This window comes from Carcharodon carcharias, chromosome 2 (genome assembly GCF_017639515.1).
Source record: "Carcharodon carcharias isolate sCarCar2 chromosome 2, sCarCar2.pri, whole genome shotgun sequence".
Lineage (NCBI taxonomy): Eukaryota > Metazoa > Chordata > Chondrichthyes > Lamniformes > Lamnidae > Carcharodon > Carcharodon carcharias.
The window spans coordinates 24,406,654-24,478,742 of NC_054468.1; positions in this window are offsets into that span (position 1 = coordinate 24,406,654).

Consider the following 72,089-nt stretch of genomic DNA (forward strand, 5'->3'; position numbering starts at 1 on the left):
AAATGAGCTAATGCTTTCATTTTGATGGTTCCCAAGTAACCGAGGTGAAGTTCTTCTAACACTCGTGTTTGGAATCTTGGAGGAATAACATCTGATTCCCCATAACAAACAACCATCTTGCAGAGTCAGCTCAAATCTACACATGTAGTAAGGTTTAAGCTCAGTGGTCACTTCTGGAGGTCCACACCAACCCTTCCGCGTGTACAGGCAAACTTGAGAGTACAACATCCCTCTACGTTTCAAGTTGAATTTGACCCACTTTAACAGTTAACATGTCTATCTGGTTCACATCGAAAGCAGGTGACTTCACTTCAGGTTGTGGGGTAATGGAAGTCTGGAAAGCGCATCTGCATTTCCACGATTCTCAGTAGAGTGAAATGTAATTTTTTACTGGTAAGCAGACACACAGACACACACACACACACACACACACACACACACATGCCTGCTTCCTGCATTAAAAAAACAGAAGGTTCCTTTATTTCTCATTTCACACCAGAGGGCAATACATCCGGGACTTAGCACACCCCACTGTCAGATTTTTTTAAATAAAACTTAAGTAAAAGGTCCATTTACAAAGAAACAGGAAAGTTAAACACAAACATCACAATTTCTTTTCTCTTGTTGATCCGCTATCCACAAAAATCCGTTCTGAAGGCCCAACAACTTGAAACATTGGACGGAATTTTCCACCCCCATTGGCATCAGGCATCATGGTGAGCGTGAAAGAACAACATGGCTAGAAGGCCAAAAATGGGTTTCACGCCATCATGAAGCCAGTTTGTGATCATCTGCTCCGCCCATCAGCTGGGGGCTGCCCTTCCCACCTTCCAACGCCAAGAGCTAATTTCAATGCATTTGCACGTCATCATCTTGCCTGCCCACAGGAATCAACCCCCCCACGTCGAATTTACTTCTCACTTCTGCGTGACTTCAGAACGATGTGTTTCACAACAGCATTTAAAAGGCGTGCTCCTGGTGAGCTGAACTTCGAGGGGAACTCAGAGGTGAGTGCACGCTAATGTAGCATAGCACTTGCGAGGATCGCCCATTTGACTTCAAGAAAGAGACATTCAGGCAAGTCTCTTTTTCTCGGCTGGCTGACAGTGCAGTGGCAGGGGAAGGGATGCTCTGTGGTTGGGGTGAGGTTGGAGGGGGCAGGGGCAGGCAAGGCAGCACTGCCTGATGGTGGTGCACAAGCAACATGCAGTGGGGTGGAGGGAAGTGACCACGCATTAGGGAAACCTTGTATAAAGTGAGCATTCTTCCACAGCTGAGACAGTTAAGGCTGCTGCATTGACTTGCTTAGAGTCGGGCATCTAGCTTACTTGCCTACTCAAGCAATGCCAAAGCCTGAAAGTGCCACCAAGTGCTCCTGAACTTTGTACTTTCTGGACACAGATTGCAAATTAATAAGCGTTTTAGGGGCTGCAGGACAATTTGACAACTGGGCAAAAACTGGCCATGGAGCAGTCACTGGTGGAGGTGCTCACAGCCCCTTGCAATATCATCATTCAGGTTTGGACCAGTCTCCCCCATGGTTCAAGCTAACATTACAGGCTTGGAGTGCAGGTTAGGATATTATCTACACCCAAGCTGAGAGCACAGCATGCAGTCCAGTGGGCGAAGCTGCCATCAATTGGTCAGGAGGAGCGGGCCAGAGGTGGGTGGGGTTTCGGGCAGTCACGCGGCACACTGAACTCTGGGCATGCAGGTGGTGGCCAGCGCTCTCCGGCATGCCTTAAACAGCCTTGAGACGGAGCTGGAAACACACATAACAATGACAGGTCCCTAGGGGACCGATGTGAAGTCACACTGTCACTCTTTCATCCTGCAGAAGGAATACATCAGGAGCATGGCGCCTGGTGACCTAGCTGTATGCTTCATGGCTTACAGGGAGTGTAGACAAAAGGAGAAGAGAGCGACAGAGACACCTGGCTGGGCAGAGGGAGGAGCAGCACCCTCAAGAAGAAGGGGTGGCTGGGGTTCCTGCACATGCTGCTGAAGAGCCACAGCAAGTCGGTGCAGGTCAGCACCTAGCTAGGCCCAAAGTGTCATTCATGAAGATGACGAACCAAAGACTAAACTGGCTGGTCAAATATGTCACCTGCTTCCGGGTTTGGTGCCACGGGGACATGGAAGGCCTCTACTGCCAGTGGCAATGAAAGTGACCATGGTGCTCAGTTTTTACGCCAATGGCCCCTTCCAGGGCTCCACAGGAGACCCGTGCAGGATCTCGCAAGCCTCCACAAACAAGTGCATCCAGAAGGTCAGGGACACCAAATTTTCAAAAGTACACAACTTTGTGCATTTTGCCCGGGATCTGGAAAGCCAAGAAGCAAGAGCACTGGGATTTGCACAGATCTCTGGTTTTCCACAGGCGCCATCAACTGCACTCATGTGATTCTTAGATCTCCATGGCAACAAGCAGTCAACTACATCAACCACAAGGGTCAATCACACTCGCTGGATGTTCAGCTGGTCTGCGACCACCAGAAACACATCCTGCAGGTCTGCGCATGATTCCCCGGGAGTGTCCATAACTCCTACATTTTCGGTAGGTCTCAGATCACTTACGTCCACCAAGGTCCACAGAGACTGTTGGACTGGCTCCTTGGGGACAAGGGCTACTCATAGAGGATGTGGCTAATGACGCTCATGTGGCGGCCTCAGACTGCAACAGAGAGAAGGTACAACGAGGCTCATGCGGCAACTCGCACATTGGTGGAGCAAACCATGGGAATGTTGAAAATGAGGTTCCGGTGCCTGGACCGGTCTGGTGAAGCCCTGCAATACGGTGCACAGAGGGTGTCACTCATTGTCATCACCAGCTGCTCCCTTCACAACCTGGTGCTGCAACGAGGGGTGGAGCTGCCCGAGGAGGAGATGGACATCACCTCAGATGAGGAGGACATTGACTGGAAATAAGGGTGATGAGGTCCTCAAAGGTGAGGATGATGACAATGAGGCCATCACGTTGTCCAGGCAAGGTAGGTGCACTCGAGAGGCCCTCACAGCTGCTAGATTTGTGAAGGATGATGACAACCTGCAATGAGGAGATACCAAAGATCCTCACCTAGCCTATGTGAATGTCCTGTCTTGCTGATAGCAGCTCGCTTGCATTCTGTGAACATGATCACATCATAGAGATGTAGCGGGGAAACTTTAACATCTCCTGGTTCTATGGCATCCTTCATGAGCTGAGCCCTTCATGACCACACTGTCACTGGACACAGATGCTGATGAGATGGGGGCCAGCCACACCTCAAAGGTGCTGAGAGCACACAGAGAATGACGGGCCCAGGACATTATGGCAACAATGATAAGTCCCATCTAGTTGCATGTATGACTGATGTGTCTAGTGACTGTGAAGGTGCTTCATCTATGTGCTGGGAAGGTTGCACAAAGCAGAGGGAAGAGGCTCTGGACTGAGACATTTGCCTTTATCTTGTGCAGGAACCAAGCTTTTACTTCAAACTGACACGAACACTGCTCATCATAACAGGGAGCTATAGACAGTGTGACAGGATGTTGGGAGTTTGTTTACAATATTCAACATTATGCACAAGTGATTAGCACCCGTGCCCATGCAGTGAAACTACATTGTCTTAACCTTCCTAACCCTGCCGCTATGTCTTGGTGCTTCCCTGACATCCACAGCAGAGGTGGAGGCAGCCTGCTGACTACAACGCCCTGTCTGTGATGACCTCGACAGGCATCCTCTGGAGGGCCAAGACCTGGAGGGCCCAGGCCTGCTCTCGGGGTCCTGCCATGTGGCAGTGGCACCCTCCTCGACCTGTGGAGCTGGAGCTGCTGGGGGCACAAAAAGAGGAGATTGAGATTGGCCAGACACTCCCGGATTCACCTGGATGAATGGCCCCAGGATGTGAGCCTGCTGATCCTCTTCCATATGGGTGCCCCAGGGACCTTGGCTGACTCCTTGAGGAGAAGAGGAAGCTGGAGTGAGATCAAGCTGCCCCACTCCCCTCTCACATTGACACTGTTGGAGACCAACTATGGTGTCAGCGATGGAATTTAGACTCTGCGGCAATGTAGGACTGATGTCTTGGACTCTCCATGGCAGCCGCCATCCTATCAGTGTTGACTTCATTGTGTTGGCATGCTGGCACTATCACCTCAGATTGAAGGCAGATGGACTCCTCCATCGTGTCTTGAGATCTGAAGAGTGCAGCAGACATCCCTTCCTGATGTTCCCCAGCTTGCCTTTGCAGCTCCAGCAGCTGAGATATGACCAAGTCCAGGGGCTCCTCAACTAACTCAGACTCAGCAGATTTCTGGCCTCCAGCAGTTCTCCAAGTACCAGAAACCTGGGAAGACCCTGCCTCTGCCTGCTATAGGTCAGACCGTGTGATGTGCTCACCGGATTGTGACCCTGAGGCTACTCTAGAGCTAGGTCCCACTGAGGTGTGTGTCTCTGCACTGGTGGAGGGCACGGGTGAGCGCTGTGATGGGTCTTCAATGAGGGTGTCATCATATTCTTCTTCTGAGGTGTCTTTGGGGCTTCAGTCAAGGACCTGGGCCATGGACCCCCTCGGCTGCTTCCCAGATGTGCCTGTGAAAGCCAGAAGAGATAATTAGTGCATGACAGGGGATTGCAGAACAGGGGAACTGACTCACAGCATGGTTGCCTGATGGATGTCGCACTGCTGGATCTTCACTTGGTTGAGAGCCACTGACTTCACCGTCAGCACAAGAACGGCCCAGATCATTGCCGACCAGTTGGGTGACTAGATTTTCACAATATGTCAGGCAGTCTGCAACCCCTCCCTCTTGTTGTGTGTCAGCTTGACTTGCATGAATACAGGTTGAGAGAGTGTAGGCAGGATGCCTACTACGCCAGCTGATAGGGATGCCTGGCATGTGTGGGTGGTGAGCAGTGCCATGGACGGGATAAGGACACAATCCGCAGGGCAGATGAAGGTGTGTGAGACAGAACGAATGGTGATGTCCCTTGACCTGACAGGGAATGAGATCCCTGTGGATGTGTAATGGGTTTGAGAGTGTGTGAGCAGAACAGAGATCATCATTCATTTTTTTTTAGCACTGGGTGGCTGTCTTCTTCCACAGGGCATTAGCACTGACCACCGCAGCCACCACCTCCCATGTTGGATTGGTGACCTTGCTTGCTGGTCTTCTTCCATACCAGGGGCTAGAGGACTTTGCGGTGTGCCTCCGGCACATCCAGTAGGCGCTCGAGGGAGGTGTCGCTAAATTTGTGGGCAGCATGTTTCCTCTGTTTGGCAGCCATGACTTTCCAGCAGCTTACAATAACTTTGAGAGTGCTAGTGCTGTGCAGAGTTGCTCTTTTAACATGACGCCTGGCTTACTAAAGGCCTGACGTCATGGTGGAGCAGGTGAATCAGCCACCATTGAGGCCAGCAGGTAAAATGTCTTTTTTCCTGCTCACTGCCACACACAGTGCAAATCTGGGACAATCCCACCCATTAACTCTGTTTCTCTCCATAGATGCTGCATGAACTACTGAAAATTTCCTATATCTTCTGTTATGATGGAGAATAAATGCCGCCTTACCACCAAAATCCATTTACCAAGAATTAATTCTAATTCTCTTGAGCAACTAATTCATTAGGGAGGTATTGGCACCATGTTATCTGCTGCCCATTCCTGGCCTAATTATTCAGTCCAAAAAAAATTTGTGCATGATAAGACCACTGCTCAATTTGAGGCATTTTCACTTAATGGCTTCAGCTGGTACCTGTTAAAACCCTTTTCCCACAGTATTTAATGAACATTGTTGGCAATCGGGTGCCTAAGAGGGGAGGTAGCTTTGAGAGATTCGAGATCAGATTCCCAACTACCTACTTCAAAAGAAAGAAAACATAAAATAAGCAAGCTGGTCAGTATCTATGGAGAAACCAGGAACCTTTTTTTTAAGTTAGCACCTCCCCCAGTTGCTCGTTGATTAGTTGCACTACGTGGTCTGGCACTAAGCCAATCAGAAAAGTCACAAGTAGAAATTGAAACTGCTGGAAAAATTCAGCAGGTTTGGCAGCATCTGTGGAGAGAGAAACAGAGTTAACGTTTCGAGCCCAATAGGATTGGGCGTCGACAAAGGCACAGTCCGAGTGGAGCTGGGGGTGTAAGGAAGATAGCGTGGAAGCAATTCACCAAGTCACCACTGGGAGCTGGATTCACATCCAGTTAAACCAACAGGACCTTGACTGTAGAAGTCCTACCTGAGTATGGTCAACACACTGTGTTGGGTGAGGACCCACAACATAAATAATAGTGTTGGTAATAGTGTTAAAGTTCATTCAGCGTCCTAGTTGCTGTGGCAGCTTACACTTTCACATGCATGTTGTAATCTGGAGATATGGTTAGGATGGCAGAGGAACCAATGTTCTCTCCATCATATGGCTGACCAGGAATCTCTCCCACTCTTACTGTCGTAAATTGCTGCTCATTCCCTGAGCCAAGGAGGAATCTGAAGCCAGTCTTTCCTTAACATAGGGTTTATTCACGTAACCCAGAGAACACAGACACAGACTCCCTTTTCCTCCCTGCACACAGGTGGAAGCCGGTTCTTGTATACTCTTAAGATTAATGCCCTAACCTTTCCCCACTTAAAACCAGAACAGACATTTCATTACAACAGGATTGCAACATTAACACTTACTGTCCGCCACTGGCACGTGGTGGAAGGATTTCCTTGATGCTCAACTTGTTTGGCCACATTATGAATGCACCTTCATTGGCCATTGAGTCCTGAGGTGAGGCTCAAACCCAGAGCTTCTGGCTCAGGAGGCAGTAACTCTACCCAACGTGCCACAAGACCTAATAAATAATACAATGCCAATTAGCAATCTCAATTAGTGAGGACACAGGTTGGCTAGTGTGGCTGAAGAGGCACCTGGAGAAGGTGCCAAGAAGATTTACATGGATCATAAGAAAGTAAGAGAAAGAAAGGCTTGCATTTATATGGTGCTTTTCATGACCACTGGAAGTCTCAAAGGACTTACAGCCAAAGTACTTTTAAAGTATCCCCATTTTTGCAATGTAGAGGGCACAGCAAACATTTTGTACACAGACAAACTCCCACAAACAGCAATATGATAATGACCAGGTAATTTGTTTTTGTAATGTTGTTTGAAGGATCAGTGTTGGCCAGGACAATTAGAGTGAACTCCCTTGCTGTTCTTCGAATAGTGCCATGGGATTAATTTACATCCACTTGCGAGGTCAGGTGGCATGTTGGTTTAATATTGCATCTGAAAGACAGTACCTCCAATAGTGCAGCTCTCCCTCAGACCTGCATCAGCCTTGACTTCTGTGTCCAGGTCCTGAGGGGAACATGGACCTGGAACATTGTGACTTTGAGCTTGTGGACCTTGATACCAGAACCAAAAGTTTGTAATTATCAACAATAACTGAACAAGCTGAGGTTCTTAACTCAAAAAAATTGAAGGCTGAGGGGTGACCTAATGGAAGACTAAAATTCTGAAGGAATTTGATTGGGTAAGTGTGGAAATGTTTCCACTTTGTTGGGGAATCCAAAACCAGAGGCCATGAATAAAAGACGGTCACTAAAAATCTAATAAGGAATTCAGGAGAAACAGGTTTACCTAGAGAGTGATTAGAATGTGAAGCTGGGAGTATTTGAGGTGAATAGCACTGATACATTTGAGGGGAAACTTAATAAACACATGAGGTAGAAAGAATTAGAAGGTTATGCAAATAGAATGAGATGAAGCAGGCAGAGAGTAGCTCATGTGGAGAATAAACACCAACACCACATATACTAGAGCAAAATGGCTCCACCTTTTGCTCCTTCCTTTCTTTGACCTTTTCCTATTTCACAGTCACCACAAATCGGGTTGCTCACCCGTCATATCAACCATCATTTTTTTTCTCTGGGATTTGGCAGGTAATTTTACAGCTGAATGCCCTTCCTGCCATTAACCCTTCCCATTTATCCAGGCTAGGGGCCAGCACTGATACACGCAGGATTTCCTACACTGCTGGGTGAGGTCGTCCATGACGATCAATTCCTGGAGTGGGATTTGAACCCTGCGGGCAGAACCATCCAAGATTTGCACTAAGTGCGGTAGCGGGCAGGAAAAAGGACGTCTTACCCATGGGCTGCGTTGACGGCTTTTGATGCTGTATCACCCCATCCCCAACGTCTCCTGCCTCATTAATAATCCATTTCTGGAAAACTCGGCAGGTCGCTGACAGGGCAGCCTCTGGTTCGCCCACCCCACCATCACCTAAGGCCTCCAGTAAACTGGCGTCATATTTAAAGGCCTCCCCACAAAGAGATGGCACTCTTCAAGGGATAGGAAGCTGCTGGGTGCCAAAGGGAGGAAACATGCTGGACCCAAATTTAGGGACGCCTCCCTCAAGCACCTACTGGATGCACCGGAGGCCCATCACGTTGTGCTCTATCCCTGCTCTGGGTGAAGACCTACAAGCCAGGTCACCAATCCAGCGTTGGAAGTGGTGGCAGCAGTGGTCAGCGCCAACACCCTGCAGAAGAGGACAGCCACCCAGTGCTGAAAAATGATAAATGATCCTCAGTTCTGCCAGGATAAGCCACTCTTCTCATCATTCTCAACTCATGCTCACAAATCCATCACACATCCACAGGGATCCCACTCACTACCATTTCAAGAGACATCACCATTCACTCTCTCACACACACACCCCTTAATCTGCCCTGCAGATTGTGTCCTCATCCTGTCCATGGCACACACACATACCAGGCATCCTTATTACCCGGTCTGGCAGGTGTCCTGCTTACACCCTCTCACCTGTATTCATGCAGGACAAGTTGGCACATCACAAAACTGAGAGGTTGCAGACTGGTGGAGGAATGCCAGAAATCAAGGTATTCACAGACTTTGAAAGTGGAGTCAACCAGCTGGCCGGAGACGATATGGACCATTCCTGTGCTGACATTGAGATCGGTGGTGCTCAACCAAGTGGGGATCCATCAGTGCAACATCCATCAGACAACCACACAAGTTCCCCTGTTCTGAATCCCCTGCCATGCACTAATTATCTCTCCTTGCTTACAATTTGAAGGAATCTACCATCAAGATACTCATCACCAGATTCAAACTCTCAATGATCAATACAATTCCATCATGGCAGTCACCACCATCATTTTCAGCTTCAGATGAATCCGTCTCATGGGTCACTTCAAAAACATGATTCCTTCACTGTGGGCAGTTCATTGCGTAATGGTACTGGGAATCACACCAAAAACACCGATTAACCATTCCCTGTGCATTGTTTGGGTTTAAACATCTACAGCCACCATCCTAGACAAAAGCTTTTTGTCCTGACCCTCAAATTGGCTAGGGTTACCAACATTTTCAGATCTTGTCATTAACCCCATCTTTGCATTGGAACCTTCATCTAATATTTGGTTGACCGCGAAATTCGGTCACCATTGAATCCTCTATCCTTTGTTTTACAGCATAGTTGCTCGCATTTGCTAAAAAAAAGTGGCAGGGAATGACTTTCCCCAGAATTCTTTTTTAGGGCAGCAGCCATTTGATCTAAGAGAGATACTTTTCCCCGTTAGTACTAAAAGGCTATCAACATGGGAAATGCAAGCACAGCTCCCCCCACTTGAACAGCTTCCTATACCACAGTGCCATGGCCAGCCAGCTCATCCACCTTGCAGACTTCACTTTCATCCACACAGGTTGTGAGCACCTCAAATCTGTTTGACAATTGCAAAGCCTGAGGCTCCTCCCCTACTGTCTGCTCGGTCCCTTTACCTGCCTCACTGACAGTCACGTCCTCCTGTCCCTCACTGCTGACCAAAACCGATGACCCTCTTCTAAGAGGTGTGACTGTCTTCTGGAACAAAGTGTCCAGGTATTTCTCCCCCTCCCTTATGTTACGCAGTGTCTGCATTCCAGCTTCCAGATCAATAGCCCTGATCCGGAATTCCTCAAGCTGCTTCCACTTGCTGCAGATATGTTTGTCATGGATCGCCTTAGTGTCCAAAAGCTCTCACATCTCACAGCTGCAACATAGCAACCTTCCCCACCATTCTAACTTATGTCATTTAGTTAATTTACTTTAATTACTTTCTTCCTATGTATGCTACAATTTACTGTGTGTGTTGAATGCTAGTACCACTGACAACTAAAGGTTTTTTGCTTCTTAACTACAAAGTATGTGTTTTAGATGTTTGTTTAAATTACTCTATTTTATTGCTTTTTTTATCTTTATAGTTTGATTTTAATTTTAAAGTTTTCAAATTTTGTTTTTTTATTTTAAAGTTTTAGTTCTTTTTATTTATAGATCTACCTTAACTCGCCTATCCCAAGCTGGTTTCTCTTACACTGTCCCTTAGACTGAGCACATACCAGCCAATCAACTTACTAGCTTCCTGTGATGTCACAGTTGCTTCTTCTCTTTTTCCCAGGCTGCAACTTCCCAGCAGCTAAAACACTGAAACAGCCGCTCCTCATCTCCGCTCCTCACTCGAAATCCCGGTCTGTATTTATAGCCGATCCTCAGTTCCCGACTGTCCCCTACAGGTCTGCTCAGCTCCCCTCTGACTCCCACCAAGGTACCCAAGGTACCCAAATCCCCACTACTCTCTGCGCCCTTTTCAAACTGAAGTCCCTGCCGCTCTCCACGCCCTTTTCAAACTGAAGTCCCTGCCGCTCTCTGCGTCCTTCTCAAACTGAAGTCTTTCCTGCTCTCCGCGTCCTTTTCAAACTGAAGTCTTTCCTGCTCTCCGCGTCCTTTTCAAACTGAAGTCTTTCCCGCTCTCTGCGCCCTTTTCAAACTGAAGTCCCTGCCGCTCTCCACGCCCTTTTCAAACTGAAGTCTTTCCTGCTCTCCACGTCCTTTTCAAACTGAAGTCTTTCCCACTCTCCGCGTCCTTTTCAAACTGAAGCCCTCGCTGCTCTCCACGCCCTTTTCAAACTGTGCCCCCAAAATAGGATAAAATGGCATCTTCCAGCGTTAACATCCCTCATCATTGTGAGCAACTCTCTGCTTCTGGTGATCCTACACTGAGCCGTTTTATCCAATTGGTGATTTCTTGTGACAGCTCAACGCAAAATGAAAAATTGCCTCGAGTTGCAAGGAGCGGTGGAGAGGGAAGGAATCACACTCAAAGACCCACATATCCCATCAGTCTATGGCAAAATGGAAGAGCGTGAAGCTAACATGTTCTGTATGAGTCTGTCTGTGAATCATGACACACAACTAGAGGAGGGAAGTCTCTCCTTTTAACTCATGTCTGAGAATTGGACAGCTATTAAAAAGGGAAGCTGTCAATACACTGAGCAATGCACCGTGGAGCTCATTAGCTCAGAGCAGCACTACAATTACCCACTTAATAAAAATGAACCTTTAAGTTCAGATGTGTTGCCTCAAGGCTGAGATACTGGCTGGTGGAGCCTGTTATCCACAACAAAACATTTGCTGGCAATGGGAAAAGAGAAGTTAGTTATAGGAAAGCGATGCTGCACTGTGGAAAATTTCAACCCACTTTTATACAAACTAATAAAGGAAAGGAGCAAGCAGCAACTTCAAACTGACGGTGTTGAAAAGGCCTTTTAGATTTCCAAGTTACTGCCAGTATAATTTCACAATGCATTGAAGTGCTTCTGTTGGAACAGGAGACTGTTCTCAGGCCCCAATTCCACCGTATGACGTATTGCAGTAACACTGCAATCTAAGTGCCACTATTCACAGAGTCTCAATTATATAACTGGTGATCAGTCAACAGAAAGCACTGGCAAAAGATTTTCAAAATCCAATGCTTCCATTGAAGCAGAGCAAACACTGATTTGAGGTCTGTCACATCAGCATTAATATCTCCATTGCAGACAATATTTGTTAGTAATAGTAATCTGCAATTAATCTCTGCACTCAGTCATTCAGGTTACAGCCTTGCCGTACAAGCCTCAAGAAACATTAATTCAGGTAAGAGTCAGGAGAAGGAATCCAGCCATTATTCACACCACTGAAGATTACTCAAATTTTGACTTATTTCAAAATGTGTCTTTTTTTTTTGCATTATTGGAATAGAGAGCACATGAAGTACGGACGGTCACTGGGAGTTTCACTGAACACACCCCAAATCCCCTTGGTACAGCAGTCAAACACCTTACCATCCTTCAGTTACGGACTATCACAGTGTCCGCTTGGCCTCAAAGCTAAAATAAAAACCACCACAAACCAAACATTCCACACCAACTTCATCCAACAAACCATCCAAATTCCATGTAAAATTCAATTGTACCACCCTTGTGCATTCCCTTAGTGCTTCCTTGTAGATGCCTTTGCCTGCCCTAGTCCCCCTGCAGAGTGCTGCCCCAATAGCTACAGTATGGCTGGTGGGAGGTTGCTGACTTTCAGCGAGGGAGACTGCAGATGGCCTTTTGGGATGTCCTTGGGCAGCTCTGGACTTAAAATCCTGGCTTCAGACTGCAATACCTCGACATAAGTGGCAGCAGTCTGGGTGACTGAGCGACAGGCAGCAGCGGGGGCACTGGCAGAGTGGCAGTAATGGAGGTGTAAATGCTGTCATTCTGCGACAGTTTGTTCTCCGCAGAGCAACTGTCACTCCGCCACCCATCCACAGACTGCTGGGCCGCTGTGAGGATCTGAAAACGGCTTTGAGCACCGGTTCCCGCAACCCTGGCAGCAATCGGAGGCTGTGTGGATCTCAGGATCTCAGCCTGAGCTTCCACTCACCCAGGTGTCGGGCGAATTCTGCTTGTGCTACCGTGGAAGCTGGGACATCGACCACCTGGCGCTGCATCGTCCTGGGATCCACAAGTGTTTCCATGGAATTGGTCACCACTCATACTTAGGAAAGGATGGGCCCCAAGATCTGTACAAAGTCCTGTGCCAAGTTGGATCTGAACTTTTCCATTCTCCTTGGCAATGATCGCAGACTTTCCAGCAGGCCTACTAATTCACCAAACATTCTCATGTGCATTCCCATCAAAGTCCTCATCTGAGTTCTCTACAGAGGATTTGCCTGCGACCTCACCCTCCAGGGAGTTAGCATCACATTATCCTTCCCCCCCTGTCCTGGCTGCTGCCCACTCATTCCCAGTGACTCTCCACACCCAGATCCCACCTCTTTGCTACCCTTTAAAGTTCACATTGTGCCAGTATCTGAGTTGCTATCTGTGAGTGTGAAATCGAGTGATGGTACTTCTTCATCAGTCTCTTGTCTCTCTTGCGCTTCAGGCTCCCTCATCAGTTCTTGATGAGTCAACAGCCATTGGGTATCTGAAAGGTGAAAGGCACAAGGGTAGGGTTAGGCTGAGGGGAGGGAAGCGGATGGGGGAAAGCAAATGGTGCATGGTTACACCATCTGCAGCTTGTAAGTGATAGGAGATTGTGAAATTGGGGGAAATGGGATGCGGGAATGTGGATTGAGTAGGAACATACCATTATCCTCTAGGTTTTCAGCCCCATCACAAGCCATGATCTGGATCTTGGCCACACCAATGATTGCCGTCACTGTCTTTTGCATGGGGGTGTGGACAGGCAGTGGTGCCTTTCCCCTGCCATTTAGAAGGTGATGCTTCAGATTACCTTGACCTCCGAGAGATAGGGGTGTTGTGGCACAGCAGGTGGTAAATGCTGAGTTGTTCAAATCCCAGAGGGAAACATGAAACAATTGCCACAGTTTTTCTACAATTCATATTTATTTTGAGATGCATGCTTTGAATTCAGTAGTAATAAGACCACCTAATCTTATAGGTTTCTTACAAAATGGAATTAAACTTTTATTAATAAAAAAATTATTTTAAGCACATAAATAGGTTTACAAATTACTACAATGATAACTCCTAGCTCCCCTAGTTAATCTAGCTCCCAGTTACATCTCCGATAAGGCAACAGTAAAACATGTAGATCTTAAGAGATCCAGGCAAATTAACACGATACCCAGAACAGTTGAATTCGTTGTGAGTTTTCTTCACTTCAGTTCTTGTATATAGCAGCTTGAGGCTCAAAGGCTGGAGGCTTTTCACAGTTGTTAGTTCTTAGAATGCCTTCCCTTACACAAAACCTCATCTTCTTTATACAGGTTTCTCCCTTTTTAATGTAAATCCCATTGTCCCAATATGTCTTTTCAGCTCTACTTTTCTAATAATAAAAATCTTTCATAGGACCAATTTTATTAGTATGCTTTTGGAAAAATAAACACACCGTTTAGCTTCTTCTGGCTAACTGTAACACTTCACCGTCTCTTTTTAAATTCAAACGACTCAGGTTTATCTAAAAATGCAAATTTTCCCTTTACACCTCACATTCTAAAACTTCAGCCATGTTTACCAAGTTAAGATTTCAAACCTATCTTCTCTTCTTGATACATCAAAGCCTTCATATCAGCTGTCTTTAATCGCACGCGCACACACACACAAACACACAACTCCTACCTTACAATAAATTCCAAAGCATTATGAAAATTGTTATATTTTCCTGACAGGGGTTAGTACGTCAGTGAGTGTAGCCCAATGTTCGGGTGATGTGCTTGTTATGGTTAAAAAGCTACAGTGCGTGCAAGTTGAGAGATGTGTGTGTGAAGCTTACAGCAGTGCTAAGTGTGTGATGATGAGGTGAAATTATGTATGTTAGGGCATGAATATGAGTTATGCTTTATAGAGAACGTTGGTAAGTGAGTAAAAGGTTGGTAAATGATGCAGTGCGTGAAGCTAGTGGGTCAGCTGTAAAGATATGACATTTGCAGTTGCTTTCACTCTCCTTGGCTAATCAAGTGAAGTAATTGAACTTTTTGCAGCACAGCATTCAGATCTTCAGAGCAGTACAGCTGGTATTGACTGCCTGGCTACCTGCTCCCACTGCCATTTCAATATCTGTCTGGAGAGTTTCCTATGCCCTCTGAGAGAAGAGAATCTCTCTCTTCCTGTCCACCTCCTGCACTAAGGCCTCCGGTGACACATCAAAGGACCTTGGAACACAACCTCTGGCCTGTTGCACCATTTCCACTTCTCTTTCTGCTCATATGCTCTTCCCCAACCACTTCCAGCCCCTGCTCCAGCCTGAATGCACTTTGCCTTTAAAAAGTCCAATCTGGCTTTAAGTAGTGCATGCTAGCTTTAAGTGGTGCTAGTCTCACACAAACTTGGGATCCCTGCTGAGGCTTGTAGTCATTCAAGAGTGCACTTAGCACTGGCTGCCTGCCACAATCATTTAAATTAGCAGGCAGCGCAAAGTTTTCATATTGGCTGCATCTCAAAGAACAGGCGTGGGATAATCAGGCATTACAATCCCCGGGGCCAATTATTAACCTTATCCAATTCCTTTTCCTGAATCTTTTATGAAATTATCTCAATGCCTCAAAAATCTGCCATAGTGCTGAGGGAGTGCTACACTGTCAGAGGTGTGGTCTTTTAGATAAAAGATTAACCAATCTTCCCTTTCAGGTAGAGTTGAAAGATCCTCTGGTATTATTTTGAACAAGAGCAGGGGGGTTCTCTCCAGTATCCTGGCTGACATCAAACTCTCCCTTAACACCTAAAAAGCAGATTACTTTAATACCTTAAACATGTTTCCAGTGTTGCAGCCTAGAATTTACCCTTTGCAATATTAGTATGCCAAATGTATTCCTTTGACAGTCTTCTGAATATTATCTTAACAGATGTATTGTGGGTTAATATCTCTGTTACAATGGTAGACAAATGAATATCATATAAATCTATGAAGTGTTTGTACTAATCTTGCAAACCTTCACGTTTATGCTTACATGGTTATGTTCACTAATGATCATGGAAAGAAGTAGGGTTAAAATGGGGAATGCTGCATAATACTCACACTAGCTTTTCACTAATATTAGAAAACAAGGAAACTACACCTTGTGATGCATTGCATTAGTAAGCGTTACCATTTGTGTTTTACTGTTATACATTCCTTCCACCACTTCCACCTTTTCCTTACTATCAATATTTGCCAGTATTACTGACACCACATCAGATGACAGAAGTAGAAACCTTCAGGATTTCACTGGAAATATATATTGGGCAGTTTTTATGCATGACCGTAAAAGATTGATTCACCAAAAAAAAATTGTTTCTCTTAGAGTTAAGAGCATGCCTTTATATAGTAGCCGGCAAATATATCAAGCCTGAATCCATTCTGTGCACCATATAATAATTCCTGCTAATCACATTGTGTGAAAAGAAATCTTTAATTTACGTTATTGTGACTTAGGAGCTATCAGTATCGGGTATCCTCTGCCACTCAATTTATTTTAAATCAGTATAAAGATAAGTAAAGGGATAAGGTGAGATCCTTTACCTTCCACCATTAATCTACTCTTTATCTTCCAAATGCAGAACAACAGCACAAAGGCAGATTATACTTATATGGCGTCTTTATCTAAGAAAAGTGTCCTGAGGCTTTTCACAGAACGTAGGACAAAGAAACAAAGACAAAAATAGCTGGAAAATCTCAGCACATCTGACAGTATCTGCGGAGAGGAATACAGTCAACGTTTCAAGTCCGTATGACTCTTCATCAGGACTAAGGAAAAATAGAAATGAGGTGAAATATAAGCTGGTTGAGGGGAGTGGGATAGCTAGAGCTGGATAGAGGGCCGGTGATAGGTGGAAACAAAGAAGAGATTGCCAAAGATGTCATGGACTAAAGGACAAAGGGGTGTTGACGGTGGTGATATTAGCTAAGGAATGTGCTAATGGTGACATTAAGGGTAGAAAGCAGGACAAGCAAGTGACAGATAGCCCTAGTGGGGGGTGGGGTCGGGGGAAGGGATCGAAATGGGCTAAAAGGTGGAGATGAAACAATGAATAGAAATATATTTAAAAATAATAGAAATAGGTGGGAAAATAAAAATATATATAAAAAAATATATATATTAAAAATACATAAATTATTGGAAAAGGGGGGATCGGAAAGGGGGTGGGGATGGAGGAGAGAGTTCATGATCTAAAGTTGTTGAACTCAATGTTAAGTCCAAGATTGGTGTCAAGTCAAAGAAAGAGAGATAGCAGCTTTAACGAGAAGTTTGGTCATAGAAGTAGGTTTTAAGCAGAGTCTTAAAGAAGGAGACGAAAGGGCAAACGCAGAGTTCATTTAGGAAGGAAATCTGGAGTGCAGGGCCAAGGCACCAGAAGGCATGGCCATCAATGGTGAGGAGAAGGGATGCAGGATGCATTAAAGGCTAGAAGTGGAGGAGCAGAGCTCGGGGCATTGTATTGCTGGAGGAGGATATGGAGATGGGAGCAGGGTGGGGCTGGGGGTGTGGGGTCATGATGGAAGTCAGTACCTTGTAAGTCACACCTATTACTAACTAAACCCAGAGCAAACAAAGTCATTTGCTTAAACATAGTTCAGGAATGTTGCACGCCTGAGAAAGAAATCAAACTGAACAGATCTCTAAAGAATGCAAAAGAGTGTTAAATCGAATGCATATTTGAACAAAAGCTTTAGTAGATGTAAGATGTCATTTGAAAATTACATGGATGTGTTATGATATTGACAATGAGCTATGCAAGTGCTTTGTAGCCCATTGAGGGCACATGTCATTGAACACATGTCCCTTCAACAGTCTCACCTTGGTTTAATTTATTTAGCTGTGGAGGACCAGGACTGATTTCCTCCTCGGTTTACCCCCAGAAGTGTCTTGTTAAAGCTCTGAAAGTGGTTTTATTTAATATATTGAGTGCTGGTTTGCATTTCTAATTCAGTGATCCTTTGGCATTAATATTATAAATATAATTTATAACTGACCTTTCCAGAAGGAAAAGTGCTCCCTGATCACCATGTGATGCTCCCTGTAAACTACCTGCCATTCCTGCCATCAGTCAGAATGCACCCACAAAGATATAGATAGTACTAAAGTGTGTGAATACATGAGGAACTGCAGCACAAAAACTCAGGGAAAAATACAGCATATGGTATAAACGGTATACATGGCTCAATAACTTGCATCTCCGATGTCTATTATCCATCCTCGGCATCACATGGAAAGAAAAAGTCACCAACGAAGCAGTTCTTTCTAGGGCAAACATGCCAAGTGTGCCAGCACTAATCAAGCAGAGGAGGATTTGCTGGCTTGGGCATGTGCACATATTGGAAGATGGCCACATCCCCAAGGATATGCTACGCAGAGAGGCAGTCTGTGCCAAGAGACCAGCAGGGCTCCCAAAGTTCCAACCCATGGATGCTGTTGAAAGAGACATGAAAGCCCTCAACATCAATCACAACAAGTACGAATCTCTAGCTGATGATTGATGCAAATGGCGACACTTGCTGTGGGCAGGAATTCGCCAGCATGAGGACATGATTTCGGAAGATCAAAAGCAGACACTAGACCCGTAAGCAAGGCATCAAAGATCATCCTGTGCCATTGGCAAGGGACAATTTCGTATGTGGCACTTGTGCCAGACTTTGCTTTTTCAGAATCGACCTGTTCAGCCATCAAGAGCAGTGCAGCAGATGATCTTATCCGACATCATCAAATTCTGAGGCTGCATTCCCATTATCTCTTGCAAATGGAAGGATGCCAACCAATAATATAAAATAAGGGCCAGAATTTTCCCAGAGCTGCACTAAGTGCGGTGGCGGGCACAAGAAAAGATGTTTTACCCGCTGGCCACAATGGCGGGTTTTTGCACATGTCATCCGCTCCCTGCCTCATTAATTATGCAGGCAGAGGAAACATGCCATCTCGCTGGTGGGAGGCCTCTGAATCGCCCGCTATGCCCGTTACCTCACCGTTTCCTCACTCCGGGTGCCAAATCTAAACTACAGCCACACAAACAGTTCTCAATGCAGCCCAGAATTGCTTCACTGAAAACATGGCCCTGAAAGCCAAGGAGAGACCAGTGACCCGTCACTTGAATTCCTCTTGGAGGCCTTGTGATGTCCTCCACCCTCACTCTGGCCACAGAGATCTAGCAAGCTCACCACTCCACCTTGGGAGGCGGTGGCAGTGGTGGTCAGTGCCAACCCGGCATGGAAGAGGTTGGCCATCCAGTGCAGAAAGTGAATGAATCTTCTGATCCATGCCACCAGGGTAAGTCAACCATCTCATCACTCTTGCAAACCAATCACACATTCACTGCCATCTCCCTCACTGCCAGCTCCAGGGACATCACCACTCAGGGACCCTCACACACATACTCTCACATCGCCATCTGGCCTCATCTCCTCTGGAGGCTGCCTCCTCAGCCCGCACCAATTTGAGGTCACTTACACAAATCAACACGTGTCCCCAAACACACCATGGGACACCCTCCTTCCCCAGTGCATCCCTTGTCCTGCAGCCTCTTCCCTTGCCCTAGGCCACTTCTCCCCCTTCCCCAAGCAAGCCCCAGCCCAACAGCCGTCAAAAAGCCGCTTTGCCTTACGGCTGGTCTGGTAGGTAGAGACCTGCCTGTGAGCCCCTCTAAAAGTGATGTGATGCTGTCTGTGAAGCCCGGCCCTGATGACCGCAATTGCTGCCCAAAGCAAGGCAGGCAAACAAACCCCAAAGTCCCGAGTGAAGTGCAGGTCGCCAGGTGGATGTTGCTTCTGTACAGTTGTGAAACATGTCAGCATGCAGTCACGTCAACATGAGCTCATGATCCAGCATGGAGGGATGATTCCGGCGAGGAGGGCTTATAGTAAGATTCTAACGTATTGAAATTAGCTAATGTATAATGGCAGGAAATGTGGCCTGCCATTGACGGGTGGAGTAGACGATTGCAAGCTAGTTTTATAACGACGTGAAACCGATTATAGCGATCTCCCGATATTTTCTGCTCCCTCCCGCTATGATGCCTGCCGCAAATGGGGGCAGAAAATCCTGGCTAAGGCATAGGTTCTGCTTATAACTGGGATTACTTATACTGATTTTTCTTTACTCCCCACTTTGTCTCTCATTGGTTTTACTCTCCTTGCTGTGATTGCTGACACTTTTCTATCCTTCTATTTCATTAAGCTGTATAGCCTTCTGGCATGCTCCTCTAATGTTCTTTCTCTCCTTCACAGTTTCCAGCAAGCAACACTATTGGTTCAGGATCCTGGTTCACATGGGAACCATAAGTGCTCAGAATGGCCACAGGGAAAAAGAAAGTCATACATGTATATAGCACCTTTTATGACCACAAAACATCCTAAAGTGCTTCATAGCAATGAAGTATTTTTTAAGTGTATTGTAGTCACAATTGTAATGTAGTAAACACAGTGTCCAATTTACACACTGCTCCCACAAACAGAATTGTGATAATGATCAGATAACCTGTTTTTGTGCTGTTGATTGAGGGATAATTATCGACAAGGACACCAGGAAAAACTCCCCTGCTCTTCTTCAAAATAGTGCTGTGTGATCTTTCGCATCAACCCAAGAGAGCCGCTGGGCTCAGCTTAATGTCGCGTCTGTAAAACAGCTCCAACTCCCTCAATATTGCATTGGAGTGTCAGCCTTGATTCTTGTTTTGGGCACAGGTCCTGGAGTGGGGTTTGAACCCAAAGCCTTGTGCCATAGAGACAATAGTGATACCCATTGAGGCACAGCTGACACCAAAGCTCTGAGTGTCTTCATGCAAATTTAGAGGGCAGGCAGCCATTAACAAGGCACAATCTTTCAGAAGGGTATGAGGTTTGAAATTTCTTTGGTGCGAGCTGAAGCCAGCTGTGCACAACCAGAGAATAGCTAGAAATGGCCTGTGAAGGAAAGATAAGAGAAAACAGATGGTTTCATACAGATTTTCTCAAAAATATTTATAAATACCTGTAGGCTGGGATGTGCCTGTGCTACTGGGTGCTGAGTGCTAAGATTAAAGAAGTGCCCACCTGGATAAGATGGTTATTTCTAATGTCAGCGTTAGTTTAAACAGTAAGGATGGAATAGCTTATGGAATGACTATTTGACTAAATGATGCAGCACGGTGAATACCATGCCACCTTAGCCCTAACGGCACAGCCTGGCACAGATGCAATGTACTTATATTCAATTTCTGAAGAGTGAATGTTGCTGAATATTTTTCCACTTTATATTATTTTCCCCTTTTCTTTTTTCACCCAAAACATGCACTTCCTGTAAACTGTAGGAAAGGCAGAAAATTAGCTCCCAGAAAGATAATCTTTTATGACAGGGATTACTTAAGAGCAGCCTTGTTTGAAACAACTTTAGCCCCTACCCCAAATAGTGCTTGTTAAGATGACTATTTGAATTGGCTGCTCTCAGGGTTGCTAGAGAATCAGCTCAGGAGTTAGCTGATTTAATAACCTTTCCATCTATAGGGTTGGCATTGTAAAGTGTTACAAAAAATTAATCACTTCCCATCTGCCTCATATAACACCACATTGACCATAGTAGCCAGTGAACAGGGGTGAGATAAAGATCAAGGTGCTCTGTCATTTTGCTGCATTTGCCCCTCAGGTTGCCTTTCTCTTTACTTCTGCCTGCTGGTCATTAGTGACCTCCCCATTCAGCTCTGAGAGAGGCTTTTCTGATGATCTCCTTTAATTGCCCCATTCCCTTTAAATCTCAATGATATAAATTCTTTGCTTCTATATCTAATGTGCTCCCTACACATGACACAGGAGTCCCATGAGTTGATTGGTTGGTAAGTATAGACCTTTGCGGACTTGGCACAGAGAAGCCAATTGGTGAATGATAGGTGAGTTATCATATCATATTACATCATTTTGTAGTAAGCACTTTATATAAAGTTTAAAGTATGTCAGCATAGGTCGGCCATGTGGAATGTGCACCTTGTGGGATGTGGGAAGTCATGCAGGCACAAAGTGCACTCAATGACTACAGCTGCAGACACTTGAGCTCCAGGTTGCAGAGCATGAGCGGCAGCTGGAGTTTGGAGTTACTGTGGTGCATCCGCAAAGCTGAGGATTACATATTTTTTAGTTCATTCACAGGATGTGGACCTCACTGGCTGGGCCAGCATTTATTGCCCAATCCCAGGTTGCCCTTGAGGAGAGAATAGCATATTTAGCAAGGTGATCACACTACAGCTAAGCATCACACAGACAGAGAGGGAATGGGTGAACATCTAAGACAAACAGGCAGGTAGTGCAGGAATTCTCTGAGGCTCTCTCACTCTCTAACCGCTTTTCCATTTTGGATACTGGTGAGCGAGATGGTCCCTCAGAGGACTGTAGCAACAGCCAAGTTCGTGGCACCACAGTTGGCTCAGCTGCACAGGAGGGGAGGAGGATGAATGGATAAGCCATAGTGGTAGGGGATTCCATAGTCATGGGAGCAGACAGGCATTTCTGCAGCCATAGGTGTGACTCCACCTTGGTATGTTGTCTCCCTGGTGCCGGGGTCAAGGATGTCACAGAGCAACTGCAGGATATTCTTTTGGGGAGGGTGAATAGACAGGGGTTGTGGTCCACATTGAGACCAATGACAAAGGTAGGAAAAGGGGTGAGGTCCTGAAAGCAGATTTTAGGGAGTTAAGAAGGGAATTAAAAAGCAGGACCTCAAGAGCAATGATTTCAGGATTACTCCCAGTACCACGTGCTAGTGAGCACACGACTAGGAAGATTGAGCAGTTCTGCACATGTCTGGAGAAATGGAGTAAGAGGGAGGACTTTATATTTCTGAGACATTGGGATCAGTTCTGGGGCAGTTGGGACTTGTACACAAATGACGGGTTACATCTCAACAGGACTGGGACTAATGTTCTCATGGGGAGGTTTGCTAATGCTGTTGGGAGGGTTTAAATTAGATTGGCAGGGGGATGGGAACCTGGGGGAAAATTCAGAGTAGATTCAGAGTGGAGAGGAGAAAGACTGGCAGTGGGAAGTAAAGAAGTATTAACTAATAAGGATGATATATCGGAGAATAATTTCAAGGTAAATAGAATACTAAAAATAGAATAAATGATAGAATTAGACTAGGCAATAGTAATTCCTTACCTGGGGTCAGAGTAAGGGGGAAAGTAAAGCCTAAATCAGGGTTAGTGTGCATGTAGATGAATGTATGGAGTCTAGCCAATAAGACTGATGAACTACAGGCACAGGTTGACAAATGGAATTATGATATTATTGCTATAACAGAGACCTGGCTTGAAGAAAGGCAAAACTGGGTGTTAAATATTCCTGGCACAAGGTCTTTAGGAGATTCAGGAAAGGAAGAAAAGGGGGTGGGGGAGTGGTGGAGTGGCAGTATTGATGAAAGATGGCATTATAATACTGGAGAGAGAGGATGTTCCAGAGGGGTCAAGGACAGAATCTCTCTGGCTAGAGGTAAGGAATGAAAAAGGTGCAATAACATTAATCAGTGCAGTATATAGACCACCAACTAACGGAAGGGATGTAGAGAAACAAATTTGCGAAGAAATTACAGAGAGGTGCAAGAATTATAAGAGTAATTATAAAGGTGGGGAGACTTCAATTATTCATATATAGACTGGGACAGGAATAGTGCAAAGAGACAAGAGGGGTATGATTTCCTGCTGCAATGTGTTCAAGATAATTTTCTGCAGCAGTATGTTTCCAGTCCATTAAAAAGGCAGGTACCTTTGGACCTGGTTCTGGGGAATGAGTTGGCCCAAGTGGATCAAACATCAGTGGGAGACCATTTAGGGGACAGGTTTAGGTTGGTCATGGAAAAGGACAAGGAACCATCCAGATCAGGGAAAGCCAACTTTGATGGGATGAGAATTGAAGCCGAGTCAAAGTGAGTTGGAATCAAATGTTGGCAGAAAAGACAGTGGCTGAACAATGGGCCACATTCAAAGAAAAAGTATTGCAGGCAACGTCAAGGTATATTCCCTTGAAGGGGAAAGGTAGGAAAAATAAATCCAGAGCTCCCTGGATGACAAGAGAGATAGAGGTAAAGATGAAATGGAAGAAGTGCGTGTAAGACAGATGTCAGGTAGAAAATACAATGGAGAATCAGGCTGAATATAGAAGGACCAGAGGGGAAGTGAGAAAACTAACAAGAAAAGCAGGGAGAGAGCATGAAAAGAGACTTCCAGCTAATATGAAAGCATATAAGCATATAAATAATAAAAGGGTGGTAAAAGAAAGAGTAGGGTCCATTAGGGATAAAAAAAGGGACTTACTCATGGAGACAGGAGAAATAGCGGAGGTGTTAAATGAGTACTTTGCATCTGTCTTTACAAGGGAAGAAGATGCTACCCAGGCCAAGGTGAGAGAGGAGGTAACTGGTACACTCGAAGAATTTACAATTGAAAAGAAGGTGTTAGAAAGGCTATATTTACTTAAAATAGATGCATCCAAGGGTACTGAGGGAAGTGAGAGTAGATATTGCAGAGGCACTAGTCATAATCTTCCAGTTTCCCTTAGAAACAGGGGAGGTGCCAGAGGACTGGAGAATTGCGAATGTTGCACCCTTGTTCAAAAAGGGCTGCAAGGATAAAGCCGGCAACTACAGACAGTAGTCAGTTTGACTTCAGTAGTAGGGAAACTTCTGGAAACTATAGCTTGGGACAAAATCAATAATCACTTAGACAAGCCCAAGATAATTGAGGAAAGCCAGCATGGATTCATTAAGGGAAAATCGTGTTTAACTAACTTGCTGGAGTTTTTTTTTTGATGGGGTAATGGACAAGGTGGATAAGGGCAATGGCATTGATGTGGTGTATATGGATTTTCAAAGGGCATTTGATTCAGTGCCACATAACAAACTTGTGAGCAAAGTTCTAGCTCATGGAATAAAAGGGAAAGTAGGCACTTGGGTAAGAAATTGGCTGAGCAACAGGAAACAGAGAGTAGTGATAAATGGTTGTTTTTTCAGATTGGAGAAATGTCTGTAGTGGAGTTCCCCAGCAGTCAGTGTTGGGACACTTGCTCTTCTTGACATATATTAATGACCTAGACTGTAGTGTTCAGGGCATGATTTCAAAATTTGTAGATGAAATGAAAATTAGAAACATTGTCATCTGTGATGAAGATAGCTTTGAACTTCAAAAAGACATAGACATGTTGGTGGATTGGGCAGACAAGTGACAGATGAGGTTCTATGCAGAGAAGTATGAGGTGATTCATTTTGGCAACAAGAATATGGTGAGACGGTATAAAGTAAAGGGAGAAACTCCAAAGGAGGTGCAGGAACAGAAGGACCTCGGTGCATATGTACATAGGTCATTGAAAATGGCACGGCATGTTGAGAGAGAGCAGTGAATAAGGCATGTAGTATCTTAGGCTTTATTAATAGGGGCATTGAATACAAGAGTAAGGAGGTCATGTTGAACTTGTATAAGACACTAGTTAGGCCTCATCTAGGGTACTGCATCCAGTTCTGGGTGCCATACTTGAGGAAGGATGTGAAGGCATTGGACAGAGTACAGAGGAGATTCACAAGAATGATTCCAGGGATAAAGACCTGTAGCAATGAGGATAAATTGCAGAGGTTGGGGCTGTTTTCCTTGGAGAAAAGAAGGCTGGGAGGAGACTTAATAGAAGTATTCGAGATACTGAGGGGTATGGACAGGTTAAATAGTGAGAAACTGTTCCCACTCAAGAGAACATCAAGAACTAGAGAGCACAGATACAAAATAATTGGCAAAAGGAGTAACAGTGATGTGAGGAAAAAAATTTTCACCCAGAGGGTGGTTGGAGTCTGAAACGAACTTCCTAAGAGAATGGTGGAGGCAGGTTCAATTGAGGTATTCAAAAGGGAATTGAATTGTTATCTGAAAAGAGAGAATATGCAGAATTACAGGCATAAGGCAGGGGAGTGGGACTAGGTAGAATCCTCTTTCAAAGAGTCAGTGGAGACTCGATGCTGGAAGAGGATGAATGATCTCATCTGTTTTGCCAGGGTAAGTCAACCATTTCATCACTCTCAACTCATACTTTCACAAGCCTATCAGACATTCACAGGATGAGTCTCCACGGGGATCTCACATACTGCCAGCTCAAGGGACTTCACCGTTCACTCTCTCACAATTACCTTGGCATCTCCATCTGGACACACATCCTGTGCAGCTTGCAAACTCACCCATGCACAGCCCCACTCAGCACCCCCACAGGCCAGGCAATCTTCTCATCTGCTTTGACGTGCATCCTGCTCACACTCTCACCATCTGTCTTTATGCAGGACAAGTTCACCTACAATAAGAGGGAGAGGGCCCAGACTGGGGATAGGATGCCAGAGCTCAAATCCCTCACTTCCTATGAGGAGTATGCTGTTGAGCTGGTGGAGAGGACCAGGACCATGCCTGCAGCAATGATGAGGCCAACAGTGCTGACCCAAGTGAGGACCCTGCATTAGCTGCTCCTTCAGATAGCAACACTGAGTGCATTGTTATGTTTTGGAGTCTGCTGCCTTGCATAAATTAACTCGACTGTCTTTTATAAGTCACAAGGCCGCAGGGACACCAGGAGCCAGCCCCTCATCTCCAGCCCTGAGGACACCTCAGATAAGGATCCAGATGACACACTTCTGGAAGATCCTTCACAGCGTTCACTCACACCCTCCACCAGTGCAGAGACAAACACTTCGGTGGGACCTGGAGCGTCACACTCTGATGAGCACAGCCCTGATTCTGGTCCACAGCAGGCGGAGGCAGGCCAATTCAAGATCACTGACACTCAGCGGACTGCTGGAGGCCAGGATTCTGCTGGGTCCCAGGCAGATGACAAGCCTGTGGACTTGGTCCTGACTCAAATATTGGAGCTTGTAGCGACAGTCACAGGAATATCAGGCAGGGTTGTCAGATGCATTCTATGGATTGCAAAGTACAAAGGAGGAGTCCATCCGCATTCAGCCTAGAGTCATTGCACCAATGTGCCAGCGCACTGAGGTCAACACTGATAGAATGGTGACACCTTGGTCCAGGACATAGAGCCTGTGCCGCTGCAGGAGTTGCGCTCCATCATTGGAGGCATTGATGGCATCCAACAGTGGCTACACAAAATGGGGCCAGGGCACCCTGATCTCACTCCAAGTGCCCCTACTCCTCAAGGGGTCAGCCAGGGGCCCTTGAGCACCCATGGGGATGAAGACCAGAAGCTGGACGCCCCACTGAATCTCGTCATTATCCCCCTGGAATCTGGTGGCTTTAGTGCCTCACGTGCATGATTGCCTCATCCGGCCTGTGGAATGGCCTCAGCTTCTCACCCTCAACCCTCTTGATGTCCTCATCCTTGGAAGAGACATGCAGCTCCTTCATCTCATCATCTGGCATGTCCTTCCCCCTTTGCAGCACCAGATTGTAGAGGGCATAGCAAACCATGATGATCCGTGAGACCCTCTGGGGAGTGTACTAAGTGCGCCACCAGATTTGGCAAGACATCGGAATCATATCTTCAATATCCCAATGTTTGCCCCACCAGTGGCAGCATGAGAATCATTATACCACCCCCCAGAAGGAGTTTGTGGCATCATCAGCCATGTCCTTTTGCGGGTAGCCTTTGTCATTGAGGACCCAACCCTGGATGTGGTTTGGGTTCCGAAATGTCCACAATCTGTGATTTACTCAAGACGTGGGAGCCATGGCAACTTCCTGGGTATCTTGCGCATTCCTGCATAATGTGTTTCTGGTGGTCACAGGCACCACTGAGTGAATAGAACACTTTCCTGTTAATCCATTGCATTGGCTCTTGCCAGGCAGCTCTTACAGTCACATGAGTGCAGTCGATGGCACCCTGCACCTGTGGGAATCCTGAAACAGCATCAAATCCCAGTGCTCGGGCTGCCAGGCTAGCTTGATCTCTGACAAAGTGCACGTAACTGTGCATAGTGGCAAAGAGAGTGTCCGTCACCTCCGTATGTACTTGTGAGTGGAAGCTTGAGACAGGCCTTTGAGGTCTCCAGTGGAGCCCTGGAAGGAGCCACTTGTACAGAAGTTAAGAGCTGCAGAGACTTTGATAGCCACTGGCAATGGATGTCCTCCCAGTCCCTTTGATGTCATCTCCTGGAGAATGTGGCAGATATGACCCACCAGATCCCTGCACATGCAGAGGTGTCAACAACGTCTCTTGTTCATCTGGAGGAACGACACGTGTCTTGTGAACACCTTCGGTCTTGCGAGCTGCTTACACTCAGCAGATCTGTGAGTTTCATCCTCTGTGTCTGGGGTGGGGGGGGGGGGGGGGGGGGGGGGTGCGGGGTGGGGGGGCGCTGCTGCTGCCCCTTGCTCATCCAGGTGAAGCACTTCCCTTTGTCAAGCCCGCCGACATCACACTCTTCTCCGCCCTTCCCCCTGCCTGCATGAGACGATGAGGGCTACATGAAATGCACCATTCGTCTTCCCCACATCCTCCTCTCTGCTGGGACATTGATGAAAAACATGAGTGAACATCAGCCTCCAAAGCTCCTCTTCCTGTTGGTGACTAGTGAGTGGCTGTGGTTTCAAGGGTTTCGTTTTAGTCGAGACACCTCATTGCCACGAAATTCCTTGGCAGTGCAATGACAGTTTTCTCACCCCCTTCCCTATTCCAAGACCTAATTCCAAGAGGTTCCTTTGGGAAAGGCCTTGGATGTGCCTCTTTTATCCCAGGCACTGGAATACTCATCCAGTGCCCTTTACAACTATATCCTTAGGAATACACACATGAGCGAATCTTCAGTAAGGCAATGAGATTATTTTATGCCGGGCTGGGGAGGCATCTGTATCCTGTTGATTGGGAACAAGTAGTGTTGGGGCAGGCACTCCATGGTCTCATGGCGGGGTCTCTTCACATGTCTGAAGCTGCCAGCTGCAAGGTTCATTGGTGCGGTTTCCAATGGCCTTCCGCAGTTTGTCCAGTGTCCCATTTGGTTTTGGATTTGTTGCTGCAATGAGGAATTTCCATACTTGGGACAAGGGCCTATTGCAAGAAGATCGAGTAGTGGCACAAATCGGAATTAATCTCACATGAATGCGCTTCATGAATTAAGGCTCCTGATTGCACCTTTTGTTATTAAAATGCTCCTATCATGTCTCAGCTGTGCACTCCTCCTCATTTAGGAATACAGATAAGGGGCACCCAATTAAGTCATCCCACCAGTGCAGTGATCCACTCCTCTCAGAAGCCCTAAGTGCCCTCCCCACCAGAGTGTTTTCATTGTTTCATTTTCTACTGCACCGTAGTTCAGGTTGCAAGATGGTGGTGCTGAGATTATACTACCAGACCAGCTTCAGCCCTCCCTGTGTGACTGTGGAAATCCCTCCCATTGTCCTGGAGGATTATAGCCTTCAGGTTTCCCTCCCTCCAATAACTCTCAATGCTCCCCCTGCAATCCTTGAGGTGGATGTGCCTATGTCTCATGTGGACCTTACCCCTCCCCATCTTGAGGCCTATTGCACAGTGAAATATAGAGACTCCATCCCCACATGAGACCATCGAGTGCCCGCCCCTACACTACCTGTTACCAATCTATAGGCTGCAGATGCCTCCCCTGACTGTGATTGTGCCATCTGCAGCCCAGTATTAGGCTCAAAACCTCCAAGATCACTGGTAGTGACCAGGCCCTGCACACCTTGCTGGACAATTGACTGACGTGCCTTTCCCCCCTCCCTGGACTGGGACAAGGACAGTCTTTGCAAGCTCCCCAATCTAAACTGAAGTACTCTTTTCTCAGCTCTCCACCTTTTCTGGCCCCGACTCATTTTTGGACTTCAGCCCTGGACTCACTTCCCATTCTGGCTGCGAGGACATTCCCACCTGACCCCAGCCAATCATGTGTCTGGGTGCACCTTTCCCCAGTATTCACCCTTCTCGCACCACCCCCCCACCCCTCGCCCCCCCAGTCAGGCCTTTGCCCTCCAGCCCCATATTTTGCCTCTGTACTGTCTTCACCCCTACCCTCAGGCAAACCTTTGCCCTCCAGCTTATTTCAACCTCCTCCCACTGCCTTACCGCTGGTCTGGCAGGTAGAGCCTTGGCTCTGAAACCACCCTGAAACCATTGTGCTGTTGCCTGCGCAGCCTGGCGCGGAGTCAGAGGAACCGCGAGTGATGTGCGATGTAAGGTAGGCAAACATCCCTCAAAGTCACAAGTGAAGTGCAGTTCACCAGCTGCACGCCCCTTATATCAGATAGCGAATGATGCCGGTCTAAATAGATGGCCATTCGATCCAGCATGGGGGCGTGATTCCAGCTAGTGCCTTCATAATGAGCATTCATGATATTCAAATGTATTCAAATGCCATTCCCAGCATGGCGCAGTGGGACATGGTCCCGCCATTGAAGTCTGGGACGCACGATCGCAGCCTGGCTTCATGCTGAATTCAGCGCTCCCACAATATTTTCCCCACCCGGCAGCCACTGATGGTAGTGGAAAATCCCACCCGAAATCCAGCCAGAAAATCATCCAAAACTTAATCGTCTGTGGTATCCTGTCCTATTTGCAACAGAACCTTCCGACTGGAACCCCAACAAACACCCCAGATGATGAAAACGGCTGACTTCACCTCAAAGGACTAACAAGACACAATTGCGACATAACATTTTGCCTTTCATTTCTATCACTTAAAAAAAAACGAACCCCATTGCCTTGTTTACCTTTTTATTGCCTTGTTAACTTGTGTTGCTACATCTAATAATATGCGTGTCTGTACCCCCCAGGTCCCTCTTCCCTATTTAGATACGTTGGGCTGAATTCTGCGGGCCCTTTGGAGTGGGGCTGGTTGCTGGGAAAGCTGGCCAAATGGCACAGGATGGTGTCGGGAGGAGAGGGTGGCCAACATCTTCCTGCCATCATGCTATTTTGTCAGCAGTTGGAAAGATGGCAGGCGAGCTGCCCGCCAATTGAGCCACGTAAGTGGCCAGCTAAGGGCCACTTCCTGGCTCTGTGGGCGTTTTGCCAAGGTCAGGACACCTGCTGCTGCATGGGGACTTCCTAGAGGGCTTTGGCGGGGGTCCCCTCCTCCTTGAGCACTCCATCGCCCATGAAGGGTCCCCTCAGCGGCAATTGCCAGCCCTGGCAACATGATGCCAACCTTCAGTGACCCCACCCGGCCTCAATGTTCCAGACCTCACTGACCTATCCTTAAATGTGCACAGCCAGCAATGTGCAATGGCGCTGCTGAGCTGCCAGCTCTCCGATTGGGTCAGCAACTCTTGAGGGCGGGCCACTGTCCTCAATAGGTGGCAACCCTGGCTTGTAGCCACATAACTTACTGCTGCTGTCGAAATGCAGCCCTGCTTCCCCCCACCCCTGTCACTACATCCCACTGAAGCAGTGTTGTAACACACCCTCAGCCCCCCCGCAACCCTCACCTTATGGATCCAGCGGTGGGACTTCAGCTACCTCTACAAAATTCTGCCCTTATTTTCCAACCAGTATGTCCCCCTCACGCTTACCCATCTGGGAGTTAACGTCAATTGTGCTAGTTTGTTAATGTTTTCCTCAACTTTCATATAAACTGCTCCAACATTGGAAAATCTAGGCTATTGGTTTCCTATATATGGACCATGGCCCTTGCCATTGTTCTGCAATAGAAATAAATAAATGCCAACTGATTTACACATGCAATTATGTGTAACTTCCTGTAATTGCTAATTTAATCCTCTCCCTAAAGAGAATATTAAGACTGCAGATGAAAGCATGCAAAATAACATTACCTCACTCTGACAATTGCCAACAATTTAAATGCCCTTTTAGTACCATTGTCAGTATCTGAAGCAGCATTTGTCAGTCCTGCGAGTTTATTAACGTTTTCCTCAGCTATCACATAAACTGCTCCAACGTTGGAAAATCTAGGCCATTAGTTTCCTTTATATGGACCATGGCCCTTGCCATTGTTCTGCATTAGGTCAGGTACAGCACGAGTTAAATGCCAATTGCATTTCCTTTTTAGTTACCTTCAGCACCAGCTGTTCCCTGATGTCACCATTATTTCTGTTCAGCCAGCTGCTTCTTTCCCCAGGAAGGAGAATCACAGCCTATTGTCACCCAGTATTCATGCATGAGGGATGGGTAGCAGATGAGTCACCAGACAGTGATCAGAAGTTGGAAACCTGGTTGCTTTCTTCTCCTCAATGCAAGGAAATTGAGGCTAATTTACCAGAATCCTTACCAAGGCTAGCTAACTCAGCACAGGCCCTGCATCTTTGGATCTTTTTTTGTATTATTCACTCTTGGAATGTGGACATTGCTAGCAAGGCTGGCATTTATTGCCCATGCAGTTAAGATACAACTGAGAGGTTGCAAGGCTATTTCAGAGGCAATCACCTTCATGACTTCCTTCCTTAAAGGACAGTATTGAAGCAGTTGGGAGTTTATTACAAAGCAGCAGCTTCATGGTCTCCATCAATGATTTGATTAACTAACTGAATTCAAATACACAAATCTCCACAGTGGGCTTTGAATTTCTGTCCCTGGATTAATAGCCCAAGCCTCTGAACTACTAGACTAGTGACATAGCCACTATGCTACCATAGCCTACCAAGTATTATTACACTAAGAGAGCATGCATATTATTTAATGAAAATTTCTTATTTTTAGTTTTAAGTATCATTAATTACATATTTTTAAAAATGTACCTTTGTTCTCAAAAGAACAAAGTTAGGAGAACAGTCGGTGTTGCTTATGTTGAACATTAATTTTACAATAAAAAACAGTGGAAACCAGTTTAATTGCTGCATATTAAGATCATTTCCTCTTTGGGCTTATTAAACAGTAAATCATAAATCTCTCTGCAATTCCTGGTCTCAACAGCAAAACAATTATACTGCAACTTTAACTTCTGGACCTTGAAAGAAATTAACTTCACTCGCCTTATCAACAGCAGTTCACAGAGCAATAGTGTAATAGTAATAGATTGTCAATCATTGAGCAGATTTCTGTCATGCCATTTTATTCATCATTTACTTTCTTAAGTCCTTGCATGTTCGATAGGTACTGAAAACCTTCATATCTGAGTAGCCGAGCTTCATATTTGAACCAGTACAGCGAGTGTTAGCAAGGAAGCGGATGAATCGCAGTGGAGCCTGATCATATCCTAATCCAACGTCCACACTTGAGTAAATCAATACAAATAAGAGATCCTGGGTTGGTATGGCTCAGCCAGCTAGTGACTGGCTAAACCAGCTGAGCTATCTGGACAGATCATATCCCTTTCATCGTCTTTCTTTTTCTTAACTTTCTAATCTTAAGTATTCAAGCATTAATTCTCAAAACACTAAATTATCAGCGCACATCATATTGATTTATTTAATCAAATCACCTCGCCTCTGAAACCTATAGCTTTCAATTAAAGTCTAGTTATATTAAATGCTTAAATATCATCTATTAAATGTTGTTAATGAATTTCCAATTTACAAATCCCCACATTAGGACTTTAGAATGGGAAAATTGGAATATTGAAAACCAGATTTGCCCTGCTGTTTCAATGTTTAAATTAACTACTAAATCCCAATGTGAATGTTCAGGATTTGCCATGAATATTCAAACTTATTAAACTTCGAGTCCAGCAATTAGATTTAGTCCCATTATCACTTTTGTGTGCGCTTTTTGTAAATGTTGGCGCTATGGCAGCATGCTAATTAATGTACCTCTTAATTTCATTACGGGCATAAAGTGAGGAGGAGGAGATTTATGTGTAACTTAGATATTCATTGATTCTTAATTACCATTCGAGGTAGCTTCTATGCGGAGTTTCAGGCATTGGGACCCCAGCATTATCAGACCCAGAAGCTTAAGGCATACTTAAATTCTCAACCATCCCGGTTTAGCCTGATTAATCTTAAGGACATCACTGTGAGCAATCCCACCTCCCCAAAAAAAAAATCATAGGGGCATTAAAAGAAATTCTGCTTTGTTTTCCTCTTTTTTTGTAAACATTTCTGTTTACTAAACATCTGTTTGACTGACAATCAAGAAGCATCCAATTAGAAAGCAAAGATTCAAGTCATTTCCCAAGTGGTATGGGCAGGTCTTGAGCTAGGTAAATTGGCCAAGCGGTCTAAGGCCCTTAATTCCGCTTCTAGGTTCTGTGGAGGTGTGGGTTTGAATCCCACAGCTACCAAAACATGGGTGACTGCTGGTCCATCGCCTTGGCAAGTGTAGCTTGCATGTCCCCCATTCCTCTGGCTGAACATTTGATCTCTCTGGCAAAGAATAAAAGGGGCACACAGCTCCCCATGTGTGTGCGTCCTTTGATTAACGGCCCCTGTTTATTGCACTGAGAAAAAAGAGAGGAGATTTATATAAAAGAGAATCATAGAATAGTTAAGCACAGAGGGAGGCTATTCCACCCATCGTGTCAGTGCCTGCCTTCTCTCAAGAGTGACTTATCCAATCCCAAACCTTCTCCCTCCAGGACTGCTACTTTTCTCTTTAGATAATTGTCCAATTCTCATTGGATGTTTTGAATGACCAATTGCAGGAATGTGGAAGCAGTGGGAGGCAGCTGATCATGTGATGAGATCTCCAGGAAATTTTTTTATTCTTTCGCAGGATGTGGGCATTGCTGGCTGTGCAGCATTTATTGCCCATCCCTAAATGCCCTTGAGAAGGTGATGGTGTGCCACCTGCTTGAACCGCTGCAGTCCATATGCTGTAGGTACATCCACGGTGCTGTTAGGAAGGGAGTTTGATCCAGTGACAATGAAGGCACAGTGATATATTTCCAGGTCAGGATGGTGTGTAGCTTAGGGGAGGAACTTGCAAGTGGTGGTGTTCCCATGCATCTGCTGCCCTTGTCATTCTAGGTGGTAGAGGTCACAGGTTTGGAAGGTGCTGTCGAAGGAGCCTTGGTGAGTTCTTGCAGGGAATCTTGTAGATAGTACATACTGCTACCACTGTACATTGGTGGTAGAGGGAGGGAACAATTACTGAAAAATCCATATGAACATACAAACAAGGAGCAGGAGTAGGCACTCGGCCCCTCAAGCCTGCTCCGTCTTTCAATAAGATCATGGTTGATCTGATAGTAGCCTCAAATCTGCATCCCGCCTACCCCAATAACCTGTCACCCTTTGCTTACCAAGAATTTATCCACCTCTGCCTTAAAAATATTCAAAGGCTCTGCTTCCACTGCCCTTTCAGGAAAAGAGTTTCAAAGGCTCTTGACAAGAAATGACGTAGGGTCAGATGATGTAGAATCTGCATGGGTAGAGTTGAGGAATCGCAAGGGTAAAAAAACCACAATGGGAGTTATGTACAGGCCTCCGAACAGTAGTCAGGATGTGGGGCACAAGATACACCAGGAGATAGAAAAGGCGTGTAAGAAAGGCAAGGTCACAGTGATCATGGGGGATTTCACTGTGCAGGTAGACTGGGAAAATCAGGTTGGTGGTGGATCCCAAGAAAAGGAATTTGTGGAATGTCTACGAGATGGCTTTTTGGAGCAGCTTGTGGTGGAGCCCACTAGGGAACAGGCAATTCTAGATTTAGTGATGTGTAATGAGGCAGATTTGATAAGGGAGCTTAGGGTGAAGGAACCCTTAGGAGGAAGTGACCATAGTATGATAGAATTTACCCCGCAATTTGAGAGGAAAAAGCTGGAATCAGATGTAATGGTATTACAGTTGAATAAAGGAACTACAGAAGCATGAGAGAGGAGCTGGCCAGAATTGACTGGGAGATGAGCCTAGCAGGAAAGACAGTGGAATAGCAATGGCAGGGGTTTCTGGGAGTAATTTGGGAGACACAGCAAAAATTCATCCCTAGGTAGAAGAAGCATACTAAAGGGAGGACGAGGCAACCATGCTGACAAGGGAAGTCAGGGACAGCATAAAAACTAAAGAGAAAGCATACAATGCGGTGAAAAGCAGTGGGAAACCTGGGAATTGGGAAGCCTACAAAGACCAACAGAGGACAACTAAAAAAGAAATAAGGAGGGACAAGATTAAATATGAGGGTAAACTAGCCAGTAATATAAAAGAAGATTGCAAGACTTTTTTTAGATATATAAAGGGTAAGAGAGAGGCAAAGGTGGACATTGGGCCGCTGGAAAATGACACTGGAGAAGTAGTAGTGGGCAACAAAGAAATGGAGGAACTGAATAGGTACTTTGTGTCAGTCTTCACAGTGGAAGACACAAGTAACGTCCCTAAAGTTCAAGAGAGTCGGTGGGCAGACGTGAGTATGGTGGCCATTACCAAGGAGAAGGTGCTAGGAAAACTGAAAGGTCTGAAGGTGGATAAATCACCTGGACCAGATGGATTACACCACAGAGTTCTGTAGGAGATAGCTGAAGAGATAGTGGAGGTGTTAGTGGTGATCTTTCAGGAATCACTCAAGTCAGGGAGGGTCCCAGAGGACTGGAAAATCACTAATGTAACCCCCCTGTTTAAGAAGGGAGTGAGGCAAAAGACGGGAAATTACAGGCCAATTAGCCTGACCTCGGTCGTTGGTAAGATTTTAGAGTCCATTATTAAGGATGAGATTTCAGAATACTTGGAAGTGTATGGTAAAATAGGGCAAAGTCAGCATGGTTTCATCAAGGGGAGGTCATGCCTGACAAATCTGTTAGAATTCTTTGAGGAGGTAACGTGTAGTTCAGACAAAGGAGAGCCAATGGATGTTATCTACTTGGACTCCCAGAAGGCCTTTGACAAGGTGCCGCACTGGAGGCTGCTCAGTAAGATAAGAGCCCATGGTGTTAGAGGCAAGGTATTATCATGGATAGAAGATTGGCTGTCTGGCAGGAGGCAGAGAGTGGGGATAAAGGGGTCTTTCTCGGGATGGCAGCCAGTGACTAGTGGAGTTCCGCAGGGGTCAGTGTTGGGACCACAACTTTTCACTTTATACATTAATGATCTAGATGAAGGAACTGAGGGCATTCTGGCTAAGTTTGCAGATGATACAAAGATAGGTGGATGGACAGGTAGTATTGAGGAGGTGGGGAGGCTACAGAAGCATTTGGACAGGTTAGGAGAATGGGCAAAGAAGTGGCAGATGGAATACAATGTGGGCAAGTGTGAGGTCATGCACTTTGGTAGGAAAAATAGAGGCATAGGCTATTTTCTAAATGGGGAGAGAATTCAGAAATCTGGAGTGCAAAGGGACTTGGGAGTCCTAGTCCAGAATTTTCTTAAGGTTAACTTGCAAGTTGAGTTGGTAATTAGGAAGGCAAATGCAATATTGGCATTTATTTCGAGAGGACTAGAATATAAAAGCAGGCATGTGCTGCTGAGGCTTTATAAGGCTCTGGTCAGACCACATTTAGAATATTAAGAGCAATTTTGGGCCCCGTATCTCAGGAAGGATGTGTTGGCCCTGGAGAGAGTCCAGAGGAAGTTCATGAGAACTATCCCAGGAATGAAAGGCTTAACATATGAGGAACATTTGAGGACTCTGGGTCTATACTCAATGGAGTTCAGAAGGATGAGGGGGGATCTGATTGAAACTTACAGAATACTGAAAGGCCTGGATAGAGTGGATGGGGGGAAGATGTTTCCATTAGTAGGAGAAACTAGGACCCGATGGCACAGCCTCAGAGTAAAGGGAAGACCTTTTAGAACAGAGATGAGGAGAAACTTCTTTAGCCAGAGGGTGATGAATCTATGGAATTCATTGCCACAGAAGGCTGTGGAGGCCAGGTCATTGAGTGTATTTAAGCCGGAGATAGATAGGTTCTTGATAGGTAAGGGGATCAAAGGTTACGGGGAGAAGGTGGGAGAATGGGGTTGAGAAACTTATCAGCCATGATTGTATGGCGGTTCTGACTCAATGGGCCGAATGGCCTAATTTCTGCTCCTATGTCTTATGATCTTATGGTCTTGACCCTCCGAGAGAAAACATTTCGCCTCATCTCTGTTTTAAATGGGCGACCCCTTATTTTTAAACAGTGACCCCAATTCTATATTCTCCCACAAAAGGAAACATCCTCCCCACATCCACCCTGTCAAGACACCTCAGGATCTTATATGTTTCATTCAAGTCACCTCTTACTCTTCTGAACTCCAGCAGATACAAGCCTAGCCTGCCCAACCTTTCCTCATAAGACAACCTGCCCGTTCCAGGTATTCCCAGAAGGAAAAAATAGTAAAAACCAGGAAATAAGAGTACTGGTCCAAACTGCTTTTTCCTTCTGGGTTAGTCTGGTAGACCTTCTCTAAATTGCTTCCAATGCATTTATAGCCTTCCTTAATAAGGTGACCAATATTGTACACAGTACTCCCGATGTGGTCTCACTCATGCTCTGTACAACTGAAGCATAACCTCCCTACTTTTGCATTCAATTTTGTATTCAATACAGACGGTTTCTGTTTACCTGAAGTGCAGACCTAGGGGACATCATCATGTTTAACCAGCTATGGCTGCAGCTACTGGCACAGGACACTGGTAAGCACCCTGCTGTTTGTCCATGTCAAACGAACCCATCCACTGGGGTGCTGGCTTGCAGGTTGATCAGGAGCTAAGTGGGAAGCAATTCAACACTTAGTGACAGGATTGTCCATACAGATTCCATTAACGTCCCTGAGCAATCATTTGCCCGACCCTTAATGTGGTTCTAGAGGGCGATGTCCAGGAAGCTGCTATATGTAGGTTACTGCCCAACACTCTTTTCAAACTTTTCACAAAAGTCAGCTCCCATGTAGGGGAGCCCATGCTTCTTATGAACTGAAATTTGATCTAATGCATGAAATAGCTGATGAAGTGAGCTGCATAGTGAACACTCATCCCTTGTACTCTTGGAATAGAATGAGAAATAATATATGTATAAACAAAAAAACTGCGGATGCTGGAAATCCAAAACAAAAACAGAATTACCTGGAAAAACTCAGCAGGTCTGGCAATTTGGTCGAAGGGTCATGAGGACTCGAAACGTCAACTCTTTTCTTCTCCGCCGATGCTGCCAGACCTGCTGGGTTTTTCCAGGTAATTCTGTTTTTGTGATGAGAAATAATATGCCATTCAACTGTCTACATCAGACCCTGGTGCCATGTTGGTGAACTGAACTGCCAAACCTGCAAACTAATCATTCACATCTATTGAAAAGTAGCATTATGCAGAGGCAAGATTAAATTAGCAAATTAAGGTAAGAAGCAATATATTTAACTTAAGTTTACACCATCTGTTCCAAAAAGTAAGTTTTCTCCAGTGGTTTTTAAATATGATACAACATTTCACAAGATACATGAATGTCATGAATCGCCTTTCAGTCAACATTTTTATAGAAATGTAGTGAAGTCAAAGTGTGAAGAACATATGCACTTGGATATTATCTCACTTTGCTTCAATGCCCAATACAAAAGCGGCTGAATAACTCCAATTAAACACTGCATTTTAAGCTATCAATGTATGCACAGGTCTAGTGCATATATCTAGAGAAATACTTTTCATTTACGGCGAGAGAGCGGTGCAGTGGTAACATAACTGAACTAGTAATCCAGAGACCCAGACTAATATTTGAGGGACGTGGTTTCAAATCCCACCATGGCAGCTGGTGGAATTTAAATTCAGTCCATAAATCTGGAATTGAAAGTCAGCTGCGGTAATCGTGACTATGACAATTGTCATTGATTGTTCTAAAAGCCCATCTGATTCACTCAAATCTGCCACTGTTACCTGATCTAGCCTACCTATGACACCAGACCCACAGAACTGTGGTTGACTCGTAAGTGACCTCTAACAAGCCACTCACTTTGCAGACAATTAGGGATGGAGTGGGCACCTCCATCAGCAGCCTCCTTTTAACATTGGGCACCATCCCTCAAGAAGGTCCAGCCCCTGCAGGTCCTCCTTCCCATCCAGCCTCTCCCACCCGACTCTGCCCACCCCCTGGGCTGCAGTTCCCCTCCCCATCATGAGGCCCCTAAAATTTTCCTGGTGCTGGAATCTCAGGACTTAGGCTCTGGGGACTGCATGCAGTCCCAGTCCTGTCTACTGCAACAACTGGCGCTACAGGGACTAGAGGGCTGCCAGCCAATCAGAATGGCTGGCAACTCTCTGAGGCAGAACTTCCTCCCGAGTGAAGGGCAGAAGTCCCACCTTCGGCCAATTAACACTTGTTGGAGCTTTAAATGGCTGCAGGGCAGGCAATATCAGCGGGGATGTGTTCTCTGCCGACTCCTTGAATTGTGGATTATTTGCACCGAAACTGGGATTCAGGGTGTAGGTTATCAATTATGGCTCATGTGCTGTGAATTGTGGGGTAGATACGGGATGTGGATTGATACCCGGGTGTTTTGTTTGATTGTGTTAATCCACCAGGGAGAAATTCCAGAGCTTTTTCTTGAAGATTTCATTTGTGTTTGAATGTTTCCTTCAGGAATGTGATCAGGTTAAGTCGAATTTGAGATCAGAGGTATCGCACATGATCAGAAGAAAGAGTAGGCTAGATGGATGGAGTGATCATTCCTGCTTCCGCACTTCCTTATACTTTCAAAGTTCACTTCGGTGTCAAGCCTACACATGTTGGGGGGAAGATATTCTACCTACATAACAGAGATTGTGTTTTCTGTTACCTGACAATCAGTGGATCAGGGGCAAGCTACATATTCTATAATTAATGTAATACCAGAGGGTAACTGAAGATGGATGAGGGCAAGACAAGCCGTTTGCAAAAAAAAAATCTCAATTACTGAGTTACCTGACAACAGGGAAATTGTGTCAAAAGTCAGTGGTCCCTTACAAAGCAATCTCTGTGATCATTCTCCTTTTAATCTTAGCTAGGCTATCAGGGCCAGATGCATGGGTTACAGTTTCAATCCACTGAAGTGTACATCACACATATACTCTTCCAGTTCCCCCTGCTGTCTGTAGGAATCCTGCTTGAGATGAGTTTGGCAGTTACAGGTGAGAAATACTGTAAAGCGCTAATTGGCAATCTCACCTTTTTTTAAAATAAAGGGAAAGGGGAAATAGAAAAATGTCATACTGATGCTGGAGGGACATCGCATCTGTAATTGGGCTGAAGTCCATTGTTGGGCTAAATATATAAAGCTTTATTCTGCACCTAACCTGAGAATGCTTGATGCTAACAGCGAGTGCTTAAAATAGAAACTGTTTCATTCCCAATGATACACAGCTTGATGAACAAAAGAATTGACACAAAAAATAATCTCTTTAACACAAAGCTCAGGCTCTATAATAATAACATTCCGTTGCCAAGCAACCCACAAGTCCTGAAGAAGCAATGTATTTTACACTTAATTTAAAGCTGGAATGAAACCAAGGGAGCTTTGATGACTTTGAGCCTTGCAATTTTAATAAAAACTTGCATTTGTACAGCACCTATCACATCCCTAAATATTTCCCAATCAATTACTTTGGAAGTGTAATCACTGTTGTTTGTAGGCAACTAAATTACACAGAACAAGGTCTCACAAACAACTCTGAGATGAATGATGAGTTCATCTGTTTGGACAGTATTGATTGAAGGATGAATGTTGCCTGGTATGTGAGGACAACTCCCTTGTCTCCTTTGCAAAAAAGCTGGCCTGGGATATTTACAACTAATTGAGCAGGTGAATGGGGACTGACTTTAACATCTGAGTTAAAAGCTAGCGGTTCTAACAATGCAGTATTCATCCAGCACTGGATTGGAATGTCAGTCTAGTTTGCATGCTTGAAGTTGTTACCACAAGTTTTTGCCTCTACCATGGAGCCAAGCTGATACTACACTTAAACTCTAAGGGGATGAAATGGGCTCAGTGAAAAACAGGTTTATAGTGAATCAGAAACCGTACCAGTTTTTTATTTGCCATTGACTTAGAAAATAATGCCAAGGTTTTTAATTTCAAACCAAGTGAAAGCAGCAATAAGACTAGAAAATGAGTCTCCATAAAGAGTATGAACTATCGTTCTGTGAACTTCAGTGGAAAGACGTTCAAGTGCAGTGAAAATTCAGCTGCTGATTTGCTAAGAGCCTGTTTCACACTGCTGGCAGAGACCAATTTCACCCCTACAACTTTTAATAAACAGGTTGTGGTGGAAAATGAATGCCTAAGGATGTCAGGACCGTCCTCACTGCATCTCGTCATCATCCTTCACGAATGCTGCAGCTTGTGGGCCTCCCTAGCACGCTTAACTTATCTGGCCAGTGCGATGGCCTCAAGGCCAGCATCCTCACATCCAAGGACCTCTTCATCATCATCTTTGACATCCTCCACATCGGCAGAGACATGCAGCTCTTCCATCTCCTAGCCCCGTTCCAGCGTCAGGTTGTGTAGCACGCAGCGAGCTACAATGATGCGCAACATCCTCTGGGGACTGTATTGCAGTGCCCCACCAGACCTGTCGAGGCACCAGAACCTCATTTTCAAAATGCTGAGATAAAAACTTAGAGATAAAAACAAAAAAACTGCGGATGCTGGAAATCCAAAACAAAAACAGAATTACCTGGAAAAACTCAGCAGGTCTAGCAGCATCGGCGGAGAAGAAAAGAGTTGACGTTTCGAGTCCTCATGACACTTCAACAGAACCAGGTGAATCCAAGGAGAGGGTTCCAACAACTCATCGACACCAACACCCATCTAGGACCCTCCACCCCTGCCTGTCCCTCCGTCCCCACCCCATCTTCCAATCCCAACCCCAGCCGTGTATTCACTATACCCCCTGACCTTCCCCACTCCGATGCTGAACGTTCAGTGCTCAGCAAAGGACTTAGTTTCATACCCTTACGCCCTCATCTCAATTAATTTTGGGCTCGGCACGATGCTGAACTCATCTTCCGCCATCTTCGTCTCCGGGCTCACTTCTTTGGGCAGGAGTCCTCTCCCAGTTCAACGGATCCTTTTACCCACATCCAATATTCTCCCTCCACCTGGACCCCTCCCTCTGGATTCTTACCTTCTCTTGATCTTTTCATTGAGAACTGTTGGCGTGACATTAGTCGTCTCAATTTCTCTGCTCCTCTCACCCATTCTAATCACTCTCTCTCTGAACTTACTGCACTCCATTCTCTCAGGTCCAACACTGACATTGTCATCAAACCCGCTGACAAGGGTGGTGCTGTTGTTGTCTGGCGCACTGACGTCTACCTCGCGGAGGCTGAGCATCAACTCGCAGACACTTCCTCCTACCTCTCCCTGGACCATGACCCCACCACGGAACATCAAGCCATTGTTTCCAGGACTCTGACCTCATCTCCTCTGGGGATCTTCCTCCCACAGCTTCCAACCTGATAGTAGCCCAACCTCGGATGGCCTGCTTCTACCTCCTACCCAAAATCCACAAAGAGAACTGTCCCAGTAGACCGATCGTGCTACACAACCTGCCCCATGGAACTCATTTCTCGATATCTTGACTCCCTTCTCTCTCCCCTTGTCCAGTCCCTTCCCAACTACATCCGTGATTCCTCTGACACCTTACGTCACATCAACAATTTCCAGTTCCCTGGCCCCAACCGCTTCCTCTCACCATGGACGTCCAATCCCTCTACACCTCCATCCCCCACCAGGATGGTCTGAGGGCCCTTAGCTTCTCCCTTGAACAGAGGCCCGAACAATCTCCATCCACCACTACTCTCCTCCGTCTGGCTGAACTTGTTCTCACACTGAACAATTTCTCCTTCAACTCCTCTCACTTCCTCCAAATAAAAGGTGTGGCTATGGGTACCTGCATGGGCCCCAGCTATGCCTGTCTCTTTATGGGGTATGTGGAACATTCCTTGTTCCAGTCCTACTCCGGCCCCCTTCCACAACTCTTTCTCCAGTACATCGAAGATTACTTTGGTGCTGCTTCATGCTCTCATCGGGACTTGGAAAACTTTATTAATTTTGCTTCCAATCTCCACCCCTCCATCGTTTTCACGTGGTCCATCTCTGACACTTCCCTTCCCTTCCTTGACCTCTCTGTCTCAATCTCTGGTGACAGACTGTCCACCAATATCCATTACAAGCCTACCGACTCCCACAGCTACCTCGACTACAGCTCCTCACACCCCGATTCCTGTAAGGACTCCATCCCATTCTCTCAGTTCCTTTGCCTCTGTCGCATCTGTTCTGATGATGCTACCTTCAAAAACAGTTCCTCTGACATGTCCTCCTTCTTCCTTAACCAAGGTTTTCCACCCACAGTCGTTGACAGGGCCCTCAACCGTGTCCGGCCCATCTCCCGCGCATCCGCCCTCACGTCTTCTCCTCCCTCCCAGAAACATGATAGGGTCCCCCTTGTCCTCACTTATCACCCCACCAGCCTCCGCATTCAAAGGATCATCCTCCGCCATTTCCGCCAACTCCAGCATGATGCCACCACCAAACACTTCTTCCCTTCACGCCCCCGGCGGCATTCCGTAGGGATCGTTCCCTCCAGGACACACTGGTCCACTCTTCCATCACTCCCTACTCCTCAACCACCACCTATGGCACCTCCCCATGCCCACGTAAAAGATGTAACACCTGCGCCTTCACTTTCTCTCTCCTCACCTTCCAAGGGCCCAAACACTCCTATCAAGTGAAGCAGTATTTCACTTGCATTTCCCCCAACTTAGTCTACTGCATTCGTTGCTCCCAATGCGGTCTCCTCTACATTGGAGGGACCAAACGTAAACTGGGCGACCGCTTTGCAGAACACCTGCGGTCTGTCCGCAAGAATGACCCAAACCTCCCTGTCACTTGCCATTTTAACACTCCATCCTGCTCTCTTGCCCACATGTCTGTCCTTGGCTTGCTGCATTGTTCCAGTGAAGTCCCACGCAAACTGGAGGAACAGCACCTCATCTTCTGACTGGGCACTTTACAGCCTTCCGGATTGAATATTGAATTCAACAACTTTAGATCTTGAACTCCCTCCTCCATCCCCACCCCCTTTCTGTTTCTTCCCCCTTCCTTTTGTTTTTTCCAATAATTTATATAGATTTTTCTTTTCCCACCTATTTCCATTATTTTTAAATCTTTTATGCCCCCCACCCCCACTAGAGCTATACCTTGAGTGTCCTACCATCCATTCTTAATTAGCACATTTGTTTAGATAATATCACCACCTTCAACACCTCTGTGTTCTTTTGTTCCTTTGTCTGTGACATCTTTTGATTATCTGCTCCTATCATTGCTTGCTTGTCCCTACAATCACACCCCCCCTCCACTTCTCCCCCCCCACCCCCCCCAACCTATCCCCCCTCCCCCCCACCTTAAACGAGCTTATATTTCACCCCTCCCCTGGGATTCACCATTTTCAAAACGCTTATTGTTTGCTCCACCAAGTCCAAGTCACGGCATGATCCTTGTTATACCGTCGATCCACTGCAGCCTGAGGCTACCACGTGGGCGTCATCAGCCATGCCCTCTGTGGGTAGCCTTTGTCCCCGAGGAACCAACTTTTCAGCCTCTGCGGACCCTGGAAGATGTCAGGGACCTGAGACCGGCTGAGGATGTAGGAGTTGTGCATACTCACTGGGAATCATGTGCAGACCTGTAGGAAGTGTTTGCGGTGGTTGCAGATCAGCTGAACACTTAGCAAGTAGAACTGCTTGTGGTTGACATAGTTGCCTGCTTGTTGCCAAGGAGATCTAAGCACCACATGAGTGCAATTGATGGCACCCTGCACCTATGGAAAACCAGAGCTCTGCGCAAATCCCAACGCTCTTGCTTTCTGGCTTTCCTGATCCTGGACGAAATGCACAAAGTCCTGTGCCTTCATTAAGATGGCTTCCATGACCTCCTTGTGCATGCAAGCTTGCGAGATCCTGTACAGGTCTCTTGTGGAGCCCTGGAAGGAGCCACTGGCATAAAAATTGAGCAGCGCAGTCACTTTCACAGCAACTGGCAATGAATGCTTTCCATGTCTCCGTGGCACCAAATCCTGTAGCAGGTGGAATATGTGACTGACCAGCTCCCTAGACATGCACAATCTTCAGCGACACTGTTTCTCGGTCAGCTACAGGAATGACAGGCGCCATCTACAGACCCTGAGTCTCATGAGGCATCTATGAGTGACGACTCGCCGTGGATCTTCAGCTCTGTGCGCAGCAGGCCCTATCACCCCTTCATTTTTAGGGAGGTGCTCCTCCCTTTGCCGAGCCAGATACCTCCACCTCTTCTTCTTCTTCTCTGCTCCCTGTAAGTCATGACGCACACTGCCAAATCACCAGGCTCCATGATCCTGATAAAAGTAAAATACTGAGGATGCTGGAAACCTGAAACAAAAACAAAAATTGCTGGAAAAACTCAGCAGGTCTGACAGCATCTGTGGAGAGGAAGACAGAGTTAACGTTTCAAATCCATATGACTCTTCATCAGAACATCCATAATCCTGATCTTCTCTTCCTGCAGGATCAAAGAGAGAGACGTGTGGGTTAGCATGGGTGCACTAAGAACCTGTCTTGTTTAAGCCTGGATACCCCTTCATGCATGCAGGAGAATGCTGGCCACCACTTGGATGGCCAGTATGTAGTGCGTGCATTGGCTGTCCGAAACCCCACCCACCTCCGCCCCACTCTACTTGACCGACTGGCAGCAGCTTCGGCCATTGTGTGCTATGCTCTAAGCTCAGGCACAGGCATTCTCCTAACCCATGCTGGAAGGCTGCTGGGTTAGCTCGAACCATGATGGATACTGGTCTAAACCTTAATGAAGACATTGCAAGGGGCTGTGATTGCCTCCACCAGTGACTGCGCCATGGCCACCTTTCACAAGGGTATTCTACAACTTGCCCAGTCAGCCAGTTGTCCTGCAGCTCCTTAAAATGCACATTAATTTTCAGTCTGTGCCTGAGGGGTGAAAAGTTCTGGAACACTTGGTGGCACTTTCATGCTTTTGTGTTGCTTGAGTGGGCAGAAAAGCTTCAGAGACTCCGACTCCAAGCCTGTCAACGGAGCTGCTGCTGAACGGTCTCAGCTGCAGAAGAACGCTAACTTTTGACCAGCTTTTCCAAGTGCCTGGCTGCTTCCCTCTCCCCACTACACCACCACCAAATCCCCACACCCACCCACCACCCCCCCCCCCACACCCAGCATTTGGTTGAGTATTTCCTTCAGTCTGCCTGTGCTGCCTTGACCCCCCCCACGCCACCAGCGCCCCCAACCCAACTTGACTGACCTGCACTGGAGTCCTTGTCCCGGCATCACATTGAAAGCCAGCCGAGAAAAAGCGACTTGCCTGTGCCCCCTGTGAATGCGCAGAGTCTCTTCCTTGATGTCCAACGGGTGATGCTTGCAGGTGCTGCACAAGGCCTTGGGCACTCACCTCCGAGTTCCCCTTGAAGTTCGGATGCCAGGTGCATGCCGTTCTGACGTCACGTCGACATGGGTGGTAAATTTGACGTGGGTGCTTGATTCCAGCGAGCAGGGCTTATAATTAGATGTAAATGTATTAAAATGACATTCCCGACGTGTGGATGTGGGAAACACGGCCCGCCATTGACGGGCAGAGCGGACGATCTCAAACTGGTTTCACGACGATGTGAAACCAATTTTTGGCTTTCTCACCAAATTGTGTGTCCCCCCCCCCCCCCCCCAACCACCCCCAACATCCACCATGACGCCCAAAGCCAATGGGGCCGGAAAATTCTGGCTGATGGCTCTGCCAGGGCAGTCCTGCCGTGGAACTTGGCCTATAAATGTGAAAAGCAGTCAGTTAGGGAAAGATGAAAGGTTAACCTATCCTTTCGCTTTCAGATGCTGATTGACTTGTGCATTTCCAATATTTCCTGTTATACAGTTTTCATTCTTTTTACCATTATTTGAAATAGTAACATCAGCCCTCAGTATAATGGCAATGACCTTCTATAAAACAATTCCAACAGAGCCAACTCAGGCCAGCATTTATATATCTTGCAGTGTCTGATCACACAGCAAAGGACCTAAAATAGGTCAGCTCCTATCATCTACCTAGCTAATGTGCCTCAGGAGGTTAAGCAAACAATATAATAATGGCACAACTCGACAATGTGTAAATTCCTTATACTTTCCTACCTTAATACCATTTTCAGGTATGCCTGTTGCAAACATTAACAGCCTTTTACTGTGATGTATTACCTTCACAGTCCAAATAACCTCAGGTGGACCTTTTTCAAGTGAGTTATCTTTATACTGTTCATGTAGGAGACATTTGAATGGGGTGACAGATTTTAGCGGTGCTCAAAACATCACAAAATCAGTAACACATTCTATATAAATAGATCAAATTTTCATAACACAGGGCACATATGGAAGAAACCATTCCCCCATTGCCTACAATTACCATCAATTATTTAAGCTTTAGGGGGCTGGGATTATTTTCCACACTCTCATCAGTCCTCACCTCACGTCATACTCATTACCACACCTGCCATGGGAGCAACAATGCTCAATCTATAATGGATGAACAGCCACACGGCACAAAGTGCAGCATGAAACAGTCAGAAAGCAAAACCCAACAGCCTTACCACAAAGATGGGCCTGGATCTGAGAACCTTGTAAGCCTAGTAGAGTATATTGTCATCTGTATTTTCGCCTCCTCTGACAATATCTAATAGTAGGCCATAATGCTATGTCATGTATGTTCTACACTCAGGTTATCCATTTTATAACTTTTAGTCCAACTACCAGTAATGGTGCTGAAAAATATCAGACAGATTTCTGCACAGTTTGTAGTGAACTGTCAATCTTTAGTTTAGCTACGAGTGCTCATTCTAACCATATAGGAAATGCTATTCTTTGTGCAACTCTCTCTCTATAATAAATAAGCTGATTAATCTTCACCTTCGCCAGCTGAGTGTAAACTGGCACAGCCATAATTGAAGCTACCTGATTTTTATTTGTATTTAAATCAGACTAATGAGCTAGCAATCAGCTCCTCCACATTATCACCCATTCAAAATTGTCCACTGTGTATTCTAATTTTGACATTACATGTACTATTCTGATTTACTGTAATTTTCCGAATTTAAGATGCATTTTCCATAAAAATAGATCCAGGCATTAGGGAGCATATTATGCATGCATGGTAACAAATCAAACTGGGTTAATTGGGGACTGGTAAGTGGCCCTCAGGAGGAATCCAATCCGATCCTGTTTGCGATCAATTATTTTTCCCTAGCAAAGCATTGGTATCAGACCCACAGAGAAACTCAGTTTCCCTTCCTGAGACAATGTAAAGGCAGAGGATGGAAAGTCTCACAAAGAAACAGGGAGGAGACTTTAATTAGTGCAGGAATGGGTATAGGTCACGAGCCCACACACAGCACTCCCACCTTTGTTGGCTCCTTTAAGAGGGTGAGGTTTCAGACCTCTCACAATTTTGGTGGAGTTGGGCTGGCCTCTGAAGGCAATGTGGTTCATGACAACTCAGGGGTGTTGTGAACCATGGAGAAACCCTAGCTGGAGTTGGGAACCTTTTGACAGGTAAGTTCAAAAAGTATTGACAGCTTCACATGTCAGAATATAATGTTGAATGATAGGTTAAATATGTTTTTAATGCAATGATTGATGATAGGGCTTTGTTCTTAAAGGATATGTGAGCATTAAATTTACCAGCATTGTAAAAGTGAAAAAGTGTTCCGATGCATTAGAGTTCATTCTCCAATGGATAAAGTGCTCTATTACATTGAACAGTATTGATATTCAGATTTGACTGCGTCAGTTGTCCCCTCTGATTGAATTTTTTAATTGAATGACAGCTCAGACATCTGTCCCCTTGCTTTTTTACTTGCATAGATGGCTGACCTCTTTGACTGATAGCCAGACATCTGTTCCCCTGCTTTTAAGCTTTAGCAGGTGGCTGAGATTTTCACTAACTTCAAAGGTTTTAATGTATTCAGCTCTGGAACCTTGGCTGAGTTTCAAACCCCACTAATGGGTTTGGCTCAGCAGGGATGGAGCAGAGTCGGGGCCGCAGTCTCCTGAAACAGGGCAGTGCCGGGAACGGAGGCACTTGGATGTCAAGGCAGCCAGGTTAGAAGGCCCACCTTCATTTTCTGGGACAGTGACCCAACCCCTGTACATAAGGGTGAGGCCTCCAAACCCCCAGCCCCTACCTCCTTCACCCATCTTTCACCTTCCCATACCCTCCTCACCCCCAATTCATCATGGCTCTCATGCCCCACCATATCCCATCATGTCCCCCATGCCCTACTCACCACCATGCCCATTCACCCATCCCATACACTCTTACCACCAAACCCATGCCCACTTACCCAGTGTCCACTACGTACAGAACTCTTGAGCCCTTTAGCAACATTGAAAAGTCTTTAAGATGCTCATGAAGCAGTCAAAATAAGCAGTCATTCAAAAACAATTTCAAAAACATAATCCCCTTAAGTGGTCATAAAACTGTCAAGCTAAACAAGCAATCTTTCAAAAACCACTTTGAAGAAAACATAAACCTATTAAGTGGTCATGAAACTGTGAAGCTAGAAACACTCATAGTCCCCTTGACAGAAGTATCAACAAACCCTCCTGAGGCAAATCCATTAATAGGGTTTGAAACTCAAAATCTGTCTGCCCCAGCCTTAAATGTATTCAATGATGGAGCATCCCCAAACCTCTGGATTAGAGAATTCCAAAAGTTCATAACCATTTGAGTGAAGTAGTTTCTCCTCATCTCAGTCTTAAATGATTGACCCTCTTATCCTGAGGCAGTGCCCTCATGTTTTAGATTCCCCGACCATCAGAAACAATCCCTCAGTGTCCACCCTATTAAGCCGCTTCATAATTTTACAGGTTTCAACGAGATTGCCTCTCATTCTTAAAAACTCCAAAGAATATAAGCCCAATTTACTTAGCCACTCATCAGAGGACAAACCCTTCTAACCAGGGACCAATCTAGTGAACCTTCGCTCTACCATCTCCAACATGAGTATATCCTTTCTTAGATGTGAGGACCAAAACTGCACACAATGGGTGGAATTGTCCCAGATTTGCACTAAGTGTGGTAACAGGCAGAAAAAAGGACCCACAATGGCACATTTTCACGCCGTATGATCTCATTCACACCTCATTAATTATGCATTCCCAGGAAACACGTCGGGTTGCTGATGGGGCATCCTCTGATTCGCCTGCCCCACCATTACCTCAGACCTTCAGTAAACTATGCACCATATTGAAAGGCTGCCTCTGCAAAGAGCTACAGCTCTTCAAGCGACAGGGAACTGATGGCTGCCAAAGGGAGGAAACATACTGCCCCCAGGCTTAGCAACGCTTCCCTCGAGCACCTACTGGACACAGGGGAGACCCGCCACGATATCTTCTACCCGGCTCTGGGTGAAGACCAGCAAGCCAAGTCACCAAACCTGCATGGGAGGTGGTGGCAGCACCGGTCAGCGCCAATGCCCTGCAAAAGAGGACAGCCACCCAGTCCCAAAAAAGGATGAACGATCTCCTCCGTTCCACTAGGGTAAGTCACCCTCCTGATCATTCCCAACTCACACACTCTCAAACCCATCACACAACCACAGGGATCTCACTCACTGGTATTCACTCTCACACACACACAGCTCCATCTGCCCTGCAGATCGTGTCCTCACCTCATCCATGGCATCAGTCACAATCCACACATGCCAGGCATCATTATTATCAGATGACCTGCTTTCACTGTCTCCATCTGTATTCATGCAGGACACGCCGGCACACAACAAAAGACAGAGGAATGGCCGAAATCAAGGACTTTGAAAATAGAAACATTCAGCTGGCCAGCAACGATCTGGACCATTCCTGTGCTGGTGGTGAGGTCGGTGGTGCTCATCCAAGTGCAGATCCAGCATTGCAATATCCATCAGGCAATCATGCTGTGAGTCAGTTCCCCTGTTCTGCAGTCCCCTGTCATGCACTAATTATCTCTCCTTGCTTTCGCAGGCACATCTGGGAAACAGCCGAGGGGTCTATGGCCCAAGTCTTCACGTCAAGCCCCAAAGACACCTCAGAAGAAGAATATGATGACACCCTCATTGAAGACTCTTCACAGCGCTCACCCACACTCTCCAGCAGTGCAGAGACACACACCTCAGTGGGACCTAGCTCTAGAGTAGCCTCGGGGTCACAATTTGGTGAACACATCGCACTGTCTGATCCACTGCAGGCAGAGGCAGGGGCTTCCCAGGTTTCTGGCACTCGGAGGACTGCTGGAAGCCAGAAATCTGCTGAGTCTCAGTCAGACGAGGAGCCTCTGGGCTCATTCGTCCCTCAGTTGCTGGAACTGCAAATGCAAGCTCGGGAACATCATCAATGTCCACTGCGCTCCTCGGATTGCAAGGCATGATGGAGGAGTCCGTCCACCTTCAGGCCGAGGTGATAGCGCCAGCATGCCAATGCAATGAGGTCACACTGATAGGATGGCGGCCGCCATGGAGACCTTGGTCCAGGACATTGGTCTTGCACTGCTGAGCAGGCTGAACTCCATCGCTGACGCCACAGTTGACCTCTAACAGTGTCAACATGAGAGGGGTGTGGAGCAGCTTGATCTCACTTCAGCTTCCCCTTCTCCTCAAGGAATCAGCCAGCGGCCCCCGGGCACACATAGGGAGGAGGATCAGCAAGCACACACACCGGGGCCATCCCCCCAGGCAACTCTGGAGATGTATGGCTCATCCAAGTCCCCTCATTATGTCACCCCAGCAGCTCCAGCTCCACAGGAGGAGGGCGCCACTGCCACACAGCAGGACCCTGAAAGCAGGCCAGGGCCCTCCAGGTCTCGGCCCTTCAGAGGGCGCCTGTCAAAGTCATCACAGGCTGCCTCCACCTCCACTGTGTATGTTGGGGGAGCACCATGGTAGGGTTAGGAAGGTTAAGAAGATGTAACTCTTTCAGAGTCAAACAATTAAACTAAATTAACAAAATGAGGGATAAAGTAAACACAGCCCCTAAGTTAGGGTCACTGCAAAACCAAAGACAAAGTTTAAAGAAAACTTACAAACATCAAATCAAAATGTGGTTAAGAGGGTCAATAAAACACCCCAGCCTCCCCGGTGCCCGCCGGGCATGGAAGGCCTCGACGGTGCCGGCAGACACCATGTGCTCCCTCTCCAGGGACACCCGGCCACGAACATAGCCGCGGAAGGGGGGCAGACAGTCGGGTGGGACGACCCCCTTGATCACCCACTGCCTGGACCTGTTAACTTGGCGAGGCCCAGGAGCAGGTTCACGAGGAGGTCCTCCTTCTTCCCGGCCCCCCCTCCGCACCGGGTTAATTAGATGTAACTCTTTCGAGTTAAAACAATTAAACCAAATTAACAAAATGAAGGACAAATCAAGCACAGCCCCTAATTCAGGTCAGCTGTAAAACTAAGAACAAAGTTTAAAGGAAACTTACAAACTTTAAACCAAAATGTGATTAATGGGGTCAATAAAGCACCCCAGTCCACGCGGTGCCCACCGAGCACGGAAGGCCTCGAGAGTGCCTGCAGACACCGCGTGCTCCCTCTCCAAAGACGCCCGGCCCCAAACGTAGTCGCGGAGGAGGGACAAACAATCAGGCGGGACTCCCCCATCGATCGCCCGCTGCCTGGACCTGTTAATGGCCAACTTGGCTAGGCCCAGGAGCAGGTTCACGAGGAGGTCCTCCTCCTTCCCGGCCCCCCTCTACAGTGGGTTAAGAAGATGTAACTCTTATAGAGTCAAAACAATTAAACCAAATTAACAAAATTGGGATAAATCAAGCACAGCCCCTAATTCAGGTCAGCTGTAAAACCAAGAACAAAGTTTAAAGGAAACTTACAACTTTAAACCAAAATGTGATAAAAGGGGTCAATAAAACACCCCAGTCCCCACGGTGCCCACCGGGCACAGAAGGCCTCGAGTGTGCCGGCAGACACCGCGTGCTCCCTCTCCAAGGACATCCGGCCGCGAACGTAGCCGCAGAAGAGGGACAAACAATTGGGCGGGACTCCCCCGTCGATCGCCCGCTGCCTGGACCTGTTAATAGCCAACTTGGCCAGGCCCAGGAGCAGGTTCACGAGGAGGTCCTCCTCCTTCCCGACCCCCCTCCGCACCGGGTTAAGAAGATGTAACTCTTTCGAGTACAAACACGTTTCCATCTGTTTCAGATGAGGTTATATTGTTTCTTAGTTTGCCATTGTGAGATTTGAACTCTTGATCGTGGGGTTGCAAGCCCAGTACCATAACCACTTGGCTATTTAGGCCAAGCCCGTTAAGAAGATGTAACTCTTCCGAGTACAAACCCATTTCCATCTGTTTCAGATGAAGTTACATTGTTTCATAGTTTGCCATTGCGAGATTTGAACTCTTGATCTTGGGGTTACAAACCCAGTACTATAACCACTTGGCTAGTTAGGCCAAGCATTAAGAAGATGTAACTCTTTCGAGTACAAACACATTTCCATCTGTTCCTATTCAGATGAAGTTCCATTGTTTCATAGTTTGCCATTGTGAGATTTGAACTGTTGATAATCTTTTAAATGAAAACCAAATCAACAAAATTGGGATAAATCAGGCACAGCCCCTAATTCAGGTCAGCTGTAAAACCAAGAACAAAGTTTAAAGGAAACTTACAAACTTTAAATCAAAATGTGATTAAAGGGGTCAACAAAACACCCCAGTCCCCGCGGTGCCCACCGAGCACGGAAGGCCTCGAGAGTGCCAGCAGACACCGTGTGCTCCTTCTCCAGGGACATCCGGCAGCGAACGTAGCCACGGAAGAGGGACAAACAATCGGGCGGGACTCCCCCGTCGATCGCCCGCTGCCTGGACCTGTTAATGGCCAACTTGGCCAGGCCCAGGAGCAGGTTCACGAGGAGGTCCTCCTCCTTCCCGACCCCCTTCCGCACCGGGTGCCCATAGATCAGGAGCGTGGGGCTGAAGTGCAAACAAAACATCAATAAAAGGTTTTTCAAATAACTAAAAAGGGAGTGCAGCCTACAACACCCTATGTATACATGGTCCACGGACTCCACAAGACCGCAAAAAGGGCATGTGTCCTGAGAGTCCGTGAACCTATGCATCCTCTTATTATAAGGGACTGCTGCATGCAACACCCTCCAACCCAGGTCCCCGATAGAAAGGGGGAGGACACCTCCATAGAGGGCCTCCCATCGGGGGCCTCCGCCGCCGGACGGCAACAAGGCACGCCAGGGCGTGTCCGGTCGACGGACAAGGGCGAGAAAATGGAAGGTGTGCAGCAGCAGTCCATACAAAAAGCCCCTCTTTGCCGTGCCAAAAGGCATAGAGGGCATGTCCCCGAGGCGGCTCATATTGCGGGCACCAGCATCCGAGGGAGGGTTCGGGGCTTGGGGCCAATGTGGAATTCCGTCCGAACAGGGGAACGCTCAGACGGATGACCACCGCGCACCTGGGCCACCTCAAGACCCAAATAACGTCGGGTCCGAGCACGACCGTTCTCAGGTCTTGGATGGCATCGGCTGCGACCTGGACACTCACAGACGCACGTCGCGCCAACTCCTGCGGGAGCATCCAGCCCAGTCCTCCGCCACCCAGCACGTCCCCGATCCTGGTCACCCCTGCGGCCACAGCCCTCCTCTCCGCCAACCACTGAAAAGGAGGGAGGGGCGGATTCCTGAGCAGCGGCTCTCTGACGATAGCCGCTACTCCTGACGGGGGAGAGCTGCGTCGCGAGGCGACCACTTTCCAGACTTTGATCAGGTCCTGGTAAAAGATGGGCAACGCCTGCAAGGAGCCACCGAGGCCCAGCTGTTCTATAAACAGGAGCTGCACGTCATAATTCAGGCCGTGCACCTGACGGAAGAAATACGTCATCAGGGCACACCATCTAGGAGGAGGCTCGACATAGAGGTATCGCTGCAGGGTCTGAAGGCGGAAAGTCGCCACTTGTGTGCTTAGGCACACTAGCGCCTGACCACCCTCCCTAAGCGGGAGACTCAGAACCTTGGCAGCGACCCAGTGCAATCTTTTGTCCCAGAAGAAGTCGACTAACAATCTCTGGATTCTTGTGACAAAGTCTGGGGGAGGGGTCAAAGTGACCAGCCGATACCACAACATGGCGGCGATCAGCTGGTTAAGATGTAACTCTTCCGAGTACAAACCCATTTCCATCTGTTTCAGATGAAGTTACATTGTTTCATAGTTTGCCATTGCGAGATTTGAACTCTTGATCTTGGAGTTACAAACCCAGTACCATAACCACTTGGCTAGTTAGGCCAAGCGTTAAGAAGATGTAACTCTTTCGAGTACAAACACGTTTCCATCTGTTCCTATTCAGATGAAGTTACATTGTTTCATAGTTTGCCATTGTGAGATTTGAACTGTTGATCTTGAGGTTGCAAGCCCAGTACCATAACCACTTGGCTATTAGTTGCACAACCTGGGCACAGATGTTAATCACTTGTACATAATGTTCACTATTGTAAATAAACTCCCATGAATGTTACCCTGCCTATGGTTCCTTGTTCTGATTGAGCCCTGCACAAGATAAAGGAAGGTGTCTCAGTCCAGGGCCTCACTCCTGTGCTTTGTACAACCTTCCCAGCACACACAAGGTGCGCCTTTACAGTCACTGGATACATCAGCCATGCCTGCACCTTGATAGGTTTATCATTGCTGCCAGTGTGTCCTGGGCCGGTGGCACAGAGTTCCATCTTTCTCTCTGTGTGCTCCCAGCACCTTTGAGATGCGGCTGGCCCCCACATCATCAGCATCTGTGCCCGGTGACAGTGTGGTCCTGAAGGGTTCAGCTCACGAAGGATGCCGCAGGATCAGGAGGAGTTAAGGTTTCTCTGCTGCATCTCCATGATGTGACCATGTTCACAGAGCACTAGTGATCTGCCATCAACCACACAGGAGTCAGACATTCCTATAGACCAGGGTTTTCGGGTCCTTGAGCGGGCGAGGCAATCGGGCCTGGGAGCAGCCAGGAAACGGCCCACCACCCGCAATTGACCCCCGACCTCAATTTCACGCTGGGCAGCGTGAAAGGCTCGTGGAATGGGGTTGGGGGCGGGCGGGAGGAGTGCAAGCGCAAAAGGACTGTGCATGCGGCGGTGGGGGGGGCGGGGGGGGGGCAGCGGACACTGAAAGCGTGGAGCTGCCTCAGGGAGCTGAACAACTTTAAAATCAAAAATGAAGATTTATAAAATGTGCAAAAAATTGTCCCAATGTGGGACTAACTCAAAATGACATGAACAGAATAAAAACTCTGCCCAGAAGTTTATGTTTATTTTTCATTTATTGTGGGAAACTCATCTCGACCATGGATGAGGTTTGCTTAAAAAGCCAAAAGGCCACCTGGCCGACTCGCCCACCCACCAACATAAGGTCGGACAGGCAGCAAAAAATATGTTTAAAATAATTGACTAAAGGACTGAATCGGCCTCTTAATTGTCAGTGGGTGCGCTGCTGACTCTCGTGCGTGTCCACTGACCGAAATGTTCACGCGGTGGGGGGGCATGATGACATCTGGATGCTCACCTGACGTCATCACGCACTATTTCACTATGGGCATCCGCTATGTCTACGACAGAGCCTTATCACAGAGGGTATGTGCACTGCCATCAGCCAGATTGGAGTTAAACGTTCACAGATTCAACATCATCATCATCCTCCATGAATCTAGCAACTATGAGGGCCTCCCGAGCACATCTCTTTCGTCTGGTGAGTGCGATGGCCTTCAAGGACCTCCTGACCCTCAAACCAGTCGACATTCTCCACGTCGGAGCTCCTCCATCTCCTCCTCAGCCAGCACCTCTCCTTGTTGCAACGCCAAGTTGTGAAGGGTGCAGCAGATGACGACGATGTGTGACACCCTCTGCGGACTGTGTTGCGGGGCTCCACTCCCAATTCGCCCCATCCGTAGTGCAGCCCTTGCCCCGGCACCACACTGACAGCCAGCCGGGACAAAACGACTTGCCTGTGCCCTCACCTGAGTGCACGGCGCCTCAACCTTGAAGTCCAATGGGCGACCCTCATGAGGGCTGCGCAACGTTAGTGTGCACTCACCTCCGAGTGCCCCTCGAAGTTCAGCTCGCTAGGTGCATGCCTTTTAAATGTTGTTGTGAAAGATGATCCAGCATGGGGGGGATGTTGCTGGCGAGCAGGGCTTATAATGACATGCAGACATATTAAAATGACATTCCTAACGCCAGGCAGTGGGAAACTAATGGGTGGAACAGACGATTGCAAACTGATTTCACGAAGTCGTGAAACTGGTTTTTGGCCTTCCTGCCGTATTGTCTGCTTACTCCCATCATGACGCCCGATGCCAATGGGGATGGAAAATTCCGGTCACTATTTCAGACGCGGTCTCACCAAAGCCCTGTTTCTATATCACAACAGTTTTTTTTTAATTTATTCATTATGGGATGTGGGCATCGCTGGCTAGGCCAGCGTTTATTGCCCATCCCTAGTTGCCCTTGAGAAGGTGGTGGTGAGCTGCCTTCTTGAACTGCTGCAGTCCATGTGGTGTAGGTACACCCACAGTGCTGTTAGGAAGGGAGTTCCAGGATTTTGACCCAGTGACAGTGAAGGAACAATGATATATTTCCAAGTCAGGATGGTGAGTGACTTCAGGGGGAACAGTGAAAACATTTACAAAAGGACATCATTGGCTGTAAAGCTCTTTGGGCTGTTCCTTCCTTCAAACCTCTGCATATTATATGGAGGGTAGATAGGTTACTTTCTATATAACACGTATAAGTCTGTCTGTAGTAAGAATAATCTCAATTATCTTCTTCTCCATGGTTAATTATGTCTTACTCCTTTGTTTTTCTGCAATCTAAAATGGTTACTTTCACAGCAATAATCTCACTGATCTTATTCTCAAAAAAAATCATTGCCAATTGGATACTTTAGTGATCAATCACATTTTACCAAAAATAATTTCAAAAATGTTCAATCACATTAGTTATCACCAGAGGAATCTACAGAAGAAAACAGATTTCAAGCAGAATCTTATTAAATTTTAAGAATTATTTAGAAACTTAAATAGCTATTATCAAGTTTTAAAATTAATTCAAAGAAAGCTCTCAGACCCATAACCAGACAAGCCAACAACTCAGTGTAACAATTTAAGACAAGGACATTTATATAGCACCTCTAAAGGAGATAAACATAGAAAGGTGATTCACAGAGGTTCAGTCAGAAATAAAAAGCCAAAGAAAAAGACATTAAAATAACTGAATAGGAACGTGGCCAAAGAGAGAGATTTTAAGGACAGTCTTAAAGGAGGAGAAGGAAGTGGCGATTGAGGAGGTTAGTCAGCAAATTCCAAAGCTTGGACCTAGGCATTTGAATACTCAGTTTCCAAGCGGGCGAGGGAAGCATGCAAGACCAGTTGGTGCAATGGAGAGTTTGTGAATGAGATAGGTCGGAGCCCCAGGGAAAAATTGCTTGATTGACAGCTTTGGCTCTCTGATCTCTTCTGTCAATTGCACAATGTTTATTTACACAACATAAAGAGGTTTCAAGTGATTGTAGTTTCTGCTATAATACTTTAACAGATCTGGATGACTGACACTTTTATTGGTTTGTAGTAAAAGGAGTGCATGGCGCCTCTCCAGCTCCAGGGCCTCCTGCTCGTATCGACTGAGGATGAGGAGGTGTGAGGGTCGCCCCCCCCCCCCCAGTCCAAGACCTTTCAGCATTGTTATGGGATGTTTTCTCCTGAAAGGACAGAGGAGCATTGATTAGCCCACCCTGTACCTGCATTGCCATTGCTGCCTGGCCAGTCCCACCTGAGGAACACCTCGGTTCAGCCAATTCGTGAGCCTGGAGTCACAAGGCACTCAGTCCAAGCAGCGAGGGCTCATCCCCTTGGCCAGATCCCTGCCACATTGACATTGGCCACTCATGCTCTAACACCTCTGAGGTCCACAGGGGGATGGGCAGCTCTTAGCTGTTCTGCAAAGTGACCCGTGCCAACACAGTACTCACCCTCCCCGATCGCAGCAGATCGTTAAAGTGCTTCCGGCGCTGCACCCATGTGTGCCTCACCACACCGTGGCTGCTGACCCTGGATGCCACCTCTTCCAGGAGGGCAACGAGACACTCACCTGAGAAACACGGAGCCGTCTGCCCCGCCGACCTGCCCTCCCACCTGTCTTGTGCACCCGCTACAGTCTCCATGCACAGGACTTCCGTGGCAGCCTTCCAGGGGCTGCCCAGGCCGCATTTGAATCGGCCGCCGGGTCGCCTTTGGACCCAGTGGACATTGAGCACCCGCCCCTTTGAGGTCATTCACAGGCCGCGTCTCACACTGGGCAGGCCTTAATTGGCCCACCCTCATAAAATTGCGGTGCACTGGCGATCGCAGCCACCCCCACGCAGCACCCCTTCCAAGGGTAAAATTCTGTCCAGGGTACTTTTGAATTCAAATTATATTTGCAATGTGGCACATGAGGAAATGCAGCTGCAGTATAACTAGTGTCAGTTTTCTCTACTTACCATGTTACTTTCCTTAAATAGCCTCGTCCGGTAGTACATTCAGCCCTCAATGTCTTTCTTATACTCAAAATTAAAATCACCTCAGCTGATGACAGAGTAGAAAGACAGGAGCAAGTAGTATTAAGATATAAGAAGAGACAATGTACGGACAAATAGAAAATGTGAAGGCAGTGACTCTGAAAACAAATTTTTGAGGTATTGGATATTATGCTGAAACTAATAGGCATTAGCCATGGCTCAGAATGTAGCCCTGAGCTGGAAGGTTGTGGTTTCAAGACCCACTCCAGAGCCAGGATTTGACAGCCCCTCCCACCCGAACTGAATGGAGATTTAAATGGCTCACCGCATCCACTTGGGGGGGGGGGACAGGCCACAGTGGGGCCATAAAATCCTGGCCTATGTATTTAAGCACACAACCTAGTCTGGTATGTTAGTCCAGTAATGAAGGAGCACCGCACTATCAGATGAAATGTTAAACCAAAACCCCTGCCAGCCTTCTTGCATGGGCAAAAAAAAAAAATATCCTGGTGCTATTTTGAGGAAGAACAGGGCAGTTCTCCGGCACCCTGACCAATATCTAGTCCTCAATCAATTTTAGTGAAATGTTGCTGTTTGTGTGTAAATTGGCTGCCACACTTCCTACTTTACAACAGTGATTACAGGCGGGACCTCGCCCACCAATCAGAGAACAGACGGGGAGACCTCACCAGTTCCAAGGAGGAGGTTCGATGGTATTAAGTGTCCCATCAAGCACTTAAGTAGCCACAGTTGTGCCATCCCCAGGACTCAGGACCCTGGGGGGCGCAGGCCCCACCTGACAAGAGCTGCCAGCCAATCAGAGGCTGCCAGCTCCTCACTGCTGTCAGTGCCACCAGGACCAGCAGCACCTGCCAATAACGCACTCAGCAAAGGCCCAGGATCAGTAAGGGACCCCCAGACCAAAGGTGAGTGAGGGCGGAATGGGGATCCCTAGGAAGGGCTCGCAGGTGATTGGGCAGGGGGAGTCGATACTCGGGCATGGGGATGGCTTTCAGCAGCCACCCCGCTGCTCGATGCCGGGTCCCTCAGTCAGGCACAGAATGTCTGATAACGAGGGATCTCCCCTACCCCGGATGGATGCAGGGTTTTGTTGGGGAAGCACAGGAAAGCCATGCAGCTTCTATTTGACCCCTAAGCCAGCACTGAATTGCAGTAGGCTCAGGGATAATGCGTGTCAGCTGGCTCAATAATGAGCCTAATTGACCTCCTGCCGTGAATCCCCACATTTGCCCCTTCCCTCCTCTGAGTTAATTGGGGGTCTCTCCCATGATTAAGTGGGCCCAACCAGCCGGCATGCTTCACGCTGTGATGGACTGGATTAAATTCCATTTCAAAAGTATATCATCAGTTGCGATGCAGTTTTGGACATCCTGATCTCTTAGAGTCACTATATAAATGTAAGTTATTTCTTTCTAATAGGACTATAAGTGATGTAAACTGGTAAAGAGAATTACGTACATACATACGAATTAGGAGCAGGAGTAGGCCACTCAGCCCCCCAAGCTTGTTCCACCATTCAATAAGATCATGGCTGATCGGATTGCAACGCCAACTCCACATTCCCACCTACCCCTGAAAACCTTTCACCCCCTTGCTTATCAAGAATCTATCTAGCTGTGCCTTAAAAACGTTCAAAGACTCTGCTTCCACCACCTTTTGAGGAAGAGAGTTCCAAAGGCTCACAACCCTCTGAGAGGGGAACAAAATTTTAAATGTCTCTTTTAAAAAGCAACATACATGACCCTGTCCATCAAGAAGCATTGCTCTTTCAAAAACTACCAACAATGCCTTCCAAAGTTCACCAGCTGGGTGACAGTTAGAAGTAATGGGTTGGATTTAGCAGTCAGTCCATTACACTTTAACATGCTTACAGACTGTTTATGGGCTTTTGCATTGCAATTTGCTGTGGTTAGAAATCCAAAACACTGTGGTGACCACTACAGGGGATCTAGGGCTTGTGTGAATCAGACAAACAAATGTAATCCGTTATGATCCCAGCTGATGTAACTACTGGGCAAGTCAGATCCCAGGGTGGAACTTGGCTTGATAGATCTTAACTTTTATTTCTTCATTTAGAAACGTGGAAATGACTACTGAACAGAGTCACAGCAGTCAGCTGATGAATTCTTAACAGAAGAATAAAGCATTTATTAAACAAGAAAAGATGAATAATAGTACAATACTTCTTCACCCACAAATATACCTTTACAGATACATGCAGATGCCTAAGGGTAACACAAGTTATAAAAGCTATCTTATACTATAATGTTCACAGTAAATGCACAGTCCATGTAAATCAATAAGCAACCTCTGGTCAGGCACAGCACACACTGAGACCAAGTGACAGATGCCACCCCAAACAGATGCTAGGATCTCTCATCAACTCCTCCCAGACGTTTGTCCCATCATGAGCAACCCAATCTCACTGAACTCCATCTTTCACAGAAGGTTTTCCAATTTCCACCCTTGAAGAACCAACTTTGGAATCTTCTCCCAAACAGCACTTTCTCTTGGGTGCCTTCCACAAGGTTCCACCTCCAGGGTTTCAAACTCTCCTTCTGATGTTCTTCCCCCCCACCCCACCGGATCACCACATGCATTCGAGCTTTGCCTTCCACGCACTCTCTCTCTCTCAGATTCTCAGCTGTGCCAATGGAACACTACTGCTCCGCATGCCCATACTAAGGACTCACCAACTTTTGGCTGTCTCCTTGGACCTTCTGGCTTCTCGCAAGTTTATTTTGCCTTGAGTCTTCTTCCTGCAGCTTTCTCTCTAAACTTGGAGCCTTGCTCTCTGCTCCTTGCTTTCACTTCCATTGAACAGGGTCTTGTTCCAAATTCCTGCCCTTGTCCTTTGATTTAACTTAAAGGGCTTCTTGGGACCTTTCTCTTTTTCCTTTGGGACCTGCTCCCTGCTGTTCCTTCTCCCAGTTGACAACACGGTATCTCCCTTGAGATCCAGACCTCATTCGACATTCACTGTTACTTTAACTTTAGAGTAACTCATCTAAGATGGATGTAATAGGAGGAGAGACAATATAGGGGAAAATGTTCAGGTAGGAAGAAGAAACAATAAGAACAACAAAGCAATAAAACTAACAGTTATCAGGAAACAGCTAAAGTTGAATCGGGATGTAGGAAAATGTCTAGACATGCAGAAGTAACAGGGATTGCAGGCAATTAAAACACAATTTCGAGGAAGATATTTAAAAACCCCATTGGTAAAGTGTCAGAGGGAACAAACGGGGGAAGCAAGTATAGATAGTTTTATGCAGGTCATCAGGGTGTGTTTTTAAGGCAGTATGTGATGCAGTGTATGACAATAAAGGCTATATTAGGTTTATAAGCTGCATGGTAATTCCAGAGCATTCTCCCCATTCATCAGGATTCCCAGGGGAGGTTGCTAAGATGCATCCGACCCTGGCCTGTTCAGCTACTTATCATCAGAACTTGTTTAGGGCTTAGGGTTAGGGCTTCTCAGTCCACGGCAAACGTGGTTAGACCTCTATATGAGTGGAGGCATGGCCAAGGGAAAGGTCTCCCATGATAAGGGTTCTCTTGACCTCAACCTGCCAGTGGGCTGGTACGCCAATTAAAGAAATCCCAAAAAGTGGACGTAGGAGCACTTCGTGTAGAGGTCAAGAACCACCCAAAAAGTATGTCAGCAGCTGAAGAAATGTAGCCCCTCTGTAGAGATGATTGATAGGCTAGTAGTTAAAGATGGACAATGTCTGAAACCATTTTTCCCAAAACCCCTCTAGAAATGCCAGGTACTTAAGATATACCCATAATATGATTACGTGATTGGATGAGATTCAAAGAGTGAATGAAACTGTGGCAAATGGATTTCAACACAGTTAAGTGTGAGGTATTTCTTTTGGTCCAAAAGAAGGATAAGCCGAAGTATTTTTTTAAATGCTGAAGAATTAGGAGCAGTGGAGGTTCAAAGAGATTTAGGGGATCCATGTACAGAAATTAGGAAAATGTACTAGTCAGATAGAAAAAAAGTAATTTTAAAGGCTAATGGAATGTTAATCTTTATAATTAGAGGACTGGAGTATAAGTGGAAGGAAGTCCTGTTATAGCTATACAAAGCCCTGCTTAAACCATATATGCAGTACTGTGTACAGTTCTCTGAGCACTGCATCTCAGGGAGGATTTATTGGCCTTGGAAGCAATGCAGTGTAGATTTGTCAGCATACTATCAGGGCTCCAAGAGTTAGATTACAAGGAGAGATTATATAAATTGGAATACCACAAGTTCACGAGGTGATTGGGACTTTTAAGGTTTTCAAGTGAATTGATAGGGTCGATAGAGAGAAACATTTTCTGCTGATGGGGAGTCAAGGACAAGGAGACATAACCTTAAAATTAGAGCTAGGAAATGCAGGAGAGAGTTTAGAAAATATTTATGCGTGCAAAGGGTGGAATTCTCTCCCACTCAAAGCAGCTCAATGAATAATTTTAATATTGAGATCAATAGGTTTTTACTAGACAAGAGTATAAAAAGATATGTAGCCAAGGCAGTTAGAGTTAAGATACTGACCAGCCATGATCTCATTGAATGGCAGAACAGGCTTGAGGGGTTAAGTGTCAAATTACTGTTTGTGTGTTTTTAATTTTGCTGATATGCCACTATTTAAAAAAATGGACGAAATCATTCTATGATGGGGTCAGAAATAGAATTTCCAACAGAAGGTAATTAGTACTTGCAGCAAAATCACAAATATTTGCGGTGGCAAAAGATTTGCTCTAGACCCAACCATCTTCAGCTTCTTCACAATGACTTTCCTTCTAACATAAGGTCAGCTGATGATTGCAGCCTTCAGTTCCATTTGCAACTCCTCAGATACTGAAGGGGCAGAATTTCACTCACGTCGGGCGGGCTCAGTGGGGGTGGGAGGGGGCAATCGGGAAGACGACTGCCGCTTGCAACAGGGGCCGGAAGGCGATTTCACGCTGGCGGGCCAATTAAGGCCCACCCAGGGTGAAACATGAGCGGCAGCGCTCAGCACTGCCTGTGCAGGCATCGGGGAGGAGGTCGAGCATGAGCGAGTGCCATTTGTAAATCTCCCTGAGGCACAGAGCTGCCTCAGGGAGACGAACAGGTTTTTTTTTTAAAATAGTAAAGATTTTATAAATGTTATAAAACATGTCCCCTCGTGTGACCCATGACTCACGTCACATGAGCAGGGATATGTTATTAATGAAAAATTAAAGTTTTTATTTTGTCTTTGGAAACCTCATGCCACCCACCGACGAGGTTTCCAAAAAAAGTGCAAAGACCACTTGGCCTTTTTGCCTGCCCGCAGGCCAAGCAAATGGTTGGACGGGCAGTGAAAAATTTCTTTTAATTAGCTTTTTAATGGCCTAAATAGGCCTTTTAATTGTCAGTGGGTGCGCTGTCCACTCCGGCGCACGCCTGCCAACCGAAATATCGTGCTAGTGTGCAATGATGTCGGGCTGCTCACCCGACATCATCACCTGTCATTTTATGTTCAGTCTGGTCGGGTGCACGCCTGCCCACTGAGCTAAAAATTTTACCCCAGCAGCCTGTGCCTGCACTGCAGCAAGACCAGGAGTGCGCTCAAGCTTGGGTTGATAAGTAACAAGTAACATTCACGCCACACAAGTATCAGGCACTGACCAATTCCAACAAGAGGGAGTCAAACCACTTCCTCTTGACATTAAACAACATTACACCGGCCAACTCCCCCATCATCAACATCCTGTGACTCACCAATGACCAGAAACTGAAATGGACCAGCCAAATAAATACTGTGGTTACAAGAGCAGGTCAGAGGCTAAGTATTCTGCGATTCCCTGATTCCCCAAAGCACTATGTACAAGACACAAGTCAGGAGTGTGAAGGAGTACAGTCCACCTACAGGCTGAGTGCAGCACCAACAATACAGATACTTATGCCCCTATGCAAGGCTTTGTCCTTCCACCCGCCCTCTCAGGCCCCTCATAACCCCTATGCCAAGCTCCACACTTCCATCCACCCTGAATATCCCGTCATGCCCCCTATGCCAATCTCTGGCATTTCCATGCCCATTGACCCACTGTAAACATTCAAAAATCAATGAACACCACAGTGTAAAGAAGAATGTCTAAATGTAATCCATTGATCACTTTCTTCTATGAAAAAAAAGGTCTGGACGGTAGGCTAATAACAGTGTTAATCATCCAGGCCCTTTGAAATTCCAAAAAATACAAGCCACAAACACATGAAGCACTTACTTATGTCAGCAAGCATTGTGAAATTGGCTTCAGAAATCAGAGAGCCTGAGCTGTCAATCAAACAATGTTACCTCTGTGGAGCATGTGTTCAGTTATTCTAATAGATGTCTGGGCTCTCACCCAAATAGACAGGCGAGTAAAAGAGATGTGAGAGGTGAGGGCTGGAGGGCTTTTGCATTTTTTTACTGGGATAAAGTCCCACGGCACCGAGGCAGGCCTTTTAAATAGCCATCTCAGCACCAGCACCTTTGTACTTCATCTCAGCTTGCCTGAGTCCAGCCTGCACCTGCTCCCAGTAATGAAGATCCTGCCTTGGCAGGCACTTTTTCCCAAGGCAGGTGGGCCAAGCAGGGAATTTTCCCAGCTCCCCCTACCCGCCTCAGGGATGAAAATCCAGACCACAGAGTCAGAAAGCACAAAAGGGAGCCATTTGGCCCATTAAGTCCATGTCAGCTCTTTGTATAGCAATCCAGTAAGTCCCATTCCCCCACTGCAAGTTTATTTCCCTCAAGTACCCAACCAGTTTCCTGTTGAAATTATTCATCGTCTCCACTTCCACTGAAACAGAATCACAGAATCACACAGTGCAGAAAAGGCCCTTCGGCCCATTGAGTCTGCACCGACAGGTGAGAAACACCTGACCTACCTACCTAATCCCATTTACCAGCACTTAGCCCAAAGCTTTGAATGTTATCCTTTAACTTTTTAAAGGATGTGAGACAACCCACCTCCACCACCCTCCCAGGCAGTGCATTCCAGACCGTCACCACCTTCTGGGTAAAAATGTTTTTCCTCACATCCCCGCTAAACCTCCTGCCTCTTACCTTGAACTTATACTCCCTTGTGATTGACCCTTCAACTAAGGGGAACAGCTGCTCCCTATCCACCATGTCCATGCCCCTTATAATCTTGTACACCTCGATCAGGTCACCCCTCAGTCTTCTCTGCTCCAACGAAAACAACCCAGGTCTATCCAACCTCTCTTCATAACTTAAATGTTTCATCCCAGGCAACATCCTGGTGAATCTCCTCTGCACCCCCTCCAGTGCAATCACATCCTTCCTATAATGTGGCAACCAGAACTGCACACAGTACTTCAGCTGTGGCCTCACCAAGGTTCTATACAACTCCAACATGACCTCCCTACTTTTGTAATCTATGCATCGATTGATAAAGGCAAGTGTCCCATATGCCTTTTTCGCCACCCCACTAACATGCCCCTCCGCCTTCAGAGATCTATGGATACACACCCCAAGGTCCCTTTGTTCCTCAGAAATTCCTAGTGCCATGCCATTCATTGAATACTTCCTTTTCAAATCACTCCTTACAAAGTGTATCACCTCACACTTTTCAGGGTTAAATTTCATCTGCCACTTATCTGCCCATTTGACCAGCCTGTTAAATTCCATCTGCCACTTATCTGCCCTTTTGACAAATGCCAACATTACAGTAATAAGGTTACTCAAAGATCAGGGGCCACGGCTTTATAAATAATAGCCATAAACTAAGATGACCTCCTATGTCACATAAACATCTCAATGTCCACGTCCTGTTATCTCATATTTCCACTCTCACTCTTTCTTGCTCCCCATTTTATAATTAGCATCAATTTTAATCCTTCTCACATTAATAAATTCATTTCCAATGTTAAAACCTCTCATTTGCCATTTTCTACCATCCATGCTGGATGGTTGAAACAACCTTTGATTTAACTGCCATTTGATTGGCTAAGTGTCTGGTTCATGGGCCATTTCCTTCAGCCAATCAAATGGTAAAGGCAAGAACACTGACCTGACCCCCTCACTCATGGAAATGTTTTCCATCCCATGAAAGGGGCAACAAGCAGATAATTCTATACAGCCGCCAGCTGAGGAAGTAAACTTGTGCCAATCATACTAAAATGGATTTCCCAGCTTTATATTCATACTGAAGATTATATACCCATGGAAGCCAAATGGGGACAAGTAGAATTTTGTTTAAAAACCGAGAGATTTTTACAGCCATTTTGAGGCTAGGATGAACTTTCCCTCAGTGTACACAAAGAGAAATGTCAAGAACAGGACACCACAGCCGCAGGAGAGAGAGAGAGAGAGAGAGGTGGGAGGGATATAATGAGGGGATTTGACATCTTAGAACTTCAGCGGTTGAAGGCACTTTTTGCCAATGATAGAGCAATGAAAGTCAGGGATGTGCATGAGGCCAGAATTGGAGCAGCACAGATAATTGTAGGGTTGTAGGGTTACAAAGATAAGGAGGACCAAGTCCATGGAGGGATTTGAAAAGAAGGATGAGAGTTTTAAAATCGAAGCATTGGGAGCCAATGTAGGCCTCTGAGCGCTCATGCATGAACAGTTACGGTATGGGCTGCAGAGTTTTGATGAGCTAAGCTTACTGAGGTTGCAAGGTGGAAGGCCAACCAGGCAAACATTGCAGTAGTCAGTGCTTCAAGCTTAAGGAGAAATATTTGAGAAGATATATAAACAAAGAAGCATAAATAGCACAAAGCCAATTTTCAAATCCTTGACTGAAGTGGAGTGTGTGCTTAAGAATATTTGAGCATGGCAGAGTATATATTTTGAAGGGCTTAACTGCTGTGCAAACGACAGTCAGAAGCTTTTGAACAGAATGCGCAGTTGTTTAGAATGTTTAAAACATAGGATTCTGCAGAATATATCTTAATGTGTATAAACATGATGGAGAAGGTATTTAGATGCGTCTAAATGCACTAAAGTATATACTTGTAACTGAAGATTGGTGAGACCCTGGGAACCATGAGTTCTCCACAGTTGATTAAAGCTGAGTGTAAATTTGCAACTTCATTAGTTTACATTTTGGACAAAACTGTCAGCATGTCAGAAAAGATTTTGCAGAATATGGACTGTTACTCTGGGTTTTACTGAATCCCTTACACACAAGGTCAATGTTAGGTCATTTATCCCCTTTCCTATCACACAGATTTAACACATGACATAATTTATTGCTGCTTATCCTGCTTTGGAATATTGCATTTTACAGAGCCAGACACTAAGGATGACTAATGGTTTGCCTCAATACTTCACAGCATAGCATGACATACAGAGTAGATTACAGTGTGCAAAAGGAAAAAATGCAAATATTCATATACATCAATGACTAAACTTCCAGTCTAAAAACAGTGAGTGCGATGACGTGAGTTGCAGGCTATAATGCCCTTTCACTGGAAGTTGTTTGCTAATATTTCCCTGTGCCAACTGATCATGTAAATTTTCAGTACCAAGCCCTAAAATTACTGCAATAAATGGCTTTATCAATATTAACCATAAGCTAACATATGCACTATTTTACATCAACTTTTCCATGTACATGTCCTGTTATCCCATATGACAGATAACTTAAGAGGCCATAGTACTGCATCACAAGTTCCCACTTGAGGCACTTAATCCAACCTGCACAACCCTCCCATTTTGGAGCAAGGAAGATTGCTGCACAGCTGTATGTGGAGTTGGAAGACTACACAGCTTTGGAGTTGGAACAACCATGATCTAATTCAATGATAGAGCAAACATTAGCCTGGGAAGAGCCCTTTCCTGTTCCTAGAGTTGAAATTTTAGCATCTTTACAAATGGCTACTTCCCCACTGGTTCAGAGTATATCACGTAAGAAAGGCATAATATATTACATTTATATGGTACATTCCCCCATACCCTCATAGCCACATTGTTGGTGTATATTACCCCCTCAGCCACATTGTTGGTGTATATTACCCCCTCAGAAAGCCACACTGTTGATGTGTATTACCCCCTCAGAAAGCCACTTTGTTGGTGTGTATTACCCCCTCAGAAAGCCACATTGTTGGTGTGTATCACCCCCTCTGCCATATTGTTGGTGTGTAATACCCCCCTCAGAAAGCCACATTGTTGGTATGTATTACCCCTTCAGAAAGCCACATTGTTGGTGTGTATTACCCCTCAGAAAGCCATATTGTTGGTGTGTATTAACCCCCCCCCAACACCTATAGCCACATTATTGGTGTGTATTACCCCATCAGCCACATTGCTGGTATGTATTACCCCCTCAGCCACATTGTTGGTGTGCATCACCCCCTCAGAAAGCCACATTGTTGGTGCTTATTACCCCCCGATAGCCACATCATTGGTGTGTATTACCCCTTCAGCCACATTGTTGGTGTTTATTACCCCTCAGCCACATTGTTGGTGTGTATTACCCCCTCAGCCACATTGTTGGTGTGCATCACCCCCTCAGAAAACCACATCGTTGGTGTGTATTACCCCCCGATAGCCACATCATTGGTGTCTATTACCCCTTCAGCCACATTGTTGGTGTTTATTACCCCTCAGCCACATTGTTGGTGTGTATTACCCCCTCCGATCCCCACATTGTTGGTGTGTATCACCCCCTCAGCCACACTGTTGGTGTGTATTACCCCCTCTGAAAGCTACATCGTTGGTGTGTATTACCCAGTCCGATCGCCACAAGGTTGGTGTGTATTACCCCTTCAGCTACATTATTGGTATTTATTACCCTCAGCCACATTGTTGGTGTGTATTACTCCTCCGATCGCCACATTGTTGGTGTGTATCACCCCCTCAGAAAGCCACATTGTTGGTGTGTATTACCCCCTCAGCCACATTGTTGGTGTGTATTCCCCTCAGCCACATTATTGGTGTGTATTACCCCCTCAGGCACATTGTTGGTGTGTATTACCCCCTCTGATCGCCACATTTCTGGTGTGTGTCACGTTGTCTTTCAGATTCCCAATTTTCTAGTGTGTATCTGATCAGCTTCTCTCCCTCCCACTCCATTCTAGTCTCTATCACTCCCTCAGACATCCACATTTCTGTTTCCTTTATTTTTAATTTTAAATCATCACAACTGTACTTCGAACAGCATTGCTACACTATCGGACATCTCCAGCACAATCTTTGACACGAAATTGTGAACATTTTATATTTAGCCAATGGTTTGTTACTGCTGTGGTCTGGAAGCAGATAAAATCCTTGTAATGACATCAGCTATGTGATTTACCTCCAGGCTAATGTTAATTTTATAAGAAAATGTGGATAACATCCTTATCTGACACTCTGGCAGATGTGTGCAACAGAACTGACTACAAGTTAATTTACCTGAGACCCCTGCAGGCTACAAGGTCTTCAGCTAAATTAAATTTACTTTTCTCTTGAATAGCTTAGCAGCCTGAAGATCTGCCTGCCAATCATTGTTTCCATCTAAACGGATGATGTGCCAGTTCCACTGCCTGTTGATAAACCAGAGAGAAGTTTGGAATTGTTGGCTCTGTGCCAGAAATGAGAGGTCCAGACACAGAGGGGACAGATCTGACTTTGATCAATCATCTGAAAGCAGGTGAGAATCATAGGCTACAATGGAAATGAAAATCAAGGAGAGTTGTAAAGCTGATTTGCTGGCGCCTGTTTTGCTCACAAGATCAAAACTGTCCCCAGACCACGCCACTCCCAGACGACACAGGTGTGATGGTGTAAAGGCTGCAGGAGACCTCTGCTTACAGTTACCAAGCTTAGTCGCAGGGTAATTTGCCCTGTTGTCATCCAAAGTTCTCAACACAATGATCACACGTTTATCCTCAGCTAAAAGGCCACTATCATGACCTGTAATCAGGGAGCATTCCCCTTGGTTTATCCCAGCTTACCTCAGCTCATCATTCCACAGATTTGGTGTCAGTGGTGAAGGATCCAATGGAGTCCTCAGAACATCACAGAAAGCTGCTTTGACTCCTGGGAGAAAG